This window comes from Lynx rufus, unplaced genomic scaffold (genome assembly GCF_022079265.1).
Source record: "Lynx rufus isolate CCGP_SWC_20201006 ecotype Redwood Valley unplaced genomic scaffold, mLynRuf1.p SCAF_5, whole genome shotgun sequence".
Classification (NCBI taxonomy): Eukaryota; Metazoa; Chordata; class Mammalia; order Carnivora; family Felidae; genus Lynx; species Lynx rufus.
The window spans coordinates 62,633,859-62,694,806 of NW_025814867.1; the positions used below are offsets into that span (position 1 = coordinate 62,633,859).

General features: G+C 39.7%; 2 protein-coding genes and 1 non-coding gene across 5 annotated transcripts; 2 read left to right on the forward strand and 1 right to left on the reverse strand.

Annotated features, from left to right (window-relative positions):
- Positions 1-34,836: 34,836 nt before the first annotated feature.
- ACTRT3 (actin related protein T3) lies at positions 34,837-36,753 on the reverse strand. Its single transcript, XM_047098914.1, has 2 exons — positions 36,551-36,753; positions 34,837-35,755 (listed from the first exon to the last, which is right to left on the reverse strand). Exons 1-2 carry the CDS (start codon positions 36,751-36,753, stop codon positions 34,837-34,839), a joined length of 1,122 nt encoding a protein of 373 aa, XP_046954870.1.
- A 1,849-nt stretch (positions 36,754-38,602) lies between these two features.
- TRNAV-AAC (transfer RNA valine (anticodon AAC)) lies at positions 38,603-38,675 on the forward strand. Its single transcript has one exon. It is a non-coding gene; the product is annotated as a tRNA-Val (tRNA).
- Positions 38,676-39,756: 1,081 nt separating this feature from the next.
- MYNN (myoneurin) lies at positions 39,757-55,037 on the forward strand. Of its 3 annotated transcripts, XR_006965691.1 has the most exons (9): positions 39,757-39,833; positions 40,664-40,960; positions 45,132-45,925; positions 46,688-46,847; positions 48,844-49,022; positions 49,881-49,964; positions 50,981-51,067; positions 52,956-53,276; positions 54,900-55,037. XR_006965691.1 is itself a non-coding variant. In XM_047099595.1 (8 exons), the coding sequence occupies exons 2-8, from the start codon at positions 40,695-40,697 to the stop codon at positions 53,216-53,218; spliced, it is 1,833 nt and encodes a 610-aa protein (XP_046955551.1). In that variant the 5' UTR covers positions 39,757-39,833; positions 40,664-40,694; the 3' UTR covers positions 53,219-55,037. The 3 variants fall into 3 exon arrangements, 2 of the variants coding, with proteins under 2 accessions (XP_046955551.1, XP_046955552.1); XM_047099595.1 differs by having other exon boundaries at positions 52,956-55,037; XM_047099596.1 differs by lacking the exon at positions 49,881-49,964 and having other exon boundaries at positions 52,956-55,037.
- Positions 55,038-60,948: the final 5,911 nt, after the last annotated feature.

Consider the following 60,948-nt stretch of genomic DNA (forward strand, 5'->3'; position numbering starts at 1 on the left):
CCCGCCTATTCCGTATTATTAACTTGAGGATAGCTTAAGGTGAAGGGAATAGACAGTCTCCTTTCAATGATCTGAGTTCAGTGAACTCTCAAGACTGAAATATCAAGGAGATTCCATCAAACAACCCAGAGCGTCTCTAAGAGAAACCAAATTGTGTATAGTCTCTTGTCTGTCATGCTGTCTCTTCTCCTATCATGCTTCTCTCCAGCACCCCATGAGTTCTGAAAGGAAAATAAGAGCTATGATCTCTGAAAAGTACTGTGAGCTAATGGCCACAGTGCAAATATCCCAGCTTGTTGTCTTCGCAGAAATGCTTCATATTCAGATTGCTCCCGTTTCTTCCACGTTGGTAAAGTCAATGGGAAAATATACAGCAGACTAACCAGGATTAAAAAAAAAAAAAATAGTTTTATTTTTCCGTACACAAATTCCCAGTAAGTGTGATCAGTGTAAAGATTTTTCACATCAAATAGAATTTGGCTTCAGTAATGAGATGACCATGATACATACCCAACATAATACCAATGGCTCTTTAAAAACATATAAAAATGTAAGGAGAGAATATAATTAGCTTGTATGATTCAACCTGGGTTTATGCCCATTTACTGGCTGTGTGATCTGGGATAACTTGTTTAACCTCTCTGGGTCCCCCTTTCCTCAATTATAAAATTGAGAGAACAATAGCTATGCTAGAGTTGTCGGAATTCAATGCCTAACTTAGTAGATAATTAACATTAGGTAAATATGAATCCAAAGGTCAGTAAAACTTCTAGAAGAGAGTATATACCTCTGTCTGGAGAGTGTCCTTGGGAAGAGTTTAACCCAGCCACTTATATATTTTACAAATTGAAGAAAGCAGAAGAATCTCCTAAAACATTGTCACATAAGGCAGAAGAACAAATCTTCTCTTTTAACAAATGTTTCCTTACTGCAATACCCAATTCAATTAGATTAGCCTGGATGTTTTTGGAAGGACCTGACTGTAATAATGCATAAAAGTTTTTCTAATAGCTGGCCAGGAGCTTTTGCTGACACTTAATGAAATCTGTTTAATTGCTCCAGCAACCCCTATATTGGCTGTTATGCTGGGGTCATTGGAAAACTCGACCCTGTGGTACTTGGGATACAAGAACACCTTCTGCTGATTGAAGCCTGTACCCTGTGGAAATGTTTTAATGTGATCCTTGAAGCGTGTCCTAGGAAATGCTGTCAACACATATTCTTCCTTGTCAGGCCTTTATTTGGTCAGGAATACTCAAGAGCTCTGTCTTTCTGCCTGTGGTTTACCACATTGTCTCCCGTTTGCTTTCAAATCTGGTTTAGTTGTGTTCAATGAAGCAGAGGTAGCTGAATAAGAGGGACATCATCAACATTACTCCTCCAGGGAGAATTTCCCATCAGATAAATCACTAAACCAGCTACCATGTTCTGATGCGCAGAAGCCACATCCTTGCCACATGATCATTCACTCGCAGAAAAACATGTTCTCAACATAGTGAGCAAAGGGGCATGCCCAACAGACCACGTGAAAAGCTGGGGTTGATGGCAAATACCCCAGATGAAGAATTTCAAAACAAGAAGGAGAAGGCAAGAATAAAAGGGCAACTTATTCAGAATTCATACTATCACAGGTGGGTTTTTTTAATTACAAATAAAACTTTTTTTGGAGACTCCTATTGAACATAAACTAAAAGGTATGGCATAATTCATGAAAACTCATAGCTGCTCGTATAAACATAAATGATGTATATTATGGGTTGATAAAGTAGGGTGACTAGGTATTGACAAGCATAAAATTTTGCCATATCCAGAGGTGGTGCGATATATCCCCAAGGTGTATTGCTGCTGTTGTTATTTGTTTTTAGTGCATCGGAATTCTCGCAGAATAAGCAATTGCCTTAACGCTGATCATCTGACCAATTAAAAGTCTTAATGTCATGAGTTTTTTACCAGTTCTGAGAATGGAGAATGTTCCAGTACACAGAACTAACTTGATACGGGTTTTTACTCTCTAAAACAACCGGTACTTAGAGTAAAATTAAGGTTCACATTTCTTTGTATAAGAGGTAGACTTTTTAGAAATGTGATCATTACAAACAACATCTTGATTTCACAAAAATAATTCTATTTTACAGCCTATATCAATCCAAGGAAAAACTTTCAAGCCCACTGTCTATGTTTTAACCCACTTGAAGTAAACTGGAATACTTGTACTGTGTTTTCATTTTATGCATCTAGTCCTTTCATATTAAGGAATGATACTTTAAAAAAAATTTTTTTAATGTTTCTTTATTTTTGAGAGAGAGAGAGAGACAGAGGGTAAGCAGGGGAGGAGCAAAGAGAGGGAGACACAGACTCTGAAGCAGGCTCCAGGCTCTGAGCTGTCAACACAGAGCCCTACACGGGGCTGGAACCCATGAACTGTGAGATTATGACCTGAGCCGAAGTCAGACGCCCAACTGACTGAGCCAGCCAGGTGCCCCCAGAATGATACTTTTAGAACTGGAACCTTTTCTTCCTAATCACAGAATTCAAAAGGGAATGAAGTTCTTCAACCTGGCAGTAATGAGTAAGAGCCACGCTGGGCTTTCTCTTGCTCTTCAACGACCAATGGCCACGTGAAGCGTCTGGATACTCCTCCCCCAAGAAGTTCCGAACAGTTACAGAGTGACAGACCTACATACCAGAACACTAAGACATTGAACTAGAGAAAGATGAGAGGATATTTCTGAGCCAAAAAGAAAATGCGAGAACAAAAATCCACAGAATAACTAGAAATTAGTATAGAAGAAATGTTCAAGACCGCTATAAGCACAATAATGAATCAAACAAAAACAGGGGCACCTGGATGGTTCAGTTGGTTGAGCACTGAACTCAATTTCGGCTCAGGTCATGATCTATGGTTTGTGGGATCAAGCCCCACATCAGACTCTATGCTGACAGCACACTCTCACTCCCTCTCTCAAAATAAATATATGTTTTTTAAAAAACAATAAATGAGGTTAGAAAAGCCTGAAATGGATCTTATTCCTGGATAGGAGACAGCGATTCTGAAAAAAATTTTAACGATACCAAACTAATCTGTTTATTCTAATCCCGAACTGTTAGTAGTGGTTACCTGTGAGGAATGGGGCCGGGGGAAATGTTTGCAATGCATACATGACAGACAAATCTTCCAAACAGCAATCGCTAAGAAACAAATAATAATAATAATTCAATAGAAAAAACTTCACTAACAGTTGAATTTCAGGTATTTCTGTTCTCAAAAGCCCTTGGCCATTCCTGCCACTGGCTCTCTTCTGCACTAGGAGGAGGACCCAGAGCTCTTCTGGGGAAGGACAAAAGATAGGAACAAACAAGTCACAGAGGAGGGAATGCAACTGGGCCTTAAATACATGAAAAGAAGCTTAGCCTCATTTGTAATAGGAGAAATGTAAAACAATACCCTGTTAACATGGCTGGGGGAAATAGAAACTCTTATACATTGTTTGAATATTATTATATCTCTTATATGTTATAAATTAGTTACATTTCTATGATGGGCAATTGCATAATATTAATTAAAATTGTAGGGATACCTGGGTGGCTCAGTCATTAAGTGTCTGACTTAGGCTCAGGTCACGATCTCACAGCTCGTGAGTTCGAGCCCCCTGTTGGGCTCTGTGCTGACAGCTCAGAACCTGGAGCCTGCTTCAACTTCCGTGTCTCTGTCTCTCTCTGACCCTCCCCCACTCATGCTCACTCACGCTCTGTCTCTCATTCTCTCTCAAAAATCAACATTAAAAAAATTAAAATTATACATGCATGTATTCTTTGATTCAACAATTTCAGTTCCTATAGATACACACACATAATGACACAAAATGCAAAATGACACAAAGTTCATTGATGAAGCACTGTTTAAAATAGCAAAAGATTGAAAAATGCTGAACATCCTTTGGTTGGGGACTGATTAAATAAAGTATGGTACATCCATATAAAAATATCATTCAGTTGAGGGGCACCTGGGTGGCTCAGTTGGTTGAGCGTCTGACTTCGGCTCAGGTCATGATCTCTCAGCTCATGAGTTCGAGCCCCGCGTCGGGCTCTGTGCTGACAGCTCAGAGCCTGGAGCCTGTTTCTGATTCTGTGTCTCCCTCTCTCTCTCTGCCCCTCCCCCACTCATGCTCAGTCTCTCTCTCTGTGTCAAAAATAAATAAACATTTAAAAAAATCATTCAGTTAAAAAGAAAAGGAAAAATTCTTTATGTACTGATATTAAGAAAGCAAAGTACATGAGAGTGCTTAAATATCCTAACATTTATGTATAAGAGGGAGAAATAAAAATACATATTCAAATACATAAGAATATATATATAACATATATATGTATATATATATAAAACAAACATAACAAACATAAACAAAACATATATATATGTATGTATATGTATATGTGTGTGTGTGTATATATATATATATATATATATATATATAAAACAATAGTGACTTGGAAAAAAGGGGCCTGGGTTTCAGAAAATACAAAAGAAGGGAAATTTTCATGATTTACCTTTTCATAACTTATGGATTTTTGAACAGTGTGAATGTACCACCTACTGAAAAAATTTTAACTAAATTTTAGTTGGACATTTTTTCTTTTTTCTTTTTTTAATGTTTATTTATTTATTTTGAGAGAAAGAGAGACAACGTGAGTTGGGAAGGGGCAGAGAGAGAGGAGAGAGAGAATCCCAAGCAAGCTCTGCCCTCTCAGCACAGAGCCCGATGTGGGGCGCAAACTCACAAAACTGAGATCATGACCTGAGCCGAGATCAACAGTCAGCATCTTTTTTTAATTTTTTTTTTTCAACGTTTATTTATTTTTGGGACAGAGAGCGACAGAGCATGAACGGGGGAGGGGCAGAGAGAGAGGGAGACACAGAATCGGAAACAGGCTCCAGGCTCTGAGCCATCAGCCCAGAGCCCGACGCGGGGCTCGAACTCACGGACCGCGAGATCGTGACCTGGCTGAAGTCGGACGCTTAACCGACTGCGCCACCCAGGCGCCCCTCAACAGTCAGCATCTTAACCAACTGAACCACCTAGGTGCCCCTGGACATTTCTTTCGTTATGAATTATTTGCAAATCATCTTTTTTTTACACCATGAAATGACTTTGTAATTGTGTTCATGAAAATCCTGTTTTTTACCATGGTAAAGGCAATTATATTTCAATTAGAAGTATTAATTGCTTTTTCATATTTAACTTTAACATAAAATGTATCACATTGCCATTGTTTAACAAACAAAACATTTCCAAATATTTTAATATTGAGACAGGTGCAGGAAGATAAATGGGAAAATAGATATTATATTATATTATATTATATTATATTATATTATATTCACAAAAATATAAAGGAACTGAAGTTAATTTTTAGACAATATTGTACTATCTCAAAACCTTATCATTGGTTTAAATTTGTCACACAACCAGCATATCCCACAACAAATGGATTCTTGTTCACATATAAAGAAAGAGTGTGTGCTTAAACAATGGCTTATTTACTGATTAGGGGAAAAAATAACACGTTGAAGTCAGTGGACTTCTGCCCTTGAATGTAATGAACTGGTCTATGGATAAAAGTTCCACAGTGCCTAGTGGTGAAGGGCACAGGATTTTGGAGTAAGACCCATCTAGATTGAATCCATCGCCTATGTGACCTTGGGTGAGTTACTTCACAGGCGACAGTTTCCTATCCTACAATAGATTCCTCATAAAATTGTTCATTAAACAAAATAATGCACATAAATGGCTTAGCACAGGCACCTACTTAAACTCTATTTTCATTATGAACCTTGGCTCTCCTAGTCAGACACATGTCACCAAAAAGGCCCACAAGTAGTCCAGAAACTCTATTTGAGAAGTCACCTGATTCCTCAGGCAAATCCCCTGTGAACATGCAAATATTTCTAGAAAGATATTAACCCAGCAACTATTAATATTTAGCATAGTACATTAAATCAATGTTACTTCAATAGCTAGTAGCAGAATTCATCTCAGACAACAGTCTGTTTGGTGAGATACAGAATCCTGATGCGCCCTTTTGGTTGTAGAATCCTTGGGGCACAGCTTGAATGAGGCAGGAATAAGACAAAGAGAGCAAAACTGTTCTGTGGAAGAAGAGAACCTGACTCTGTGGGCTTAAGGGACACATGCTGGTCTGAGTAAAAGGGAAGACTTTGAAGGAAGAAGAAAGGGAGCTGATTCCTCCTCCCAGTCCAGAAGAGAGCAAGTGCCCAGTGGCAGGACTGGCCAAGAGCTTTTGAGAACAGAAATATCTGAAATTCAGCTGTATTTACACAGCTTCATGGCCCCAACCCTTTCGTAAGATCTCCACGTAACCCTGAGTTGTCAGGATTTGGAGCAGTGAAGGGATTTGAGTGATGCCCAAGAAGAAGACACATGCAAAGGCAGGCAGGAAGTACAGACAGTAAGATAAACACACAGTAGAGACTCCCAGAAACAGAAAAGCAGGATCAAAGGGCCTTGGTTTGGGACACAGTCTCCTCCAAAAGCCTTCAGACATAGTGGGGATGAGGGTAGGGGCAAGGGACACCTCCTTCCCCACTACCTCCTTGCCTACTCAGGAGGGGCTGAGTCAATTTGATGAAGTCTCAAAATGGAGTGATCTGGCTGCATGTTGGTTGCACTAGCTGTCCTTCACCCTGGCTCTCCAAAAGTGGGGGAAAGCTAAAGCAGACCCCAGAGCATCAAGCCATGGTTGACAGAAGGGTAACACCGGTGGGGTTAGAAGAGAAAGCCTGGGAGGGATGATACATAGGGGCATCAAATGGGGACAACTTAAAAGGAGTTTGTTGTTCTGAATAGAAAGTAGCACCCATGGCTTGAGCAAGCCATATACTGATTACATTTTAAATATTATTTACCTGAAGTTAAATTTAGTATATGTTATGTGGGTAAGTGATCAGATACCATATTATCTAGGATAAGTTACTGAGAGGAAATATTAAACCTGTAACATGACCAAAAAAAAAAAAAAACCTGAAATTAAAAAAAAAAAACAACATGAAAATGGTATTTTCTTCCCAGCAGTCTATTTAAAAGAGTTAAATTAAGACACGAAATGATCATATCAGCCTTAATTCTTCTCTGTTATTAATTGAACTCCTTCTTGGAAACATGCAGATAAAAGTTCCACCTTGGAGAATTTGAGATAAGAGTGAATGGAAAGGAAGAGAAATTAGCAGGCTTTACCAGTTCACACTCAGAACCATCACGCTCTATTTGTTCAAAGCTGCCCACAGATGCATAATATTAAATTGAACCTTTAATGTATTCTGATGTGGGGGAGCTTACAATCATAAGGCCTGTTCTTAGGTTCACACTTTTCTTTGTACATAGTAGGGGCCATAAAACCAGGTGAACAGCGAAAGGCTGTTGGGAAACAAGATAAATGAGAGTTCCGTGGGTTATAAAGAAATTCAAGCTGCTTCCTGTGATGAAACATACATAGATGTACATACACACTGTAGATATTCCTCAGCTAAATATAATAGACCCTATAATGCATTAGTTTACAGATATATTAATATGATAAAAGAAATGATGAGATTTGGATCTTTGCCTAAGGAAGACTTGTTATAAATAGTAAAACTGGCCCGATGTCCAGTGATCCTAAAAATAGTTAAGCTTCTACTGTGAAACCCATCACTTCACAGGAAATAATGAGAGAAACACAGCCGTACTCTATGGAAAAGATCCACCATGAAATAGCCAAGATAATTTCCTTCATTTGACCATAAACCCATCAAAACTTCATGGAATGTGGTTACTTTATTTATGTAGTAACTGTGTTCAGTTAACCACACATGCCGTAGACTTCTTAAATAATGAGAGAGACAGACAGACTGCCATTGGACCTGTTCTTTAATAGGAATTCAAGTATCAGTGAAAATCTCCAGAATCCTAAGGAATTTTCTACTGACATCAACAGTCACCAACACAGACTGACCCAGAAATAGATTATATCTCATTCCTCCTTGGCTCCTCAAAACATTTATTTTTAAAATCTGACTACTTAAAGTGAACCACTTTTTAAAAAGAACCCAAAAGGACTATTACCCTTTTATATACTACAATTGGATATTTTTATTCCAGGAGGATGATCATCACTATAAAAACAAGGGAAGAGTCATTTTTCAATGGAAATTGGCCCAGTGTTAATGCGGTCCATAAAAACATGTGAAGTCTTGATCAGTATGATGTCAAGGAAGCTAGACCTATTTGATACTATCAGCTATGCCCCACTTTTTCTTTTTCTTTGTACTTTGTATAGGGGTTGCCACTTGGGGATGCAATAGCAGTCTCTTGCCATGCTTCCCAGCTGTTCTCTTCAAAATAGTTGTTTTCCTATCCACAGTCCTCCAAAGAACAAACTATCAATGAGACTGTTGTTGTTGTTTTTTTTAATTCCAGGATAATCAACATACAGTGTTATGTTAGTTTCAGGTGTACAATCAATGAAACTCTTTTGGCAAAAGGATGACTTATTTTAAGATACAGAACAGAGAGGGGCCTGGGCGGCTCCGTCGGGTTAAGCGTCCAACTTCAGCTGAGGCCGTGATCTCCCGGTTTGTGGATTCCAGGCCCACATCAGTCTCCCTGCTGACGGTGCAGAGCCTACTTGGGATTTTCTCTCTCTCCTCCTTTCTGCCACTTCTGCATTCGCGCGCTCTCTCTCTCTCTCAAAATACATAAATAAACTTTAAAAAATAAAATATAGAACAGAAAGTTCTAGAAAAGTTATAGTTATAGAAAATTATAGCCAATAAGCAATCCAATGAGTACTATATGTTCCATATTAAAGATATATTTTAATGAAGATAGCATTCATTATGGAAATTCCTAAAATAAAAGCTAGGGAGTTGTGGTATGTCAATATATTTCTCTCATCATAGCACACAATACCACACTTAGAGTTTTCAAAGGCATAGATGATGTTAGATGTTAAGATTTGTTTACTATTCTTTCACAGAGGTAAAGCTGTATAACCTGTAGCACAGCTAGTTTTTTAGGCCATTAACTGTAATTTTTGAACTTTTTGAAACTGGGGAGCCATTTCTTCAAACACGTGTTAGAAATCCACTTTATAAAGACGTGCAACTGCCCCTGTTGATGCGATCAGAAGGAGGATCACATGAAGGAAACCTCTCCCAAATCCTAGTCTTACCCGCCCCCGCCCCCCCCCCCAACGCTTACTCCTTGAGAAGCAAAGCATAAACGTAGGCATTGGGTATAAAACTGGCATTGTTTTATTTCTTTATTTCTTATTTTATGTCTCAAAAATAAAAACGTGTGAAGCTTAAAATTTTCTCGGCAAAAAAACCACATGTTGGAACTTAAAAAAATAAGCAAACAATCTCTATGGGTATGTAACAAGATCTGAGCATAAATTTTAACAGAACTAGCTAAAAATTGTTAGCTTAACCTCTTGTTCTTCTTGCCTCAGACTGTCTACTGCTAGGCTGTCTTTGTTCACCAGATCCAGCAGCCTTTCCTAGACCCGCCAGCCTCTCTATCCTGGAGTGAAAGAAGGCATAGTTTTCATCTACTCATATACTTTTGCACCCCTTCAACCAAAATTTTAAAAGATTGTACTGACATGCAAACTGCTTCTGTCTTCAATTTTACAATTTTAAATAGACTGATTCCACTTTACAGGGTGGAGGGGATAAAAATCTGTAAGTCTTTGGTCATTACTGTGATTGAGGCTTTTGCTACAGGTGAACAGATATTGCCATCTACTGTTGAGAAAAAATAAAATGGCTAAGCCAAAACTTTTCAACCTTACTAAGGTTTTGACAGATCATAAATTTAAAATGGAAAAAAAATGGCTTTATGAAAATAGTTTCTCCTCACTTGTACAACTATTTAGTATTCATAAAGTAGTTTGAAAACTAAAGAGAATAGAAAATATAGCAAACCAGAAAAATTTCAACCCTAACACCAGAAAAAATTGCTCTGTGTAATTATTCTCACCTTGGATTACAAATTGAAAGTGAATCATCGGTTTTTCAGTCTCTGTGTGGTACACAATTTTAGATACTACACTAAAAATGAAATATAAGTAAGCTATCCCTTTTTAATTATCTTAACATCATTTCAAAATTTAGGATAAAATTTATTTTCTTTGTTTTTTCATAAAGCCACTAGAAATGCATAAGACAAAGTCAGTTTTTGACTTTAGATTTAGCTATAAATAAATGTTCTCTAGAAAAATAGGGTAGTTAACACTTAGCCTCTTTTAGCCTTCTAATGGTACATACTTAAGTTCAAATTTAGAGAAAGCCCCTGTAGGGCAAAAAGGTACTACAAAAGCAATGTATCTGAGTCAGACAATCTAGCACATTAAAACTCACCTACTAGTAAGGGGAGACAGAGTTCTGTGACTCCAGATCTATCAATGTGAAGAATGACCTGTCCTTATTCTGATGGCTGGTGTTGAGCCAGAGGACATGATGTGGTGGCCGAAATTCAGTTCGGTTTGCACATAAAAAAGTATTTTCCCCTTTAAAGAGTATTTATTTGACTCCGTCAGCAGCCGAGCACCACACCACATCCTATGCCCGCTATCTCACAGTCTAGAGAAGCGGATGTGAAGCGTGATGTGTGGATGGTGTGGAGTAAGCCCCTTCTACGAAGAGAAAGGAGAGAAACCCCAATCTTGCAGCGTGTTAGTCCCAGTATGAAAACTGATTGCATGCTATGCGCCATGTATGTTACAGACATGTATGTATACATGTGTCTGTGTATATGTGTCTGGAGGGATTAATGTATTGGTAACTGATTTGGCTATATCAGCAATTCTGGTTCATATGGCTTATCTTGCTGTCTTCATTAACGTGTTTTCATCATAACTAATATTGGTATAGTGTTTACTATTTAAAGGGCCCTCGCACATGTCACAAGTCATTTGCTCATTTAACAAATGTGTACCGAACACCAGCCATGAGCAAGGCTCTCACAAGCATCAGAAATACAAAGCTAAAAATGAAACCGTCTCATCCTTCAAAGAGTTTGATAGTCTAGGTGAGACGAGAAGGAAGCAACCTCACCACTGGGCTTATAAAACAAGGTTAGAAGTTCCCTGACGGAAGAATGAAGGGGCCCTATGTAAAAATGAAAGCTAGTAGGCCTGTTTCTGTTTGGGGGACATGGCAGGAATCAGGAAAGTGATAGAAAGCCAAACAGCACATGAGCCAGCAGAGGGGTACACTTCCTGAGAATTATGGGTCATTGTTGGAGGCCACATGCTCAGCGGGCATCAGCCGGTGAGTCTGGTGAGACAGCTTCACGCAGAGTACTTCCAGGCATATACACCTACGCGTCATATATGTAGCAAGATATAAAATAGAGGTTATAGGAGAACAGCTTACCAGCAGAGAAGTAGTGAAGAGTTCATAGTCCCCTGAACTCTCATTATCCCACAGCTCAGGCCCTGCATTGATGGTCCACATGCCCCAGGGCTAACATCCCAATAGAAAGAGGTCCTGCACCATAATACTCTAGGGAATAGGAAACATCAATGCACCACAGAGGCCCCTGGTCAGAGTTGTAGCCTTGATAGAATGAGAGAAACTTTGAAGCCCATGCACTGGTATCAGCTTGTCTTTCTGGTCTACTCTGACTTGCTAACCCAGCTATCTAACCTACCAAAACTGCAGAGGAGACACGACTCCAGGACATGCAGATTTATTCCTCCTACGAGGAGGAGAGAACAGGAACTGAAGGCTCCTGTTTACCAAGCTAAGTTGATTTGAAACAATGGGCATCAGGGAGCCACCAACTGTTCTTGGGCAGGGAAGTAAAAGGATCTGATTCACATTTTAAAGAAGTCACCGACATTAGAAAAGATAGGTGGCCGATAGGAAGCCAGCCAGGGAGATACTGTAGAAGGGCAGGCTGGAGGGTATGACTCAGGGCAGAGACAGAGAGCTGCACGCTCAGGAGTGACATGAATGTCAGGACATGAACGACAGAATGGACAGACAGGACTTTAAGACTGGTTAGATTTAGGGGGAAGGGAAAGAACAGAGTCTAATGCAGAAGAAGGAGATATTTCCTTTCTTCTTCCCAGGTTCTTCTAACTAGTTTAGGAATTGACATGAGACAGATGAACAGGAGGAAAAAGAAACAAAGTTTTATTACATACTGCATGGAGGTCCAATAGTGAAATTGAGACTCAAAGAAATGACCAGGGCAAGCAGTTTTTATACACTGTAGACAAAGAGACAATAAGTTTGTGAGGAGTTTACAGAATAAAGAAAACAGATGTTTGGGAGCTTTAAGTAGTAAGAAATTCTAAGCAGAATTTAGGCTGAGGTAATAGGTTTTTTAAAAATAATAAGATTTATTTCTACAGCTTTCTCAGCTTTAAAGTTCCTAACTGATGATAAGGATATCGTTTTACTTCTTAGTACAGGGAGGGTATCTTTCATATGGGAGTTTTATTTCCTGATTTCAGGGGGACAGAAGAGATCCGAGTGTGCCTGCATCAGACCTTCCCCAAGTAGCTACAATTCAAGATAATCAATATGCCATTGGGATACATTTTGAGGTGGCTAGCCCTGGGACCCTACACTAATATTGCTTGGTCTCTGGCTGAGTGACAAGCTGGATTGAGGAAGAGGATGTAGAGAGGGAAGTGAGAGACAATGAGGCTATTTTTTTAGCTTTCTATTTTGAAATAATTATTGATTCCCAAGAAGTTGCAAATATAGAACAGAGAAGTCCCATATACCTCTCACCCACTTTCCCCTAATTACATAGCTATAGCACACTATCAAAACTAGGAAAATGACATTGGTACAATGTATGTGTACAATTCTTTGTCATTTTATCAAATGTGACTCATGTAGCCCACAATACAGTCAAGACATAAAACTATTTCACAAAGATCCCCTCCATGCTACTACCCCTTTATAGATACAGCTACCCTCCCCTTTCTCCACCATTCCTATTCCCAGCAACCACTAATCTGTTCTCCACCTCCATAATTCTATCACTTAGAGAATGTCATGTGAACAGAATCATACAGTATATGACCTTGGGTGACTGGCTTGTTCCACTCAGCATAATGCCTGACATTTATCCAAGTTGTCCTATGTATCATTAGTCTGTTCCTTTTTATTGCTAAGTAACATCCCATAGTACAGATGTCCCAGCTTGGTTAGCCATCACCCACTAAAGGACATATTGGTTATTTCCACTTTAGGGCTGTTGAGAATAAAGCTGCTATGCACACTAGTGTGCAGGTTTTTGTAAAAACATAAGTTTCATTTCTCTGGGATAAATGTCCGGGAGTGTAATTTCTGGGCCATATGGTAAGTATATGTTTAGTTGTTTGTTTGTTTTTTTTAAGAAATTAAATAAGGCTTATCTTGCACATTAAGTATGATTTTGTTCCTGTTTTGAAAGAAATGAAAAGCATGATGAATAGCAACCAAACAGACTTCGAGACAAATAGACTTGGGCTTGAATCCGGCACGGCCACCATCCACCGTGAGACTTGGTAAACTACTAACCCTGCTATATATTTATACGCCATTTTCTTTCATGTGTAAATTTCTGTAATCTTTTAGTGGCTTCAGAAAAGCCCCAGAATGATAATTTCTTGCTTTGCTTGAATGAATAAGGATAGGTAGGATTCCTAGGATGAAATGTATAATTATGCAGTCATCAAGTAACGAAAAGAGGAGCTAGGCTGACTAGAACTGAGAATGTAGGAGAAGATGACGTTAAAATCGGCAGCGACTGTCCTGGTTTAGACAATATATGGCCAAGTTCAAGTCACCAGCAGAGGCACCAAAAGGCAGAGATATACCCAAGTCCAGGCAACCAGAGTCAATTATCAGGAGTTCCACAGACTAGATGAAGCAAGTGGTGGAGTAGGGGGGAAAGGGTGGAATTTCTGATTCTAGAACAAACTTTTGCTTTTTATCTATTTTCTGCTATGTGCTGCTTCTGTGAAGCCCTGCACCTTTGGGTGTTAGTTCGAGCCAGGAAGAGATCAAAAAAGAGATCATAAAAGCCTATCTTTGAGGAGAATAAAGGATTAGGTTACCTCATGTAAAATTAGTAGAGGCAAATGTATTGAGATGCTTTGGGATGCAAATAACAGGTAAGCCCAACTGAAGGAGCCTCAAATAATAAAGAAACTTATGATCTCATGAACAAAGTCCAGGGGCAAGGGATTCCAGAGCCAGTCAAAATAGCAACGCAGCAGTGTCATCAAGAACCCCGTCTATCCCACACTTCCCTCTGCCATCTGCCTCACACTTTCCCAGTGCAGGGTAATGTACATAGATGGACAATGGGGTAAATCACAGGATAAATTCAAGAAATATTTTTTGGGGTTTAGAATCAAAAACTTTTTAAAGTTTATTTTGAGAGAGAATGTGCACACGCACACAAGTGGGGGAGAGGCCAGGGGAGGGAATCCCAAGCAGGCTCCTTGCTGTCCGTGCAGAGCCCGATGCAAGGTTTGATCCCATAGACCATGAATGAGACTATGACTTGAACAGAAATCAAGAGTCAGATGCTCAACTGACTGAGCCAGCCAGGTGCCCCTAGAATCAGAAAATTTAAAAACTAATCCTGATTAATTAAAGGTTTTAGTTAGTTGAATTCTAACTAATTGAAATTCTTCCTTACATCATTCTTCGTATTTTATACTTTTCCTAAGATTCCTCTCTAACATGAGAATCAGGCCACTTTCATGCATGTAGATGAATTTTCTTTATTCTCATTTTCAGGACATGAAATGATGACTCAAAATATTTCTTTTAAGGAAAGAAGTTGTATAACTTAAACTTGCACAGCAGTGTACTTTCACATGGCTTGTCTAATCTTTATAAATCTTTGTGAGTTAGAAGGAACAGATATTAATAAGCTCCTTTTAGAGAGGAGGAAACAGTTTCAGTGAAATGCCCAACGTCAGTGAGAAACTACACGGCAAAATTGAGATTTAAGCCCAGATATCATATCTCTCATTTTAGTGTTCTTTCTACTTTCAGGGACAATAAGTCTGATTTCTCTGGCTAGTCAGATTTCACATGTGAAGCCATAGTCTCCCCATTACTACACTCATAATTGTTGGAATATAAGAGTTGGTTTTCAAGTTAAGAAGACACAAGCACTGGGACTTCCTGGCTGGCTCAGTTGGTAGAGCATGCAACTCTTGATCTTGGGGATGTGAGTTCGAGCCCCATGCTGGGTACAGAGATGACTTAAACACTAAAAAATAGAGAATACATAAGCACTAAGATCAAATCGTGGGAGGACTCCCAGGTCAGACACTCAAGCTAATACTGTAAATTTCAGTGCAATTAAAGGATGGCTATCTCTCATCTCCTTCCACCACCCCCCACCCCACGAAAGAGCGGAAAGAAGAAAGGTTGAATAAGTAACATGGGGCATAGCGAAATTGGAAGTACAAAAACAGCACTACTCGAGAGAGAGTATCACAGACCTTGCTCACCCTCGATTTAATCCTATATAAAATGCAGATAATAGTAGCTATAGTACAATGTTTTTGTACTACTAAAATAAGGTAATTATTTTCACATATTCTACAAAGAGTTGTTTGAGGATTAGAAGAATGAAGGAATCCTTGCATGTGACCTAGGCTCTAACTTCACATGGTGGGGGGGGAAAGGGAACTGAAAAGTTCCAGCCTCCTAACCATGTGGTTGATTCCTCTAGCAACCAGACTCATCCTCAGATGCTTTCCAAAAGTTACCTTATGAGCATAAACTCGGGTATGCCTAAAAGGGGTTTGTCATGAATATCAAGACATCATTATCACTCTTGTCACTTAGGAAATTCCAAAAGTTTTAGGAGCTCTGTGCCAGAAATGCAGTACAAGACCAATATGTATTTCTTATTCTACATAACAATATCACACCTCTCCAATTTACCAAAACTACTCTCGCCAACACACAGGATGACCCTGTAATGTATTGCACAATCCAGGACTTTTTTTCTTTTTTTTTTTTAATTTTTTTTAATGTTTTATTATTTATTTTTGAGAGAGAGAGAGAGACAGAGCATGAATGGGGGAGGGTCAGAGAGAGAGGGAGACACAATCCAAAGCAGGCTCCAGGCTCTGAGCTGTCAGCACAGAGTCCGACGTGGGGCTCGAACTCACAGACCATGAGATCATGACCCGAGCCAAAGTCAGACACTTAACCCAGGCGCCCCCACAATCCAGGATTTTTGAGACTAAAAAGGAACATTATTAATAATTACATTGGGATGTACACACAAACGGGCCCTGTCCTATATACAAACTTAGACTTTCACATCTCACCTCAACATGAAAACAGTGAATCATTGCTTTTTCTAAAAAACTTGTTTCCCTCATACTATTAAATCCCATCTATACTTACCCCATTTGCTCAAGCCAGAAACCTGGGAATCATGCCCAATTCCCTCTTCCATTCTCTTATGGCCATTTCATAAAATGTCTATCATAGATCTACCTACAAAGTATAATCCAAATACATATACTTCTCTCCTCTATCCACTATGTAAACCCTCCTCTTTCACCCATTGTACCTTAGCCCATCACCCTGTTCATTTCCTTCACACTCTGAAATTACATATTTGTTAATTTACTTGTCACTGTATGTCTTCTCTAGTTTACTGCCAGGACCCCAGTTTGATCACCCAGTGCCTGGCATTCCTAGCACCTAACGTAACGCTGAAACATAGCAGGTGCTCAGTAAATGTTTATTGGATGAATGGATACATGAATAAACAAATAGAAACAATAAACATTGTGCAGAACACCTCTGGGAAATACTGGTATAAGTAGTGTGAAATTGAGAATAATATAGCTGAGTCTTTGTGCCCTATTAAAAAATCAGCAATCTGAATCTCTGAGACAAAGACCAAACAACCAAGGTCAGAGTTAGTGCTGGAAAAAGGCAAAATGAAGACAGGAGTGGAGAAAAGTAGAGAGACCTGGTGAATTCAAATCATCCCCTCTGTTCCTCTCTGCTCTCAATATAACTGTTTCATATTTTTAATGTTTTTTTTAAATTTATTTTTGAGAGAGAAAGAGAGAACAAGTTGGGGAGAGGCAGAGAAAGAGGGAGACAGAGGATCTGAGGCCAGCTCTGCACATGGGGCTCCATGCGGGGCTTGACCCCACAAACCGTGAGATCATGACCTGAGCTGAAGTCTTCCACTTAACCAACTGAGCCACCCAGGCGCCCCTATAACTCTGTTTTAATTCCGTATCTTGCACTAGCAGAGAAAATTACATTAATGAGCAGGTCAAAACAGTATTTCTGATTAAGGAACACCACTCTGAGAGCGAAGGAGAAGTCTGTAAATATGGAAGTCAACCACTCAGAAGTATCATCATCAGCAGTGTTACTTTTTGCTAGAGTCAGCTTCTTGCAGTAAATACCAAAGGAAGACTTACTCCATAACAGGAATAACACCTTGGACAGTCATCTAATTCCATGCGTTAATTCTTTTAAAACATTAACTTTAAGACCAAAATTAACTAGATAGATATTCTCACTTCAGTTACACCATCATTCATGTGAATCCCTATGTCATAAACAACCCACTGAATAAGGTGAGAGCTAGCGTGGGGGGAAAGGACAGAATGGGAGTGGAAGATGGAGAAGAGCGGGAGAAGTGCGAATTTTCACTGCTGTGTGCCACACACACAAACACAATTTTTTTTCACCACGATGAATAAACGTTTCAAGCACACTCTGTGGTTCCAAGTTCCTAGCCTTTGGACCTCTATCTCTGATTAGCCTAGGGCTGTTGTCCAGGTTGCTTCTGCCTCAGAATTACAGCCCTTGTGCTTCTGCTATTTGATATTATATTATATTACTTATATATTTATAAATCATATTACACAATTTTAAAATAAAATATATATAACAGGGCACCTGGGTGGCTCAGTCGGTTAAGCGTCCAACTTTAGCTCAGGTCATGATCTCACAGTCTGTGAGTTCAAGCCCCACGTCAGATTCTGTGCTGACAGCTCGGAGCCTGGAGCCTGCTTTGGATTCTGTGTCTCCCTCTCTCTCTGTCCCCTGCCTCTGGTCATGCTCTGTCTCTCTCTATCTCTCAAAAATAAACATTAAAAAAATAAAATAAAATATATATAAATTAAATTAAATAAATATCGTGTGTCATAAATAGTCACAAACCACATCCATGGCACTTGGTAATTACAAAACATTTCTAATAGGAAAACATTTACTTGCAAATACAGTATCTGAAAGTCCCAAGTCCTGTCTTTAGAAATGGTAATGATACCTATCATTGTGTCCAGGGCCTGGGAGTACGAAGTGGGAGAAGAGGGGGTCCAGAAGTCCCTGAGGCACGCCTCCTGTGGTGGAAAGAACATTTCATTCTAGGACAGAAGCCATTGTCACCCCTCTTCTGGGACTGGACCACAATAAGATTATTGGCAAGACAGCAATCATATTGCAGTCCTTCATGCCAGTCCTTCTGCATTAGTTAAGGTACTTTTGAGTGAAAGCAACAAAAACTTCAACTCCCAAATGGCTTAAACAATCAAGGCAATTTATCAGTTCATGTATTTAGAAAGTCCAGGAGTAAAGCAAGCTTTTAAGTAGAGTGCATCAAGGGCCCCACCCCTCTTGCTCTGTGTGTCTCTGGACTCTGCCTGTCTTTATGTGTTGACTCTGTCCTCAGACTGGCTTCCCTTCTAATTCTAATAGCAGAACACTGATTTCTTGCTCCTTCATTGCCATTCAAGGAGAGAGACTCTAATTTCACTCAACCATTAAACTGTTCCAACCATTAAACTTGTTCCAACTGGACCATCCCAGAGCTGCTCACAATGGCAAAGAAGATGGGATTAGAACCATCTGTATATAGGCAAGGGTCAATCCATTCCACCTACAATGCATGACTACAACTGAATGCAGGAGGGAAAGTATAATGCAGAAGAAGCACCACCACGTCCATATCCAGACTATGTATTGATTTCCTTCGTCCCTGTAACAGAAGCACAAACGAAGCTGAGAAATAGACTCAGAGTTTTTAACCATGCTCTGTCTCTTCCCCCTCTCTGCCCTCCCACTCCCTTCCCCTACCCCACCCCCTCTTGTTCTCCCAGTCAGCTCTAACTCCTGCTTTGTTAAAATTGATTGTCAGTGAAAGTAAGGAAGGAAGAAAATGAGGAAAGATAAGACAGGGAATATATAACGTATCCTCCATTTTAGTAGAAAGACTCTGGGAGAGATTCAATGATTCAATATTCAGTTACCCAAGTTACCTGCAGCTATGGCCAGATCTAATGCTCTATATAAGTAGATATATATGGTAATCAAGGAAAATTCTTTTTTTGAAAATTTTAGAAGACAAAGCAAAATAGGTAGATTACCCAAAGTCACTCTACAAGTCTGAGTAATTCTCCTTCATACCAAATACCTTTGTGTTAATCATGCATTCTTGTATTTTTTTTAAGTTTATTTATTTATTTTGAGAGAGAGAGAGAGAGTGCATGTGTGGGTGGGGGTGGGTGGGGGGGCCACGGGGGAAGGACAGTGAGAGAGGGAGAGAGAGAATCCCAAGCAGACACAGAGCCCAACGCAGGGCTTGATCTCACAAACCACCTGGACTGAGATCAAGAGTGGACTGCTTAACCAACTGAGCCATCCAGGCGCCCCAGTCATGCATGCTTAGTAACTAAGTAAAAGAAAAATCTAAAAACATAGCGAATGTTGTACATAATAATTATTCACAATAGCGAGAAAAAAATTGAACACAACTTAAATATCCATCAATAGGCAAAGTGTTATGTAGAACTGGTGTATCCATTGAATGGAACATTAGGCAACAGTATTAGCTAATGGATCTGAAGTCTTTTGTAGTATCACAAAAAAAAAGCCTATGATTTAATACTGTATTGACAAAAGCAGGACTTGGAAAATAATTAGGTAAAATGTACCTATCAGATATAATCATGTAAAATATACACGTAGAAAGTGACGGGAGGGGTACCTGGGTGGCTCAGTTGGTTAAACGTATGATCTCAAGTCATGATTTCGAGGTTCACAAATTCTAACCACATTGGGCTCTGTGCTGGCAGCTAAGAGCCTGGAGCCTGCTTGGATTCTGTGTCTCCCTCTCTCTCTGCCCCACCCCCATTCACACTGTCTCTCTCTCTCTCTCTCAAAAATAAATAAACATTAAAAAAAAATTTTTTTTAAGAAAGAGACTGGAAAGAAATATACCAAATAATACTAGAGTTTTACTGAAACGTGATTGTTTTCTACTTCTCAGCTTTTTTTGTAACACTGTTACACTAATTTTGTAACTGGAAAAAAGAAAAACTGGAAAAACTGGAAAAACTGGCAGAAATCTACTTAGCAGCTTGCGTCTGTCTGTGCTGGTAAAACAGCAATTACAGGGGCACCTAGCTGGTTCAGTGGCCGGAGTGTGTGACTCTTGATCTCAGCGTTGTGAGTTCAAGTCTCACACTGGGTGTAGAGATAACTTAAATTAAAAAAACAAAAACAAAAAACAGGGGCGCCCGGGTGGCTCAGTCGGTTAGGCGTCCGGCTTCGGCTCAGGTCATGATCTCACAGCTTGTGATTCCAGCCCCGCATCCGGCTCTATGCTGACACCTCAGAGTCTAGCGCCTGCTTCAGGTTCTGTGTCCCTCTCTTGCTCTGCGCCTCCCGTGCTTGTGCTCGCTCTCTCTCTCAAAAATAAATAAAACATAAAAACAAAAAACAAAAAAAAACCAGAAGTCACATTTAAGTGGCCTGTCTCTGGCACAAAAACAGACACATAGACCAATGGAATAGAATAGAAACCCCAGAACTAGACCCACAAACGTATGGCCAACTCATCTTTGACAAAGCAGGAAAGAACATCCAATGGAAAAAAGACAGCCTCTTTAACAAATGGTGCTGGGAGAACTGGACAGCAACATGCAGAAGGTTGAAACTAGACCACTTTCTCACACCACTCACAAAAATAAACTCAAAATGGATAAAGGACCTGAATGTGAGACAGGAAACCATCAAAACCTTAGAGGAGAAAGCAGGAAAAGACCTCTCTGACCTCAGCCGTAGCAATCTCTTACTCGACACATCCCCAAAGGCAAAGGAATTAAAAGCAAAAGTGAATTACTGGGACCTTATGAAGATAAAAAGCTTCTGCACAGCAAAGGAAACAACCAACAAAACTAAAAGGCAACCAACGGAACAGGAAAAGATATTTGCAAATGACATATTGGACAAAGGGCTAGTATCCAAAATCTATAAAGAGCTCACCAAACTCCACACCCGAAAAACAAATAACCCAGTGAAGAAATGGGCAGAAAACATGAATAGACACTTCTCTAAAGAAGACATCCGGATGGCCAACAGGCACATGAAAAGATGTTCAACGTCGCTCCTTATCAGGGAAATACAAATCAAAACCACACTCAGATATCACCTCACGCCAGTCAGAGTGGCCAAAATGAACAAATCAGGAGACTATAGATGCTGGAGAGGATGTGGAGAAACGGGAACCCTCTTGCACTGTTGGTGGGAATGCAAATTGGTGCAGCCGCTCTGGAAAGCAGTGTGGAGGTTCCTCAGAAAATTAAAAATAGACCTACCCTATGACCCAGCAATAGCACTGCTAGGAATTTATCCAAGGGATACAGGAGTAGTGAGGCATAGGGGCACTTGTACCCCAATGTTCATAGCAGCACTCTCAACAATAGCCAAATTATGGAAAGAGCCTAAATGTCCATCAACTGATGAATGGATAAAGACATTGTGGTTTATATACACAATGGAATACTACGTGGCAATGAGAAAAAATGAAATATGGCCTTTTGTAGCAACGTGGATGGAACTGGAGAGTGTGATGCTAAGTGAAATAAGCCATACAGAGAAAGACAGATACCATATGGTTTCACTCTTATGTGGATCCTGAGAAACTTAACAGGAACCCATGGGGGAGGGGAAGGAAAAAAAAGAAAAAAGAGGTTAGAGTGGGAGAGAGCCAAAGCATAAGAGACTGTTAAAAACTGAGAACAAACTGAGGGTTGATGGGGGGTGGGAGGGAGGGGCGGGTGGGTGATGGGTATTGAGGAGGGCACCTTTTGGGATGAGCACTGGGTGTTGTATGGAAACCAATTTGACAATAAATTTCATATATTAAAAAAAATAATAATAAGTGGCCTGTCTCTATCCCAACAGCACTCATTCACTTATTCAACAGCTAATTATTAAGCAACTATTACATATGCACCAGGGATGTATCAATGAGTAAATGACGTGGTCCCTGTACCTATCTTTACAGCCTAGCGAAGAAGACAGACTATAAGCAAACAATTTGTTACAAATGAGGAAAACATGCGATGAAGGTAACCAAATAATGTCATAAAAGGAGAGAGAACCGGCTTTAAAAGGTCAGAGAGGCTTCCAAGGAAGTAGTATCTAAGTTGAAATGAGAAAGAGGAGGTGGCTGAGAACCCCAAGTGCAGGGCAGGGCAATTGAAGCAGAGGGCCTAAGGTGAAAAAGAGCTCGGCAAGTCCTGGGGACTGAAATCAGGAGACCCGCATGGCTACAGCACAGTGCAAGAGGAGAAAAGGGGTTACAATGAGGTTAGAGGGGTAAGCAGGGACCAGATCTTGCAAAACCTTGATAAGAATTTTGGATTTTACTCTGAATGCAATGTGAGCCATTGAAGGGTTGTACAGAGAAGAAACACGGTTCCGTCTGCACCTTCATAAGATCACTCATGGCATTGTGGGAAATGACTTGATGGTGCGTAGGGGACAAGATGCAGAGAGGATAGTTGGAAGATCTTTGCAGCCAGCTGTATTTCTTAGAGCAGTAGCAATGGAAATGAATTAGACTCAAAGACTTCAGGGTATGTTTTCAATGTGGACCAGAGGATATGGTGGGGTGAGGGAAAAGTGAGTCACGGGTGGTGTCCAGATTAATACTTTGAGCAACTGAGTGTGTGGCAGTGGCCCTGAGAGAGAGGGGAAAACAGGAAGAAATAGATTTGGGGGACAAGATGAAGACTTTAAATTTAAATAAGACCGAACTGCCATATAGAATGTGTATATACTCTTTCTCTTCAGGAAGACCTTTAAAAATGGAAAGCACGTTTTTCACCTTTGAAATCTTAACATCTTGAACAGTGCAACATGTGACAGGGTAGGCATTTAGTGAGCAATTGTTAAACGAACTTCACAGCTTTGAAAATATTTCATTCATTCCAATGTAAGAAGATTCTAGGTGCGGTGGAAAACCCGATTTTAGACAGTTTCCCTTACCAAGACTGACAAGGAAAAACATTGATTGGCCGGTAACTGAAAAAGAGAAAGGGGCACCTGGGTGGCTCAGTCGGTTGAGCGTCTGACTTCAGCTCAGGTCACGATCTCATGGTTCATGAGTTTGAGCCCCGCATCAGGCTCTGTGCTGACAGCCTGGAGCCTGCTTCAGATTCTGTGCCTCCCTCTCTCTCTGCCCCTCCCCCACTCACACTCTGTCTCTCAAAAGTAAATAAACGTTAAAAAAAAAAAAAGGGAGAAAGAAAAACTATGAGATTCTTATTTTTTTTTAATTCTTATTTATTTAGTTTTCTGTAGTTAAACTAAAATGGGAATTAAAAGCTTTAATGTGTGTGCTTAAATTCTTGGGCCAGCCACTGACCCCTTCAAGTGATTTTACCTCCCAGTGTTTCAGTTTCTCCATTTGCAAAAGGGAGATAATGGTAGTTGCTTTATCTCACAAGGATGTCATGAAAATAAGTCAGATAAATTGCTTTGCCCTCCTTGGAAAGGGGCTCCAGAAAGTAAGCATTATTAGATATGATGATGAATACTCACAACTTCAAAGATATTTTTAAATTGCCCCCCAAGTCTTTGAACATGTTAAGCCTATGAATAGCACAGTGTTAGGTGTTTATACATTTCTGGCAAGCTTTCACCTCTTGTTAAAGCAGTAAATGGTCTTTGAACAAATGTATTTCTCATTCTTTGATAACTATGCTTCCTTGTTTGTACACTTGAAAGATGATTATCATCTGGCATGTGAGGTCAAGTCCAACTCCTTGGTGCCATTACAGTTCAATTGCAGCTTTAATTGAGTTTTTCTTCCAAGGTTGAAAATAAGTCATTTGGTTCACTTTAGTAAGCTCCTTGCACTCTAAAAAGTGATTGTGAGGTGAATACAACTATTTTCTGCAAATGATATAAATAATGTTTTTCATTTTAGCTACAATATCCTCATTCGAAAATTGATATGAAAAATCCGGTATTTTTATTTCTTCACTGTTGTATTTTTTTTTTCTGATGGGTTTCCCTAAAATTGCTTTTAATAGCTATAATTATACATTTTAACATTTCTAACACAGGCAGTCCCCGACTTACAGCGGTTTGACTTACAATTTCTTTACTTTAGGAAAGTACAAACGCGATAAGTATGCTTTCAGTAGGAGCCCTACTTGAAATGTCGAATGTTGACCTTTTCCCAGGCTAGCAATACGTGGTGGGATGCTCTCTCGAGATGCTGGGCAACAACAGGGAGCCTCAGGTCCCAGTCAGCCACACCATCATGAGGGTGAACCAATACACTTACAACCTTCTGTACCCGGACCAGCCATTCCGTTTTTCACTTTCGGTAGAATATCCAGCAAATTACATAAGATATTCAACACTTTATTGTAACGTAGGCTTTGTGTTAGAGATTTTGCCCAAGGGTAAGCTAATGTCAGTGGTAGGCTAGGCAAAGCTATCATGTTCGGTACGTCAGGTGTACTTTTGACTTATGAGATCTTCAACTTACAACGGGTTTATCAGGACATAACCTCATCATGAGTCAGGAAAGATCTACATAGACAGCCATGGTACACACATAAATATCACCAAAGTAGAAACCTACAGACCCCAAGACAAAATACAGGATAGTAAACATCATCTAGGACATTTCTTATTACAGATGTGCATCACGTTCATAATTAGTATGATATTAGAAAAACTAACAGACCATTATTAGCACTACCATTCTTATCCACACTTCTCTTACCTATATGCCTAACACAAATCAAAACTCTTCCTGCTGGAGTAGCCAAAACACTCCCAGTAGAGTGCTGCAAAATCATTCTTTGCAAAGTAAGAGAATAACACCTACTTCTCCTCTCTTAAAGAACCCCCTCTCCAGGTAAGTCTCACTATATCCACTCGACAGATGTGGAATTTGAAGCTGGGTGCTTTACACTAGATCCCCCAGCTAGGTCAGAACACAGGCTAAATATGCTTGACCACAAGGATAACATCATTCGCATTCCTTCCTCTTTCCTTTTTCTCTCCAGGAAGAATTGAAGCAACACAAAGGAAGACACCGTACACTTTGATAACTCTCTAGGAGGGGAGATCTGAACCAGGATAGAGGAAAGGTAGGGGTAAAATGGCCTCAATTCTACCAAGTGATGGTAGAAGCCTCCTCACAGCTGCACCAGGATCTGACAGAACGGACACTGATGAACGATAGGCCTCCCTCAGGCAGAACCCCAGGAACAAATGTCCTAGGCCCTAAATATTATGAAGAAGGAGTGGCATTACTATTTCAGAATATTATTAAAGTTTAATTTTGAAAGTCCTGCCTCCAATGATATACCCAGGGGCCGATAAAAGATGCCAACAGCATAGCGTCTTCTCAAATACGATTATCCTGGGTGGGCCTTGAACTGGTGGGATGGCCCAAACTCCCACATCTCTAGGGAAAGCATTCCTGGCATCTGGTATCGTTGAATTTACCTAGGCCAAAGGTCATAAATTAGTGGCCTATAATGAGCCAGATTTTACCTCAAAAGGCTCTTCAGTTGGCCCACTGCAATGACTTCTGCCACCAACCACCTAAGTCAGGCCAAACTGCACAGGCTAACGGCACAGTCCTCCACAAGACTGCCCTTACTCCAGATACCAGTCACAAGTTCAAGGGTTCCAGGCCACCCTCCCTTCTAAGGTGCTGGCTACAAATTTAGGGGATCCTGCTGCTTCCTCAAGTTTGGTAATTTGCTAGAATGACTCACAGAAGTCAGGAAAATGCAATACTTATAATTACAGTTTTATTATAGCAAAAGGACAGGGAGGAGAGATGCAGAGAGTAAGGTCTGGGAAAGTCTCAAATGTGAAGCTTCCACTGTTCTCTCCTGCGTCCTCAAGGATGTATCATCTTCCCAATACACTGATATGTGACAAGGTGGATTACTACCAACCAGGAAAGTTCATCCAAGCTTCCGTGTGTCCAGAGTTCTTACTAGGGCTTCATTATATCAGTATGATTGGTAAATCATGTATCAGTCTCTGCCCCCCCCCCCCAAACACCTTCCCAGAAGGTTGGGTTGATAATCCCCCATTTGCTCTTTCTGGCACGACCAGCCCCATACTGAGTCATCTCATAAACTATTAGTCATCTCACAAAGCATGAGAGGCCCACCATGAATAAGAAAGGCACTCCTACCACCTGGGAAAGTCCAAAGGTATAGAAGCTACTTCCCCAAACTCAGAAACAAAGACCAGCCCAAATTATTTATACACCCACACGATATTTAAATGTTATTTCAGATTAGCTACCAACATTTAAAACTGTGTTCACATAAAAATCTAAATGTTTTGTACTCCCCTAAAGTATTGGCAATCTTAGCCTTCCATTCCCACAAAGCTGCTGCCCGCTTTCTAAGGGACGCTCGTGTCTCCCCACCATCTCCCTAGTCTCTACTTTCTTATTCTTGGAGTGATTCACTCCTTTGTTTCCTTCACATCCACGGCAAACGTTTAAATTTACAAACCCTGGCCTAGGCCTTGGGTGTTTTGGCTGTTTTTACTCCATCTCACATTATTAACTTCAAGGAATGTGTGGGGAAGGAAGGGCAATTACCTTTTGCCATTTCATTATCTTACTTTCAAGCTACTCTTCCTCTACACTTCGTGTGAGTCTGGGTGCATGTGTGCATATACGCATGCCTGTGCCGTACAGGTGTCTCTTAGAAGGTCTTGAGCCAGGCTAATATGAAAGGTTTGACTGCAGAACCAGGACAAGCTGCAATAAAACTCATGTCATCTTCAGAGTCAAAAACTAGAGCCAATGGAGGACCTTAGAAAAGAAGCCTCTCATTCTAACGACAAAGCAAAACCTATGTTTCTCAATATCTTTAAAGCTATAGCTTCCTTCATAAGCGTAAAATTCTCACAACCTCCTTTATTATTTGATATTCGGCATAATTAACTGAAAAAAATAAGTGGGGCAGATACTATTATTTTCAAAATCCACATACCCCTTTCTCCCACTATACCGCTCTGTAAATCACTTGTTTAAAGAATATAAGAGGCACGAAACAAGCCCCAAGTACATCAGTGGCACGTGGATGGATACCTATAGTCTCTCTTAGGTACAAGTATCACAGAGACCTTGAGTTTTATCTTCAGTATTCGTGGGTTTCATATTTTGAATTTATCTACTAAAATTTGTAAACCCTAAATCAATACCTGCAATGTTTTTACAGTCATTCACAAACACATGCAGAGCAGTAAAAAATTTCAGTCAACTGATTTTGAAGGTTCCCAGCAGAGGCCAAACAAGGGGACACTTTACATTCTCGTTCCAAAAATAACACTGTAAATAACTGCCCTTTTTGTGTTCTATTTAGGGGCACTTTTTTGGTACTTTTGTGCTTTTTGTTATTGATTTTGTTATTTAAAATGACCCCCAAGCATAGTGTTGAAGTGCTATCTGGTGTTCCTAAGTGCAAGAAGGCTGTGATACGGGGGCATCTTGGTGGCTCAGTCCGACTCTTGGTTTCGGCTCAGTTCACGATCTCATGGTTTGTGAATTTGAGCCCCGCGTCAGGCTTCACGCTGACAGTGCAGAGCCTGCTTTGGATTCTCTCTCTCCTTCTCTCTGCCCCTCCCCTGCTCGCTCTCTCTCTCAAAATAAATAAATACTTTTAAAAAAAGAAAAAAAAAAGGAAGGCTGCGATATGATCCATATAGGAAATGCACGTGCTAGATATGCTTCATACAGGCATGAGCTTTATGAACTTGAGTACATTACTGATATATGCATATTAAATATATATGTAAATGTCAATGTTATATGTTAAATAATATAGTATCAAAAATAGTAAGTCAATCATATATTGAACATATATTAAGATATTAATATATTTCTTTAAACAGAAACACACATAAAACAAGATTATGCCTTAATCAGTTGGTGCAGATGTTGTGACCAGGCTCACAGAAACCTAATTCTATATTTCCCCCGAGAGAAATGGTTCAGTATTCACTAGTTCAATGTTTATAACTTTATAGAACTACCACAAATGACAAGGATCAGCTGTACGTGTAAAATAGTGAAGCACACATGGGACTTTCCAGCACAAAATCACATCAAAAGTGGCTGTGGAGGGAGTGGGGGTGGGGGTGGAAACTAAGCTCACAGGCAAGTAACCATTAAGGATGCGATTTCGTTTTAACCAGAAAATGATGGTGCAATTAATGCTAGTCATTCTTCCCAGACAAACCAATGCAGCATTAAGATGCCACATGGTAAACAGAGCACTGAACTTAAAGTTGGGAGGCCTTGTTGCTGGTCCCAACTCTGCAAGTAATTAACTTAGGTAAGTCATCTAACCCCATTTAAGCGTGTTTCTTTATCTGCTAGAGGGATTTAAGTCTTGTAGCAATAACTCACATTTGCCATAATTATTATCCACAAAAGCTTTCCATGTAAATTATATCATTGGATGACCCTGATGGTCCCTTTTTACTCCAAAACCGTATCACTTAAGAGAATTACTTTGCCAAACTAGAATAAATATATCAAATGTTTATAATACTAAGAAGAGCTTTCCTTTGGAATGTTTATAAGACATTAGTCAGAGGGAGGACTTCAAATACAAGAACTAAAAAACAGCTGTGGACTTATTTTTAAATTGTATTTATTCAATTAATATTTTCTTTTTAAAAATGAGAGAAAAACATTCCCAGTAGATGGCCATCCTTGCCGCAGGCCCCATACCACCACAAATCTTGTAAATGCGGAGAAGCTAAAGTACCACTAGGTGGAGTAGGAACAAAAGACATTTATTTATAGTTCAAGGAACCCTGGCAGTCTTCAAGAGGTCTTAAAAGGTCACCTTCTGAGTACATGGAAGCTTGGTGAAGCGGAGTTATCTCAACCTACTCGCCCTGTGTGCTTTCCAGAAAACCATGCTGACTGAGGAAAATTATTTTTCTTCTTAGAGAACATTACCAGCAACAGCGAATTCCAGCTTTTTCACATGTCTATAATTGGGCTAAGAATTGTGTTGGACAACACTGAAGGACCTATTTTAGGTAATGGGCTGAGGTACTGCAGACCCACCCATTTACAAATTTGCTGACATGGTCCTCCAGACTGGTTCTTTCCGTTGTCAGGGCGGGACGTGAGCAGAATATCATCACCCTGGTAATTTGTCTTTATAACGCAGGCCCCAGGGGCACCTGGGTGGCTCAGTCGGTGGGGCGTCCCACATCGGCTCAGGTCATGATCTTACTACGTTTGTGAGTTCCAGCCCCGCTGTCAGGCTCGGTGCTGATAGCTCAGAGCCTGAGCCGGCTTCAGATTCTGTGTCTGTCTCTCTCCCTCCCCCTCCCCTGCTCATGCTCTGCCAGTCTCTCAAAAATAAATGTTAATTTTTTTTAAATAAAAAATAAATGTTAAAATGCAGGCTGCGGGCTACCATGTCTCCCAACAACAACCCCCTGAATAGCTGTCTTAAGGAAGTGAAGGCACTCTTTTGGGATGAATCCATACGTAAATTTGGATTTAGTCTTTGGGGATAACTGGGCAGAAGGGCCTGTAGGTTGTTTCCTTTAACCTAGTAGGCCATCAGTTTATTTTCTTTCCTGAAAGAACACCAGATCCAAATGGGGGCGGGGGTGGTAATATATTTCCTTCTTTTCCGTTTGTCGCCACTTAATGCTTTGCAACCACTGGCAGAGGCAAATAAAATTAACAAGCTAGCACCATTAAAGGAACAATATTCACTGTTTTGAGAACACACTAGTTCTGGTTAACAAATACTTACGAAATGTTTAACAATCCCATCGAGGGGACTGGCTGCGTGATCTACTTTCCAGATCTACTTTCGTAAAGGCAAAACCTCAACAAAACCCCCAGATCAGCTAATACATGAGGTACAAATGGGCAACAAAATCAGAGGCAGGAGATTAAGACAAAAACCCTACAAAAGAATGGCTCGCTGACTGCTTGGCTCACTGCCCATTCATTTGGGCCAATTTCATAAATGTTCTCCACGCATCCTTCTGCCAATCTGCACGGCACCCTAGTCCAATCCGCGGGTATCGCGACCCCACAGGCCCACCACTGATGGTGAAGGGAGACCGACGCGCACAAAAGGAGTTCCCCCCCGCCCCAACCCCTTCCCTTGGAAAGCCGACTGCGGGCCTCCAACAGCACCTCAGCAGGCGGCATGTGTCTGAGCCCAGTCCCGGGTGCAAGTCCCACAGCTCAGGGAAGCGCACCGCGCGCGGGGACCTGCTCCCGTTTCTCTCCCTGCGGTCAGAGCCTCGCCCTTGGCCCCCCCAAGGGACCCGCGGCTGACAGAGCCCAACTCTTCGCGACGGCAATGGGTGCCTCCGGAGAAGCCCCGGGCCGACCGCGGCCTCTAGGCGGGACGCGGGGGCTAAGGAGGCGAGCCACCGCAGGGTCCTGGGAGGGGCGAGCAAGTCAGCAGCTGACATTTTTTGTTTGCTCCAAACTGTACGGTGGACGGCGGTAGGCCGAGGCTTTTCCGCCCGCTGAAAGTCAGCGAAAAAAACAGCGTGCGGGAAACAAAAGCGCGGCGCCTACGCCCTTCTCAGTTAGGGTTAGACAAAAACTGACCGCTTCCCCTCCCAGGCCCACCCTCCACAACCCGAGGTGCAAAACGCCGCGGCTCCCTATAAAGACAGCGGCCGCCGTACGCGCCGATTGGCTAAAGCCCTCCCGTCGCGGTTCTCGCGAGATCCGTCCTCACCACCCCCCCCCCCCTTTTTTTTGGAATGCTCTATTTCCGGCCGTGAGGACAGCTGCGCCCCTCCCCCCACATTTCCTGGGAAAAGCGTTAGGTATTTCCCGACGTACTTTGAAAGTAAAAACGAGCTTGTCCTACTGCACGGCTCCGTTTTCCATGCCTTAAGGACCGGGTGCACCTGCCTTAAGGACCGGCCTCGGTGCCCTCGACCACCTTAAGAAAATGAAGTTCACAGAAAAATTTTAGGGCCTGGGAAATATGACAGTGATTCTCAACTCTAGTCACATTTGTTAGAGATCTTTAAGAAAATAGATTCCCGGATAGCCTTGGCTAAACCAGAAGGTTGGCTGTGCTCGTTGGATTGCCTTGGAGTTCCTTCCCTGCTCCCTTCTTAGAAGGCCTCTCTGCAACGTCTTCTTGAACATAGGATGGGTTTTATTAAGTATAACTATTTCATTCTTAATCTTAACATTCAAGATTTGAATTTACCTTTTATTAGGAAATGAAAGCTTTTCAGTCATTGACTTTGCTGTAATGTTGTGTCATGATTAGGTTAAAAATCCACCGTAAATTGTACCAAGTTTCTGTAATGGTATAATATTGTTTTACATATAACTGGCTGATCCTAATTGTAGAATTCATGTTCAGTTGGGTGAATTCTGTGGAGTTGTCGCTATTGACACCTCAGTCTGAAAGATACAATATTAGAGGGGTTGGTTTCCAACGATTTTAAGGGCAGGGAAAATATAAACGTGATTTTCCATTTTATTCCCTATCCCTAGATTACTTGAAAAGGATCATCTATGATCCCATGTTAGAGGCTGGAGTCAGTACAGAATATTCCAGGTAGGTTGTTGAGTTAACTACCTGAGACCACGGTTCAGAATTGTTTGCCTGACTAATGTAGCAAGCAATTTACTTTGGGATCGCTTTAAACTTAAATCTCTTAACCTGTTTAAATATCAATTTTTTTAATTTGTAAAATGGGAATAATGCTTGTCTCGCTCATTGAGAGACTAAGAAAAATTACCAGGTGTACTCACAACTGCAAAGAAAAGACCTCCCCCCATCCCCCCTGCCATTCCCAGAACCAGCCAGGGCGCGCCCCGTTGTGGTCTGACCTAAAGGCGGGAACCAATCAAGTTCTGCTGAGTGGTTTGAAAAAAAGGCGGGAACCAATCAAGTTCTGCTGAGTGTTCAAATTTAAATGTTAACCAATAACAGCTCTGTAACTGCAAAAAAAAATCCCTAACTTGTTTGTGCCCGTCTATAAAAGAAGCTGTAAGATCCTCGCTCAGGGCCTCTTAGCGTCACCGGCAGCTAGTTCGCGGAGCACCGGGTTCCAACCTGCAATAAACGACCCTTGCCTCTTGGCTTTGACTCTGGACTCTGGTGGTTTGTTTTCGGGGGGGGGGGGGTCTCTCGAATCGGGGCATATCACTCATCTCTCTGGGATGTTGAAGTTTTGCTTTGTGTTTTAAGTTTATTTTTGAGAGAGAGGCAGAGAGAGCAAGAGGAGGAGGGGCAGAGAGGGAGAGACAGAATCCGAAGCAGACTCTACACCGTCAGCATGGAGCCCAATCCTGGGCTTGAACCTATCAACCACGAGCTGATGACCTGAGCTGAAGGCAAGAATCTGATGCTTAACCCACTGAGCCACCCAGGCCCCCCTGAGATGTTGAAGTTTAAATTAGATAAATGTGTAGATAGCTCTATTTTCTTTTAGAAAACAGTTTCAGAATTCTGAAGAATAAGTTCATGCTCTCTACAGTGCTTGTGAATCTGGTGAGTGCAGCATCAACTGTTCACAGTGCCCTCAGATAATCATTTTTTACACGGTATCCAATCTAGTTTTCCTTATAATCACTGATGTGGGAGAGAAGTACCTAGGAATGAAATGCACCTCTTCACAAATGCTTGACTCAGGCCCACTTCTCCTTGTACAATGTGCCCATCATTATTACACCTTGGAATCTTTGCCCTAATGTTACCTCTGCCCAGAATTTTCTTTTGGTCAATTCTCCGTATCTACACACCTACTGGGAGTGCACCATAGAGAGCATCAGGGAAGGGGATAGAGATGAAAAGGGAAATCCCACAATCCCTATCTTCTAAGAATATATCTATTGCAGGAGAAAGACAAGCAAACTAAAAGATAAGGCTGCATAAATTAAGTGGTCAATAGAAGAACAAATAACAATGCGTTGGAGGACACAATGAATTTTGACTGCATGGAGGAAGTAGCATCTAATTCTACAACAGAAGATAACAGATTTCATTGTATTGGAAAAGTATCTAGGGGCGCCTGGATGGCTCAGTCAGTTGGGTTGGGCGTCTGACTTTGGCTCAGATCATGATCTCCCAGTTCGTGTGTTCGAGCCGCATCAGTCTCTGTGCTGACAGCTTGGAGACTGATTCTAATTCTGTGTCTCCCTCTCTCCCTCTGCCCCTCTCCCACTCGCACTCTGTCTCTCTCTCTTTATATTTTAGTACATAGTTTTATGTACTAAACAAAAAAGAATAAAATTAAAAGGTATCGTTACAGAGTTTATCCTATTTGAAATTTACAATGACCCTGTGAGACAGACAGGGATTAGCAGCCCCACTTTATGGGTAAGAAAAATTTATCTTCAAGATGTTTGTGCAGCTGGTAGGTAGGTGGTAGAGCCTCGACCTAAATCCACATGTGCTGCCCCTGAATTCTGAGGAAAGGGCATTACATTAGGTTTAAATTTCAGCTGTCTTTCAAATCTAGCCCCAGAGCCAAATCTACCAGAAAGTCTTCCACGAGACCTCAAGGTATTTTCCTCCTTATGAACCCCCAGACCATTTTATGCTTCTCTTAGGACACCAAATCACTTTCTACCTAGTATTATTATAATCAAGGCATAAATCTCACCTCTTATACTAGACTGCTGGCTTCTTGAGGACAGGATCTCACTCCTGCTTTAGCAGTCATTGTGCTTAACACAGTGCTTTGCACAGAGCAGATATGAAATACTTTGAGTTACATGAATACTGCCATCATTATCAAGAACCCAGGTCGTTTCAGACTCTTCCCCCATCATATCTAACTAGATACCAAGACTTGTCGGGTTTTTTTGTAATTACTTCTTCTGAATTCCTATTGTCTATAATCTTGAGTCTTATGACTTGACTACTTTATATCTAGACTAATAACTGGTTAACTGATCACCAAATCTCCAGGGCCTTCCCAGCCCAATTTATTCTCCAAACCACTGCCACATTCATCTTAATTTCCTGTTTCCTGCTTTTCGTTCTTTAATTGTTCTCCTTTGCCTATAGGACGTGTAACACAAAGCCTCCCTTTCCAGTCCTTGGCCTTCATTTACTTTCCTAGTCATTGCTCTTAGTCTGCTCAATGTGAGCTCTTTATTTCAATAAAACCAGTCTATTAAGCATGACTTGAATATGCTTTGTTCATTATGTAAACCTCAACAAACTTATATCTGTATCACCCAGTTGGCACACATGTTGCACTACAAATTTTTCCAAGGGAAAGATGAGAACTTCAAGGTCAAGAATAATGTTTCCTCTAGCATTTAATTTGGTTCTACTCCAGAAACAGGTTGTTTGCTTCACCCATCACAGAAATGGAAGAGACATGGACATTCCAACAACTGAAATACTTTCTGTTCTCTCAGACACATATGATATCCAAAGTTTTCTGTCACATATACTCAAAGCATTTTTTTCTAACCATTTTATCTGTATTCAGAAGCATCTTTGATGTACTATGTTGGGTCCAACTTCTTTAAATTCTGCCTTAGTGATCCACATGTCCTGGAAAGCAGACAGGGATGCAAGAATAGAGCCTCCCATCCACACTGATAGTTTCCTTTCTGGGGGAACTGTAACTTGCACAGGTGTATTGGCAGGTACCATATTTGCTACACCTTTAACTAGCCTCTTGTCTAAACCGGGGAAAGAGGTTGATCCCCCAGCAAGGATAATATTGGAGAAAAACGAATTCCTTAGATCTGTATCGCATTTCATTATGCTGTTGAAACACAACCTATCGATGCCAGGGGTCTGAAGGTTCCTAAGACGTGGAGAGAAGAGGGCCTCTGGACAATGAAAGAGTTGGTCATAGAGCTTGATCATCGTCCCATCAGGTAGCTGGTAAACTTTCTCTATAGAATCACGTTTCTTGGCCATTTCCTCTTCGTAGTTCATTACCACATAACAAGAAGTTTCCTTAATGTCTGCAACAATCTTTCTGTCTGCAGCACTAAGCAGCATGATGCCCTGCTCCTTCAACAGTGTCATGAGGTAGTTGGTGAGGTCAAGGCCTCCCAGATCTAGCTGCTGGACACCATGAGGCAGACAGTAACCCTCAAAGATGGGCACACACTGGGTAACCCCAGCACCTGAGTTCAGCACAAAACCAGTTGTGAAGCCAGTAGCAAAGAGAGCCAGCACCCCCTGAATGGACATATAAAAGGCAGGCACCTCCAGATGCTCAAAAAACACTTCGGTGATTTGTTGCCGGTTGGCCAGTGGGTTCAGTGCTGGCTCCGTAATCAAGACTGGGCCATCACAGGCCTTTAGTTTCAGGTTATGATCATAGATATGCTTCCACATGACCTCCATGTCCCCCCAGGAAGTAATGAGACCACGTTCCACTGGGTAGCTGTAGGAAAAGCAGTAAGATAAGTGACAGCTTTTTTTTTTTTTTAGTGGCAGCTTTTAATTTTTTCAGCACCTACTCTCTTCAAACCTGGGTTAATCCCCATACTTATTACCAGTACCCTTTGTGGGCAGTGACTGTCACAGCCAGTTAGAGAAGGTAACTGCCAGCAAAAGTTTGCATAGCTGACTTCCTCTGCAATTTTTGTTGCTTTCCATTTGTCCCCGCTTTGGAAGACAAAGAATCTTTAAAAAAAAAAAAAAAAAAATTGGGAAGTCTTTGGAGCACCTGGCTGGCTTAAGTCAGTTAAGCATCTGACTCTTGATCTTTGCTCAGGTCAGGAATTCCCAGTTGGTGGGATCAAGTCCCAAGCTCTAGGCAGAGCCTGCTTGGGATTCCCTCTCTCCCTCTCTCTTTCTGCCCCTCCCCTGCTCCCTCTCTCTCAAAATAAATAAACTTTAAACGAAGTTTAAAAATTGGGAAATCTTTACATAATAGTACAGTTTTAATATCAATTAATTGAAGAAAATAACCCACAGGAAGAAAGTGACATCCTTAAATAAACTTGTACATTATGAACGGTGACTTTATTTATACATTTGAACAGATCTGTTTACATACGAAGAGCAAGTAATGCTAACCCTTTAGATGTCTGGTACCCTCAGAGATTTGTGGCCTGCACCAGCGGGTTGAAACTTCCTGTTCCTGTCTTCCTTGTCCTCTCACCCTTATGCCCCTCATCTAGACCCTCCCTCTTTCCGCTCCACTAGGGTCCTGCCCGCTGTGAGAAGACGGTACCTGATGGACAACGAGTTTCTCCGTTCCTGCGCTTGGTCACCTACACACGTTTCCAGCGCGCCCTCCGCTACCCAGCCCTGTCCTTTGGCCCGGCCGATAATGTTGGGGTAGACGAACTGGGGCTCCCGCGACCCAGCCAGGCCCGCCTTAATCACTCCTGAGCCGTTGTCGATCACCACTGGTAGCTGGTAGTAGTAGCTCATGCCGCCTCCGCCTCCTATCGCCTGGCTGCTCCGGCTGCCCTGGCTGCGGGCTACGCTAGGGAGCGAAAGTGCGCAGCGCGGGCCCTTGGGCAGCGCCAGAAGGCCTACGGCCTGGAACGTCGCGTCACAGAAGCGCTGGCCTGACCACCGGGCCTGCGCCTGGCAGGCGTGCCCTGGAGAGCCCAGGCCCATTGACCCTCCAAAGTACTGCCCCCACCCCCCCTCCCCCGACTGCATCTCACAGGGGCTGGGTCACTTGCCACCCCCTGGAATCCCGGGATACCAATATCAGGAAAACCCAACTTTCTTCCCTAATGATACAAATCTAGCCCTTCACAAGGGGCTTTCCCCAATACCTCGATGAGTCATAAAAAGTTTTCTTTTCCAAAGCCTTTGAATTCTGGTTAATGTGTCTGTCCATGGGCATGTTGAAAGTTCTAGAATGTGCCCTTGAACCTAGGAAAAAGGTGGGAAGATTTGACTAGAGAAAGTTGTCACAGAAGACGCCCGGTTTGTGCTTCTGGAAACCCTTGTCAACTTTTGAAAACACAAAGGAAACAATGCTAGGATTTAAAGTGGGCTTTATATACTTTTATTATTGTTTCTATACACCAGGCAAATACTTTGTTGCGCTTCTTTCCTGCAGTTTCTAAGCAAAATGTAGTCAAAACCAAAATGGTAGGGGCGCCTGGGTGGCGCAGTCGGTTAAGCGTCCGACTTCAGCCAGGTCAAGATCTCGCGGTCTGTGAGTTCGAGCCCCGCGTCAGGCTCTGGGCTGATGGCTCGGAGCCTGGAGCCTGTTTCCGATTCTGTGTCTCCCTCTCTCTCTGCCCCTCACCCGTTCATGCTCTGTCTCTCTCTGTCCCAAAAATAAATAAAAAATGTTGAAAAAAAAATTAAAAAAAAAAAACCAAAATGGTAGAAGCTCACTTTTTTGGATGGATTGATTTTTAGCAATCTCATCTGGTTATCCCCCATGTAATATGAAGGTCATTCCTATTTCCTAAAAAATACAGGTAATGGTCTCACGGTTTCCTGAGTTGGAGCCCCGCATCCGGCTCTGCACTGACTGTGCAGGGTCTACTTGGGATTCTCTCTCTCTCTCCTTCTTTCTCTGCCTCTTGCCTCTCCGCCACTCTGCTGTCTCTCTCTCAAAATAAATAAAAACTTAAAAAAAAAAAAAAGACGTGATTTTTAGGCATAAGGATGTGTCTGCCTCTTGGCAAGAAAAGTGATATTCCTTAGGTCCTATGAAGTTTAGGTTTAGAAAAATTTAAGTACATTGTGTGCCAAAAAGTGCATCTTTGGTGTCTGATTTTTTACCCCCTCAATTTTACACACTATGTAGAGGATTTAAAAACACCTCAGCAAGTTCGAACCTCTGGTTGGTCTCTGAAAGCAGGGGAGGAAATTCAAAAGCTATTTACTTGTCTCTCCACCAGAGGTTGAAAGGGTCACCTAAGTAACAGCCTTGGCACTTGGTGCTGCAAGCCTCTGCAAGAGGAGGGAGGCCACTGAAGCCCCGCACTACACCCTGCCTTCCGAGCAACGTCTCTCCAGGAAAGGATACGAAATAAAACATTTCTTTCCCACAGAAGTGTTACCCAAAGAAGGGCAAGGAGCGAGTGCCTGGTTTCTGCAGCGGTGCTTAAGAGTCTGAAAAAAAGTGCATGCAAATTCCAACTTTCAGAATAGTTTCAGCACTATACAATTAAACATTTAGTTGTTTTCCTTTTCTGATTGTTTTGTTTTATTTTTCCTGTTAAAAGCTATCTCAATATTACGGGCCTGCGAACTCCAAATTACTACTTCCATATGAAGGACTTTCTGAACCACAGCACCTAGCCGGGTTTCCGTAGTGTAGTGGTTATCACGTTCGCCTAACACGCGAAAGGTCCCCGGTTCGAAACCGGGCGGAAACAGCTTTTTTTTTTTTTTTTCTTTTTTTTTCTCTATAGGGTTCACCCGAAACGGAGCCATGTGGCTCTCACCAATTATTCCAGACTTTTAAAACACATTCTTAATAGCAACTTACTGAACAGTAAGAATTTAAACTTTCACCCTGGTTATGTTATTCAGCAAATATTTTTATTGACAGCTTGCCATGTGGAAGTGCTTCAAAAAAAAAATTCAAATCACAACCTACTACTTAAAAATAATGTAACATACAGCCTAGAGAGGAGCTCAAACACAGCGGTAAAACTGTTAGCCTTGTTGCCTCCTAAGCACCTTTTGTGTTACAAGTCATGTGGTTTTCCATTAGTTTTCCCCTTCAGACTGCAAATTTCCCCTTCACACTGCAAATTCCTCATTGCCGGGAGACCATGTTTTAGTCTTATTTTATACATACTTAGTGTCGTGCTAAGCCCCGTGCTAAGCTAAAGCCCACCAATGTTGCGTGTGCCCAGGTGCCCTACTGCTTTGCCCCGCTTTCTTGCATCTCAGACTTTTAACACCAGGTAAGGATATCCTGAAAACTAAGCTACAGTTGGCTGATGCAAACACAATTAAGGGTTCTCAAGAGCTTTCGGGTACATAAACTGAAAAGGAGTGACCAGTCTCAGTTCAAAAATCCTCTATGGCCAGGAGCCTAAGGACACAAAGCAGCTGTTCCCACTCTCGGGGGTCCCGAGGAAGGAGAGGATGATGGGAGAAACGAAGAAACTACAAGCCCCAGCATGCAGTGCGCAATCTGGCTCCCGGAAAGAGGACTTTCGGGAGGTGCTGCCCGACCTCGGCCCTGAACGCGAGATGCTGACAATCGGCAGACCAGAATGTTTAGAATGAGGAAGACAAGCGGGTCGCTGCAAATGAACCCTTAAGTCCCGTATCCATGACGTTCGCAGTTTCGCTGGAGACCCCGGTATGCAGGACAGCGAAATTTCTGCGGGCTAACCCAGTCCGTCCTCGCCGGTACCAGACCTCCACGGTCCCAGAGCCTCCAGCGTTTCCTCTGGACGCCCGGGCCGGATATGATGTCTCCGTAGAGGAAGAAGGAAGAGGCGGAGCGGGGAACGGTGACGTCCTTCCAAGATGGCGGAGAGAGCGTGAAGAAACTGTTGCCCCTTGATTTGCTCTAGGTGAGTCTTTCTTCACGCTCCAGCTTGTCAATCCTGCTTTCTCCGGACGCGCCGTCAGGAGTGAGCAGGCTTCATGGAGTTTGAATTCAGGTCGAGGCGGAGATATTAACATGGAAAGCTTGGGCGAGGCAGCCCCGGTGTTGGCTTTGGCCACAACCTCTGCTGTGGGAACCCGAGGTAGTCGTGGGAGCTGGCCGAAGGGCAGTGCGGCAGAAGCCGGGAGAGACTGGCTTTGGTTGTCACTCTCCGTTGCCGTCGGGAGGGGGGATGAGAGGGGGTGTGGCCTCCTCCGGGCGAGTGACGGAACCTTGACAACTCTGGCTCTCTGCTCCTTCTCCGCCTCCTGGGCACCCGCCCCGCGTTTTGAAGCAACTCTGTGCACCACGGAAAACTAACAGGTTGTGGGGATTTGAGAGCGGTTTTAAAGAACTCATACTGTGTTTTTTTCCTCATCTGTCCAAAGGAGTCATTTCTTAGTGGTTTGTTAATTTTTTCCCCAACACATGCATGCGTACTGAGCTTGGAAGTCTGGAGGTTCTACTGCTGCAAAGCGTGAAATCTTGCGGTGCTTTTTTTTCAGCTCGTGGAAGTGTTTTCACGCATCGCCGTATATTGATGTGTCCAAACGATTGTGTTAGTTGGCCAAAGATAGACACTTAACCTTCAGCATTTTTAACTAATCTGTTTGATAAGAATTTTCTGTGGGGGCAGCAAGTGAGGACTTTATTCTTGTTCATGTTCTATGTCCCTTCTCCCCTTACCAATTGCTTGGGTGAAACGTTTGATGAAAACTTAGGGTTACTGACTTACTGTCTCTTTTTGTCTTTTAGAACAAGGGTAAAATTCCATTCTGATATCAAAATGCAGTATTCGCACCACTGTGAGCACCTTTTAGAGAGACTGAACAAACAGCGGGAAGCAGGTTTTCTTTGTGACTGCACCGTAGTGATTGGGGAATTCCAGTTTAAAGCTCATAGAAATGTCCTTGCCTCATTTAGTGAGTATTTTGGTGCGATCTACAGAAGCACTTCTGAGAACAATGTCTTCCTTGATCAGAGTCAAGTGAAGGCTGATGGATTTCAGAAACTGTTGGAGTTTATATACACAGGAACTTTAAATCTTGACAGGTAAAGTACACATTTTGTTTTCATTTCTAAAAGCTAGTCAACGGTCTTTAGAGCTAAAGTATATTTGTAGCTTTTCCATTCAGTCCCTTAACTTCATATATTGCTGTGCACAATGCTATTGTTGTTTTTAATAAAGATGTCAGTGTTACTGATTTGGGATGAACAGACTACATTTCTTAAGCGCAAAAAGCACAGATGCTAGTTAGTTAAAGCCTTTTTTTCTGACACGTTTGATTTATGTGCTGAAGCAAAACCTGCAGTTTCAGTTATGGAAACTTGAAGATCATACATAATGAATTCGAAGTGAATTCCAGTTTCCTTGGTCTTTATATTCCTCTGATCTTCTCTCTTCCTCACTCTGTCCCCTACCTCTTAACGTGCTTGAGGTAGTAGGGGAGTGTGGATGAAGAAGGATGATCCTCTGTGTTCATTTCATGTATTCCCATTTCTAACCATAGATAGCAATGTGCAGGACCTCTTCCTGATCTTGATTCAAGAAAATAATTTCCTTGGAGTGTAAATGGCAGTGACTCCTGTTACCTCTGTAAAGCTATTAGTACTAATGCTTACACCAGATACAAAGTGCTAGAATGCTTCTCTGAAACGCTTAATGCTGTCACTCCACTAACGGGAAGTAGGTTCTGAGGAATTTAATAATGCAGTCACTTGTGTCTCCCATGCATAGTGGACTGTATAATTAATTTAATCCTGATGAATTTACTAGTTGTGGAGGGAAAGGTAGAGGGGATAAAAGGAAAGAGAAACCAATCAAATTACTCCTGTCTTCTTTCCTCCATCTCTTATGGAAGTCATAATCTGACATAAACAGGTATGCTCTTTAGAATTAGATCTAGCCTGTCAGTCACTGTATGTCTTTGAGCAAGATGCAACCTCTGAGGGCCTCAGTTTCCCCATCTGTAAAAATGAGATTGTAGTAACTCCCTTGGTATTAGTGTGAAGATCAAGGATTTACTTGAAGGCCTACTTCCCACTGAACATTAGTTTCGTTTATTTTCTCTCTTCTACTCTCCTCTCTCCCTTTAACTCCACAATTTTTGGAGAAAAATCAGAAACAAAAGGAGACACCTGGAGAAACAAAAAGGAAACACCTGAAATTTTGCCGTCCACTGATAATTACTATTAACATTTTGATAAAAATTTTTCATTTTCCAGATGATCTCTATATATACACATAGATATTAAGCAGAATCCTTCTCTCTGTTTTACATTGCAACTTATTGTGGAAATATACTTCTTTAAAAAGCTAGAATCAAAATGTTCCTTAATTCTTTTGAAAAGGAAACACTATTTTTGAGTTATTTTTAAATTTTAACATAATGAGATTTTCAACTCAGTTCTCTGTGGGTTGATTAAAGGAACACACGAGTGTCAGATTAATCTACATGACAAATTATTTAAATTTACTGAATAGTTGACTCTACAGGTGCCTCATCTAAATATTTAGAGCACATTATGTAAAATAACCACAAAACCAGTGAATTTTGCTTGATCTTCAATTTAATAGTTTCCCATTCTCAATTAACTTTTACAAATAATCTTGAATTGATTTGAACACACTGAAGAGCAGCTTACTTTGAGCCTTCATGCAAAGCACCAGTGTGAAAGAGAGCCAGATTTTTGTTCAGTCTTTTTTGATACATACCTTTCCTGGGAACTAGTTGTTTGAGCCCCACCACAAATGTGAGAAGACTTACATCAAAAGTAGAAAGTGTATAATTCAGTGATTAAACTTAGTGAAGAAAGCAAATAATAGAGAATTAAGTGGACTCAGGAGCCAGATTACCTTGGTCAAATCTTACTCTAACCTCTGTGATCTTGGATGAATTACTTAATGTCTTTGTACATCTGAGCCTTCATTTGTACGTAAAATGGGATTATTACAGATTGCAGAGACCTGTCTTGAGGATTAAATAAACTATTCATGTAAAGCATTTAGCCACATACCTTGTAGCATGTAATTAAATGACTTTCAGTGACTGTTCAAAAGATGAAAGCAGGTTTGCAAGCACTGTAACTTCATGCTTGTAAACAAAAGCAGATTAGTCATTGGTGTAAGCAACTGCTGATTGGTTCTCTTAACTGTAACTGAGATTATAGTTTGTTTACGAAATAGATGAATAATTGGTATGAAATACTGTGTCAGTACTGAACAATTAGTGTGCATCACAGTGCTAGTTTATATTGGTCTTAAAGGCTACCAGACCTTGTTATGTGTTTGGTAGTTCACTGTATGGATCACTAAGCACAATTATAATTTGAGACCTAAGTATAATGAGTGATAAATTTGGTTTCATTCTAGTGCTGTCTCTCATTTATTGTAATAATAATAGACTATGTAAAAAAACTAATAAAAATGCTTAAGGACAAAGGTAACGTTTTTAGAAAGTGACAGTGCTACTGTATGCATGCTAAAAATATTTTGTATAAAAGATGAACAAGATTGTGTTTATATTTGGGCTATTTGTGTTATATCTTTGCAAATATAGAATTAACTTCATTACAAAGATCATCCGTTATGTATTCCAAAATTATAGCTAAGGGACATAAGAAATCTTTAATATTTTCTTATCTAGGGGAAAGACTCCATTTGCAAATAGATTATATTCTTAAAGTTTATTTATACCATATTTAGGAACTTTAGGTATATTTTCCTAGAGAATAAAATGTTCCCTAAACTTGTGATTAGGTTTCCAAACGGGCCTATAAATCTATTTAATCTATAATGAGCTGAGAAAATAACTTTGTGTATAATAAAAGGCACTTTTTTAAAAGCCAGTGGAAAACTAAATTTAAAAAGAGGAAACATACAGGTGCCACTTGAGGTAAAGAAGTTTTCATCAGTTGATGAGAAAATCGATAGAGATCTGTAAATACTGTAGTATACCTTCAAAGACCTGAGTGGTTCATGAGCTAGTTAATGTTTAATTTCATTTCAAATTTTACTCTTCTTAAAAAAAATAAAGATATATTAATAGCACTATAATTGTATTACCAGCTATGACTAAAACTTTTTTCTGGCTCATATAATCATGTGGGAAAAGGAAAAGATTTTTTAAAATTTTTTCTGAAGAGTTAAATAATATTTGGGGAAAAGAGCAGGAAGATTACTTGAAGGGTGTGTGTGTGTGTGTGTGTGTGTGTGTGTGTGTGTGTGTGTATGTATCCATCCTCAGATAATTATAAAAGGGTCCTATTTTCATGTTAATACCAACTCAACTCTCAGATTTTATAGCTAAGAAAAGCAAAGTGCCAACAGGTGCTGACTTACCCTAATTAGCTCACCTAGTAATGCCAGAGCCAGTGCTAGAGTAATCAAACAATTTTTCACTACATTGTAAACTTTTGGAGTGCAGGGACTATTTCTTATTTCTTAATATCCCTCTTAGTGTACCACACATGGTAGATGCTCAGTAAATACTGACTAGAATGTTGAACAGGGTGAACTTAAGTCTTTCTATATAGTTCTAATAATGACGGACTCTCCAACTAACATGGGTTGAGTATCACACACAGGCGGGAGGGTTGTTAGAGCTTTCTGAAACCTTGTTCCATTGAAGTGTAATCAGTAAACCAGCAGCACTGGCATCACCAGCAACTGTGTTAGAAATGCAGACACTTGGGTCCCGTCACAGATCTACTGAACCTGAATCCTCATTTAACAAGATACCTGGGTGACTCACATGCACGGGAAAGTTTGAGAAGCACCGTTAAAGTCCCTCACAGGGGAGCAGAGGAAGGTAGGAAACACTTTTTTAGACTCTTGCTGTTGCCAATCCCAGAAAAGGTAGTTGCTATCTGAATAGGCCTCAGGATGAATGGGAGGAGGCAATAAGTTGCCAACAGCTACTTTTGTGTTCCAAGTGTTTTTTAAAACACACACAAATTTTAACATTTTCTTATAGTGGTACATTTGTAGTTATGAGTAACCATTATTTTTCATCTTTTGAAGTTCTGTAAAACTGGAGATTTTTGCCTAAAGATTATTCTGAATGAGTGAATGAATTTCTGTAAATTTATTCTTTTAGTTATGCCTTTTTCATCATTCTGCTTCGTTAGGTCTTTAAAAGACATTGAAATATATGTGCAGCTCTATTTCACAAATAGTTTTTATTTGTTCAGAATATTGTCATTTAGCCTTGTTTCCTTACAGTTGGAATGTTAAAGAAATTCATCAGGCTGCTGACTATCTCAAAGTGGAAGAGGTGGTCACTAAATGTAAAATAAAGATGGAAGATTTTGCTTTTATTGCTAATCCCTCTTCTACAGAGATATCTAGTATTACTGGAAACATTGAATTGAATCAACAGACTTGTCTCCTTACTCTACGGGATTATAACAGTCGGGAAAAATCAGAAGCGTCTACAGATTTAGTTCAGGCAAATCCTAAACAAGGAGCTTTAGCAAAGAAGTCATCTCAAACGAAAAAGAAGAAGAAGGCCTTCAACTCCCAGAAAACAGGACAGAATAAAACAGTGCAATATCCCAGTGAGATTTTAGAGAATGCATCTGTTGAATTATTCTTAGATGCAAATAAATTGTCCAGTCCTGTAATAGAACAAGTTGCACAAAGAAATGATAATTCAGAACTCGAGTTGACATCAGTTGTGGAAAATACTTTTCCAGCACAAGATATTGTGCAAACTGTTACAGTGAAACGGAAACGTGGAAAATCACAGCCAAACTGTGCTCTGAAAGAACATTCTATGTCTAATATAGCCAGTGTCAAGAATTCTTATGAGCTGGAGAGCTCTGGGGAAGAGCTGGATCAGAGGTATTCCAAGGCCAAGCCAATGTGTAACACATGTGGGAAAGTGTTTTCAGAAGCCAGCAGCTTGAGAAGGCACATGAGAATACATAAAGGAGTTAAACCTTATGTCTGCCACTTGTGTGGAAAGGCATTTACGCAATGTAACCAGCTGAAAACGCATGTAAGAACTCATACAGGTAAGACTGGTTTGTGGGAGATATAATTGCTTTTATACTGTGACTGAAATAATATTTTTGTACAGTACATATTAATATACAGTGTTGACTGTGACCAACATTTGGTATATACTTGTATTCACAAAAATATTTGTTTAGCATGTTAAGACTGTTGAAAATTTCTTTGTAATTGTGACCAAGTATTTAATGGCTATTTTGTTTTATTGCAGCTGATACTCTGAAGTCCTAATGTATGACCTGTGTATACCATTTTCCTTCATAGTTAAAATGAACATATACTTGATTCTAGCTTGCTAAGTATTTAACAGAGACAAAGATTAAGAGAACTGATAAAGGGGAAAAGTAATTACAACTCAGTACAGTTCTCAGATTTTGCCAGTACATCTCACCTCCTGCTTCCTAATCTTTGTCAACTTCTGAACACGTTTCTTAGCATTACATACACATTTCATTCTTCAGCCTCTGCATTTACTTTTGTTTGGTACACTTAGATTTGTACCTTTTAAGATGCAATATGTATTTCTTTCATTGACCACCTTTTCACTATTATGAATTGAGAAACATTGATTTCTTTTAATTCTATCAAGGTTTTGATAGTTGATCTGGAAGAAAGGTTCTGTTTGCTTTGTTACTTCTAGCAGTTAACAATTTCCGAGTACTGAAAATAGTACTGTTGATGAACTCTTTTGAAAGCCTATGTGGCTTAAGCAACTAAAACAATATCTCCTTTTAAATATAAATTTTATTTGCTTGTTCTTTTAGGTGAGAAGCCATACAAATGTGAATTATGTGATAAAGGATTTGCTCAGAAATGCCAGCTAGTCTTCCATAGTCGTATGCATCATGGTGAGGAAAAACCCTATAAATGTGATGTATGCAATTTACAATTTGCAACTTCTAGCAATCTCAAGATTCATGCAAGGTAAAAAAAAAAAAAAAAAAAAAAGTTGTTTGATCTTTGAGTCTGGTATTCACCTTAGTCTTATGAATAGACTACTGTGTTAGTATTCAAGACGGTAGAGTTCTAATTGTGGTTCTACCATTAAATTTTCTTAGCATAGTGAAGGAACCAGAGGAAGCCATGGTGGCTGGAGGGGAGTAAGTGAAGGAGAGAAATAAGATCAGAATGAGAAATAGGTGATATGATCTTGCTTGCATTTTTTTTTTTTTTTATCTTGCTTACATTTTAAGGGGTGGCTCTGGCTGCTATATTGGAAAACAATTGTAAGATTGCAAGAATGGAAGCAAAATTAACAGGAAGCTATAGATAAAATCCAAGTGAGAGTGATGATGATTTAGGCCACAGTGATGGCAATGGAAGAGATAAGTAGTAGTCAGATTCTGGACATATTTTTAAAGAAGTTGCCGCAGATTGGATGTGGGGTATGATAGAAAAGAGGGTAGAATCAAAGATTCTGAGATTTATAGCCTGAGCACATGAAAAGATGGAATTACCATGAACTGAAATGGAAGAGAGTTGTGGATAGAGCAGTTTAAGAGGGTGTGTAGGCATTTTGAGCAGAGATCTGAATATGTTAAATTTGAGCTCTTAGTCATCTGAATGGAGATGTACAATAGACAGTTGGTTATGTAAGTCTGTAATTCAGGGGACTGGTTTGAGCTGAAGATACAAATTTGGGAGTCTTCAGCATATAGATAATATTTAAAGCTGTAATACTGAATGAGGTCACCAAGAAAATGAATGTGGATAGAGAAGCAATCAAAAGGACTGAATCATGAGGCACTCTAATCTTAAAAAATTCCGGGAGATAGTCAAGAGGTGATTAGCCAATATAGGAGGAAAACCAACAGTAGACTGCCCTGGAATCCAAGTGAAGGAAATTATTCCAGAAGAGAACAATCAGTTTTGTCAAATTTGGTGATAGAGAGGTGAAGATTGAGACTTAACTGTTGGATTTACCAAAGTGAGAGGTCAGCAGTGCTCTCAACAAAAGCAATGTTAGTTGTGACTAGTAGAGAAAAATTAAAGTGGAACAGTTGGAGACTCAAATTTTTGATAAAGAGGAGCCAAGAAATGGAGGAGCAAGAGAGGTCAAGGTTTTTTTGTTTTGTTTTGTTTTTATGTTTATTTTTGAGAGAGAGAGAGCCAGAGTGTGAGCAGGGGAGGGGCAGGGAGAGAAGGAGACACAGAATCGAAAGCTGGCTCCAGGCTCTGAGCTGTCAGCACAGAGCCCGACGCGGGGCTTGAACCCACTAACCTCTAGATCATGACCTGAGCCAAAGTCCGATGCTTGACTGACTGAGCCACTTAGGTGCCCCAAAGGGTCTTTTTTTTAAAGATCAGAGACATCAGTATATTTGTATGGGAAAAAGGAACTGTGGAGGAAATTATAGGAGTGTTACCATTGAGTAGGAAAGAGATAATATCTTAAGTATGCAAATGGGAGTGTTTGGATTCAGATGAATTGTCACCCTCCTGTTAGAGTTAATGAGAACAACAGATACATAGGTACAGATGCCTATAGGTGGAAGGTTGAGATGGTAGAAATTTTCTTCTGATTGCTTAAATTTTTCTCAGTAAAACAGGAAGCAAGGACATCAGCTAAAGATAAGGATGGATGAGGAGTTGCTGGAGGTTTAAGGAAAGAGTTTTAAAGAGTGAGTGAATGGACAAGTGAAAATAATTGCCTGCGGTATTAGGGACACACTTGACAACCATATAAAGATGACGGCAAAATTTTTTTAACTTACCTTAGAACTAATGTTTTGATAACATTATGCCAAAACATTTATTTTTGATTTGTATACATTGAAACTGTTGATTTTAAGTATATATTCTTGGTCTGTTAATATGAAATAAAATACTACATGAAAAATTGTATAAAAAATGCTTATTATATAGATTGGATCCAAATTGTTTTACTTACCACTATATAACTTTATTTATTTACTAATAGGAAGCATAGTGGAGAGAAGCCATATGTCTGTGATAGGTGTGGACAGAGATTTGCTCAAGCCAGCACATTGACCTATCATGTTCGTAGGCATACTGGAGAAAAGCCGTATGTGTGTGATACTTGTGGGAAGGCATTTGCTGTCTCTAGTTCTCTTATCACTCATTCTCGAAAACATACAGGTAAGAATTTGACAGAGATGTTTAAAATAAGGAAAGTTGTAAAAAGAAAGGGAAATTGAGCCCTTACAGAAAGTAGATTATAGATTTTGTTGTGTATCTGTTGTGTGTGTGCTTCTTGAAGCCTTTTGTGTTTGTGGTTTTCACATAAATATTAGCTATAAAAGCAGACTTATTTTCTAAGATAGTACACAGTGGATGGAATTTTTTAATTATGTAACTATATACGTTAAAAATCAGGTAATTTTGACGGTATATAAACTTGAGTTGAAATGTATTTTATGACCTTAGAAAAACCCCATTAGCCTCTTGTTTCACTTCCCTTGGATAAAACAGTAGAGTGAAATTAAGGGGTGAAGATGGGTTTAGGTAGAACATTGATTTTTATGACTTTTCCTGTGCAGACATTCTGAGATTCACAAATTAAACAGCTACTTCAAGTGCAAAATACCAGTTTTGAAGCACGTTGTACTCAAAGATTTTCAGTTTTGATAGAGTACCTCTTAAAATAGGTCTTTCCTAAATAATTTTTTTCCTCTTAATAATATAGTAGATAGCAAGAACTAAAGTCCTGGATTGATGAATTTTTAATCACGTTTGTAATCATAAAAATTGAACTTCTTGCCCAACTCTAGTCTACTAGAAGGATGTTTGCAGAAAGTTTTATTATATGAAAAGCATCAGGTTACATGAACAGTGTAATTACTAATCTAAGTTGGATCACACTGAAGATACCTCTAAAATACAATATAAAGAGGTTTTAATTCAGTATTTTAGAACAGGTTACTTTAGATTATTGTAATTGATAAAATATTATATTGGTATAGTACACCACTTCGCTATCTTTTATTTTCCATCTAGGTGAAAAACCATACATATGTGGTATTTGTGGGAAAAGTTTTATTTCCTCAGGAGAGCTCAACAAACACTTTCGATCCCATACAGGTCTGTGTTTAGGGAGAACGTATTATTTTTTGTTCTCTCTAATTTCTTTTTATGTAAACCTTGACTTTTAAACCATTATGGACTATATGGTTTCTAGTCGTACTCTACCTATAGCAATATTTTAATGTATAACTATCAACTTTCTGTTTGCTTTGTTTCTTTAGTTATTTGGAGTAGTGTTAATTAAGTTGGGTCTAGAATTGTATAGATTTTCTAAAAAATATGCCAGATAGTAATAGTTTTTAGATGACTTAGATTAAATTGCAAAGATGTACCAAGAAATGAAAAGGAATATATAATACCAAGATAATACTAGATTTTCTTATCAAGTAGTGTTCAGTAAGCAAGTTTTTAGAATGAATGTTAGAATTGACATGTTTCTTGTAAGAATATTGTATAATATGAAGAAAATATGGAACAAAAAAAAATTAAAACAAGGGAAAATGCCACTTTGAAGATGGACTCTTTTCATTTTCTTTGTCATTTTAAAAATTATTTCTCGCTATTCCTATCTAGAATACTATGAGCCCCTAGTAGACATTTAATAAATTTATTGGCGGCTTCTCTACTCTTAGGCTTCATAGTTTGTAAACCATGGAACAGTTCTTATTCGAAGGAATTGTAATTTTGTAGCATTTTATTCTGTCACTGTTTGTACAGGATTTTCTAATTTGTAGGCTGCCAGAAAGCAGAAATATTTACATATTTTCCCCCAGCTGTTCCTCTTAGTATCTGGCACATAACTGGCACTCACTAAATGTCTAATAGTAATAAGAGTAAGTTAAATTTCTCTTAACAAAAGGGCTCAATTTTTCCTGAAATGGGGATGCTTAGTATAACAGAGCGCCTAATGTGTATGGAAGTTTTTGTTTGACTATATTATAACCACGTGACTAAATGGTAATTTGAAACTAAACTTAAACAGTACAGTAATGTTTACACTGCATTCGTAAACATTGATATTTTTGTCTTAGCTTCAAAAATATTGAGTTTAAACTTTTTAACTTGCTTTTCAGGAGAAAGGCCATTTATCTGCGAATTATGTGGAAATTCTTACACAGATATTAAAAATTTAAAGAAGCACAAAACAAAAGTCCATTCCGGTAAATGTTTGTGTTTTTTTAAAAATTTAGGGCTCTCGGCGCCTGGGTGGCGCAGTCGGTTAAGCGTCTGACTTCAGCCAGGTCACGATCTTGCGGTCCGTGAGTTCGAGCCCCGCGTCAGGCTCTGGGCTGATGGCCTGGAGCCTGTTTCCGATTCTGTGTCTCCCTCTCTCTCTGCCCCTCCCCCATTCATGCTCTGTCTCTCTCTGTCCCAAAAATAAATAAACGTTGAAAAAAAAAAAAAATTTAGGGCTCTCATAATGGTGCTACTCCTAAAATGTTGAGATGCACATTATAACAGTTTAAATTAGATACATATTTTTAAAAACTAGATAAATACATATTAGGAAGGTAGCTTTATAATTTGTAGATAAGTTCACTAGAAATTTCTTTCCATATTGACCATCTAATAAACAGTACTTGAAATATTTCCTCTTTTAAAAACCTGATTTATGAAGTTACAAGAAAGAAAGAATATATAAACAAAACGTGTATCACTATTCTCCAGACTAGAGTCTGGGTTACCTGGGGATTAGTTATGTGACAAAAAAGGCATCATGAACACATGAATCCAGAAACATGTAAGAGGAAGTAGGGAAATGGGTAGCTCCAAACTGTTACATAAAAATGAAAAGCCAGACTATAAAATTTAAGTCTGTTGCTTAAAATGAATCCTTGAAAAAGTTTCACTATGTTTGTCATAATTAAAAACAAAATACTAGGCTTCTTCAGTGTATAGAGATGTTAACAAGTCTTTGATAGTAAACAGCGACATCATAAGGATTAAGTAACATATGAAAACTGCAATGTGAGTAATTCAACAAACATTAAATGCCTCTGCCTCCAAAGTACACATAACTGCAGAATAATACGAAGTTGAAAAACGCACAGTCTTAGTCCTCAAAGAGTTTACAATCTGGTGTAGGAGATGAGAAATCTAAATATATAACTGTGATTACAAGACAAAATATAGGGTATAAGTAGAGACAGAAGTGCTAAAGAAGAGATTAAGTCCTTCTGAGGTGAGTACTGGAAAAACTTAATTCTAGGAAACTTGAAGGAGAGAGAGGGGTTCAGAGAATGGAGATGGGAAAAGGAGGGTTCCTCCCAGGCAGAGAGAATATTGTAAAGGGAGTCACCGGGATAAGGAAGTGCAGGTTGTATTGGCTGGTTGAACTGAAGAGTAATTAGGCAAGAACAGAATTCTAGTTTTATGAAAGCAAATATGCAGTTTTATCTAATGAAACAGATTGAAATCATGTAAAAACTTTGGGGTGGCAGAAGCATGGTAAAGCTCATGGAAAATTTGAAGGCAAAAGTGTATCATAATCGGTGTGATAATTTATGCCCTTGAGCAGAATTTCTCACTTCTGAAAAATATACAAAAGTGCTGTATCTCTGAACTTGAACTCAGAATAGTATGAACTACTCATTAATACGTTCAGAGAACAAATCTGTTATGTGTATAGCACTATTATTAAGTACTTTGAAGGAATCAGAGAAGTATAATTTGACATTTACCCTTGAGGAGTTTAGTCTGAGAATAGAGGCCATACCAGTATGAAGCAGAATGTTCAGTAGCAATAAGAGACAGATGTCGCAAGGTAGTATACAAAAAATTGACAAGTGAGTGATAAAATAGGTAACAGCTCGCCCTTGTCTAGAACAGTTAAATCCCTTTTAAGTTCAAGTTGGTGCTTAAACCTAAGCTTGAGGCCCATATTGGACTTGTGTAAATAATGAGGGTAAATCAGTATAAGAGAAACAGCATGAGTAAAGCTGTGGAGGTTGGAATGTAAGTTCTGGGAATGGTAAGCAGATTTAGTCTATCTAAGAGTTTTTGTTTTGTTTCCAAAGATAGCATAAATTTCTTTCTCTTCTATTTCAGGTGCAGATAAACTTCTAGATTCTAGTATAGAGGATCATCCGTTGAATGAACAAGATTCTATACAAAAAAGTCCTTTATCAGAAACACTGGATGTGAAGCCTTCTGATATGACTTTACCACTATCTCTTCCTCTTGGAACTGAGGACCACCACATCCTTCTGCCTGTCACAGATAACCAGTCGCCTACATCAGATACGTTGTTGAGATCAACTGTGAATGGGTATTCAGAACCACAGTTGATTTTTTTACAGCAATTATACTGACTTTGTGAGGAATATGGAATTGCTAAGACGTCTTTGGTAGTAAACATAAACATCTCTGGTAAGGTGCATATATTCATATTAAATTAGCATTCATTTGAGTTGTGACCATTATTTTCCATTCAGCTGAAGTAAACACCTGATGCTGCATCATAACTGCAATGCTTGTTTTGATTTTTGGCTTCTATGCCTAGATTATAAACATGACATGTTAAGGAGTGAGTTATACTAACGTAGCACTATTTTGAATGGATGAGTTTTTTCTCTTAGAGCTGCCTTAATTCATTTTTATTTTGCATTTTAAATTGCTTTTCATTTATTTAAGTGGAATCTTTCCATTTATATGAGTCAGTTTTGACCTGCGGGATTTTTTAGTTTTTTCCCCTCAAAATTTAAGCAAAATCTATGATAGTATCAGGCCAATAGTGTTGCTGTACCAAGTCCCATAGACCAGTACATAAACTGGGGGGGGAAAGTGAATTTTCATTCTTCTACTTAAGAGAATTTAGGTACTGAATAAGAATTGTGCTGTTTCTCTATTAATATATTCCATTGGAGGTAACTTTTCTAATGACACAAAAAGAAGTGTTTTTCTTAAAAGCTAGAAAACTGTATATACATTTTTGTTCATTTAGGCCTCAGAATTCTGGAGAAAAGCAGTGATCAGTACTTTTGAGTTATCCAAGACTACATTTATTTGCAAAATGAGTTTTAAATAGATCATATGGTATTTTTATCTTAATAAAGACAGCTTCAAAATTTGATTCAGGTTATGTTTTAATAGGTTTCTAGATTACTGGAGATGAGGAAAATACGAATTTTGAAGATTTTTGATAAGCCTTGCTACACCTGTTACGCACTTTTTAAAATACTAAGTTCCAAAAAGAATTTTTTAAACGTAAACCTAATGTGAACGCTAAATCACTTGGCTTCTCAATTGACACATTGTAATTATATAAAGAATTAAGAAATTAGCTTCATTTATCAGTGAACATTTGACTTACCAGAAAGCCAGTTTGCTAAATATTTTACATTTTTCTATAAGTTTTGAGTTTAAAATTTTATGAATCAAACCACAACATTTGGTTGTTGTCAGACTGCCTACAGTAGTCTGTCTTCTTCTTACTGAATGTAAAAAATTCAGTATCATTCTGATATTTACTTCCCCATCCCACTTTTCCCACATAATTCGTTTATATTACTGCCTGATCTTTGGACATTAAATTACCAGTTCCACAGAGTCAGTTCCTATGCTGCTGATCAAACACCATGGTGACATTATTTCTTATTTCTGCCATGCATTAGTTGTGGCTTATTTGTTTTCTGTAATAAAGTTAATGTGGGGTTTGGGGTTTTTTTGATATTGGTTTCCTTAATTGAATTTTCTCTGGCATCCTAGTCAGAAGAACCAACTAGAAGAGGATGTAATGAGACTACTTAATTCTTGTACACTGTAGAGATGGCCACCGTTTCGCAGCACACTCACCATTTTCGCAGTAGTTTGCCACCAGTGGGACTGACTTCACAGTTTGAAATATTCCCTTTGTGTAATATACATCAAACTTAGGATTTAACTATTTATCTAAGAAATCTAATTATGCTTGTGTATTAATATGCTGGGTTTAAATACAATTTACAAAGTTATAAAATGTTCAACTAATCTATTCTGGCTTAAATTCAATAGGAATTTATTGGAATGTGAAGAAATTAAAGAAAATTAAAAGACTCAGCCTCTTTAAGAAGTCTGCTGAAATGGAGAGGTTATATTTAATTCACATCTTCATTAATCCAAGCATCTAAAGAATAAAATTTCAAAAATGGCTACAGTGATGTCAAAATTTTATGAGAGCTGTAGTTACCAAATTTCTTCTAATAATGGTAATTAGCATTTTATATAGATTAGTCCTCAGATTTATTATTTTTAATATTATTGGATTGGAATGGGTAAGGTTGATTTACTGTGTTTTTTCTCCATCACGTTATCTGCTTCATAACTAAAATACTTTCTTTTAAAATTGACATGTCTCGATGGTCTTCCAGAGTGACATGTGAGAAATCTTGAAGGCTGAGGTCCCTGTCTTGTCATTCTTCTCATAATGCTATACAATTTTTTATGATCATATGCTTATATTTTAGTTGTATCTGGTGTCATTTTAACACTCAATTACCGTTTAAATAAGTCCGGTTTTAAATATATTTGTTACAATGCAGTTTTGGGAAAGGTCTATTCTTAACTAAATATTATTACGTTTTTGCAAGTGTTTAGGATGTTGAAGCTCTCACTGAGAAATTATTTTCTAAAATAATTTTGTATGTATTAGATTATTCCTACTGTATTGTTAGATTTTAGACTTTTTAAAAAGAAACCATAGATTATATATAAATGATTTTTTGCTGTTTTTAAATGGTACTTGTTTTATGTTTAATTTCATAGGATAATTTTGATAGACAAATTTTAGAAAAAAAATTTTTTAATGGTTCTGATGTTCTATTGCAAAAGTAGTTTAGCACTTCTGTATGTTTCAGTTCTACAGAAACTGTACGAGTGAGAGTAGTTGAAGTGTACATGTATAAAAACAATGTACATATACTTGTTTTTAAAAATATCCTAGAATAATAGTTCTAACATTTAATGCATATCAGAAACATTTTAAAATAACACTATCCCAGTCCCACCCCACCTTAGTCTTACTAAATCATACAATCTGTGGGATATATATGATGGAAAAGCCCCATAGCAGATTTTAATGTAACCAGACATTGAGAACCAATATCCTAAATGTTTCTTGGTGTTCTTTTGGAAAGCATTTAAAAATGAAGCTCTTGATACAAATTTCCATCTTGTACTTAGATTTTAAGTCTTTAGAACTTTACTAGAAATACCACCAAGTAAAAAGAAATTGTATTTTAATGCAATTTCTGTATATTCTACATTTTTACTCTTTATTTATAAACAACTTGGAGTTTTAGTTATTGGAGCATTAATTTTTTTTTTTTTTTTTTTGGTGGAGCATTAATTTCTTGAGACAATGATATGGTTACTCTTTTGTCCTCTGCAACCCCTGCCCCCCATTCATTCAAGAGAAATTTGGGGGGGCATATGGGTGGCTCAGGCGGTTAGGTGTCTGACTCTTGATTTTGGCTCAAATCATGAACTCATGGTGATGAGATTGAGCACTGTGTAAGGCTCCGCGCTGGGCATGGAGCCTGCTTAATATTCTCCCTCTCCCTCTGCCCCTTCACTGCATGTGCGCATGCTCCCATGCGTGCACTTTCTCAAAAAAGAGAGATTTGGTTTATTTGTTTAAGGAATTAGATCATTATCATGTAAACATAATAACCACCCAGAAGTAGGGTATTTAATATCGAGAAGAATGCACTAAAATAAATACCATAGGTGTGAATAGATACCTGGATTAAAATGTCTGGCCAGTATTTCAAATGCTAGAAAATTATTGAAATCAATACATAAACCTACAAAGATAAATAAACTAAATACCACCCTAAGTCAGATGGGAAGGAAAAGCCTGAATATAACTGGCAGTAAACAAGACAATGTCAAGTGTTACAGGGGAAGGCAAGAAAGAAAATATTGAGCAGTCAACCAGAGTTGAATGGGCAGAAAAAGGGCCATTACTCCCATAGATAGGCAAACAAGAAGAAATGGATGATAGGAAGGAATGTGCACACAGCTAACTGAAATAGGCAGAATGAAAAAAGTATGAAACAGGGAGGAGTGAAAGACATGTCCAGTGCCTCCATCATCTTACATGAAATAGTCCTCAGTCCTCTGCCTGTGCTGAGGAGTAGGATTGGATAGCCAGGTTTATAACCCATGATCTCACACACCCAAGCACAGTTGACTGCTGAAGGGCGGGGATTAGATAGCCACATTTATAACACATGATTCCATACTATGTCCACAGCTAACCAAACACTTTACCAGGGAGAAACAATTCTTAGGCCCGACTGAGCGGTTAGATTCTCAAGAATATGAGTTTTGAAATTCAGAGACTGTTAGGTTTTGGTATACATGTGAGTGAAAAGATCGTTTAGAACTGGCCCAGAGTCAGTGAAGCAAGCCAGAGTCTACAGGAAATTATGAATAAGCAGAGAAAGCTGATCTGTAGAGTGAAGCAAGGGAGTGAAATCAGTTCACAGAACCAGCCACTAATTCCCTGTGAGAGAGGTGTGGCCTTGGTTTCTGGCTTTGCAGTCCCATTCTTTAAGTAGCACAGTGTTGTGCTTCATTTCCTTGTCCCTGGGTGCCAGTGATTTTTTTTCCCCTGTTAGTTCCTTAAGGTAAATCCTTTTCTTAAACAGGCATGAATGAATCAGTGTCTTTTCCTTGCAGTTAGATAGCTCCAACTTAGACACCTAAGTTTTGATCCTTAATGATTGAGAAGATGGTGATCCCACTAACTGTGATAGGGAAGATAAGAGGCTTATAAAAGAGAAGACTTTAGTGGCTCCTGGGTGGCTCAGTCGGTTAAGCATCTGACTTCGGCTCAGGTCATGATTTCACAGTCCGTGAGGTCAATCCCTGTGTCGGGCTCTGTGCTGACTGCCTGGAGCCTGCTTCAGATTCTGTGTCTCCCTCTCTCTGACCCTCCCCCGTTTATGCTCTGTCTTTTTCTGTCTCAAAAATAAATAAATACTGAAAAAAAAGTTAAAAAAAAGAAGACTTTATTTTAGGTGCACTGAGTTTGGTGATAAAACAGCCATGTGACAATGTCTAGCTGTAGTTGGAAATGGAGCCTTAAGCCCAGGAGAGGTTAGAGCTAAAGATACAGATCTTATAGCATAAGACTGATAATTATTGTGATAGAAATGATTCAGGCAGCCCTAGGAGATGGTACAGAACGAAAGATGAGGAAACAGTCTTCAGGGAAATACATTTAAAGAATGAGCCAAAGATGGGGTGCCTGGATGGCTCAGTTAGTTAAGCGTCCAGTTTCGGCTCAGGTCATAATCTCACACCTTGAGAGTTTGAGCCCCATCGATTGAGAGCCTGCTTGGGATTCTCTCTCAAAGAGAGAAAGTGAGGGAGAGAGGGAGGCAGGGAGGGTGGAAGGAAGGAAGGAAAGGAGATACAAAGTGATGAAGAAAATCGGGGTGCGGCAAGTTTCACAAGGACAAAAGTGGCTTTACACCAGTCATATGGCACAGAGAAATTAAATAGGTGCAAATCAAAGACAACTTTAGGTTGGGTAATTGAAGCATGATGATCCTTTGAGAAGGCAGTTATAGTAAGCTTAGGTGGATATGGTTTGAGTGGTAGCTAAGATCGAATACTACTATTTAGCTTGAAAAGCAGAGTGTAGATCAAGATCAGTTTTTGTCAAACATGTAAAAAATATCAAGCACTTTTTTTGTTTTCAAACTTGAAACATCACAAAATGAAGAGTATAATATTTGTAACACCATAATCAAGAGGCTGTATTTGAGCCTGAAATTAAAGGATGGTATGAGAAAAATGGAAACATACACATGGTCACAGATTTATTCATGGTTCAGATGTGCAGAGGAAATAGAGTATTCTGACAGAATGTGCATGTGTTTACTCTTGAGCTCCCACCCAGTGGGAAGTCTGGAAAAAATTAACCTTTAGTCCCAGCCAATTTAAAACTTAGTCTAATATAAAGGAGATACAATTTGTAATATTTTAAGGTAATGCTTAAACTTTTGGAAAAATGCTGTCTTATTTCTGCCCTTTGTCTTCTCTTTAAACTGGTGTCCAGCTATACGGAGGGTGCTTACATGACATAATGGCATCAGGGAAGACCATGTGTTCAGGTCTTCATTCTCTGGGCATCCTACTGGCCTCTGATGCAGTAGGCAACAGCTTGTAAAATAGGTGATCAGATTTTTCCTAGCTTGGTCAGAGCCTGGTGGTTCTTGACTGAATTGGCCTCGCCTTAGTTTTAACAAATGTGGAGAACTCAGACTTCTGCTGCTCTGTCTCAAGCAGGCCAGTGTAGATCAGGTTGCAGGTTTAACCTGTGCCACCCCACCACAGGCTTGAAGTAAGCCTGTTTGCCTGCCATTCATGAACTTGCTTCCCACTCAGCTAGCTACCTTCTGAAGGTAGCTAGCTACCTTCCCTTGGGAGAATGTAGAAACTTGGGGGGGGGGGGTCCCTTCTCTTCCACACAGGAACAGAGATTAGCCTGGACAGGCAGATCTCGTTACCAAGGTTTATTTTCTTGTGACTGTTTCCTAGACTGACGAGAGGCCACCTCGTTCCAGAATCTGGTAGACTCCTCTGCTACCCAGCATATTACAGAATACTTCAAAGCAATAAAAGACTATTGCTACATTAAACATAAGTAAATCACACAGACACAAAGGGTGTAAGATTCCTTTTCTATAAAATACAGAAATAGGCAAAACTGTTACTGTGGTGTTAGAAATCACGAAAGTGGTTGCCTGTTGGAAGAAGGTTGGAGGCACTTCTGGGAAGCGTGTGGTGTTTACTATCTTTATTTAAGTTGCGGCTGACACAGGTGGGTTAGCATCTCTTCACTTAAGATTTGTGTACTTTTCCATATGATTGCTCTACTTGCGTTTAAAAAGGTACATACTTAAAAAACTGAAGAATGAGAAAACCAGAGCATTGTTTCTTAAACTTTAATAGATTAAAGATGACCTGGATTGTAAAAATGCGGATTCCCCAGACTGTCCTCAGAAAATTTGATTCAGTAGGTCTCACTCTAAGAAATCTGTAGGTTTAACATTTGCCCCAATGTGTTCTGATGCTCCACATTTTAAAAATGCTGATTTAGCATCTCTAGTTTAATGAACGTAACTCTCTGGACAGACATTCAGGTATATGAGGTTTGTCATATTAATTGTTGCTCAAGTCTGAATTTATTGGATCTCTAATTGCTGGGACCAATTTCCTCACTAGCTTAATGTTTTACAGATGTAATGACAGTTGTTTAAAATGTTCCTAAGTTTTCCCATAGCTTAGTTTTATTGCATCCACTGAATTCTGCAGTTTTTCAAATTTGATTAAAAAACATAAAATTTTATTCACTTTCTATTGCATTTTTTTTTTAATTTTTTTTTTCAACATTTATTTATTTTTGGGACAGAGAGAGACAGAGCATGAACGGGCGAGGGGCAGAGAGAGAGGGAGACACAGAATCGGAAAGAGGCTCCAGGCTCTGAGCCATCAGCCCAGAGTCTGACGCGGGGCTCGAACTCACGGACTGCGAGATCGTGACCTGGCTGAAGTCGGACGCTTAACCGACTGCGCCACCCAGGCGCCCCTTTCTATTGCATTTTTAACAATACAAAAACACTTGATTTTTCTGAGATATACAGCCTTTTATTTTTATTTTTATTTATTTTTTAATTTTTTTAACATTTATTTATTATTGAGAGATAGAGCATGAGCAGGGGAGGGGTAGAGAGAGGGGAGACACAGAATCCGAAGCAGGCTCCAGGCTCTGAGCTGTCAGCACATAGCCCAACTTGGGTCTCAAACTCACTGAGATCATGACCTGAGCTGAATGAAGTCAGTGGCCTAACCAACTGAGCCACCCAGGCGCCCTGAGATATACAGCCTTTTAGATACAGATATTTAGTTTTAGATTATTCAGCATGTAATAATGTTAAAAGAACTCTATAAAAAAAACCAGTCTTTATATCTGCATAGCAGAGATCTTAAAATGGAAATAAAATAAGATTGGAACACGAAGAGAAGAGAATGTTGCCAAGTAAGGTTT

Excerpts from the sequence above, each read along its gene's own strand:
- ACTRT3 (XM_047098914.1), bottom strand. The coding sequence starts at position 36,753 with ATGAGCTACTACTACCAGCTACCAGTGGTGATCGACAACGGCTCAGGA. Across the intron at positions 35,756-36,550 it reads AGAAACTCGTTGTCCATCAG|CTACCCAGTGGAACGTGGTC; the intron begins GTACCGTCTTCT and ends CTTTTCCTACAG.
- MYNN (XM_047099595.1), top strand. The coding sequence starts at position 40,695 with ATGCAGTATTCGCACCACTGTGAGCACCTTTTAGAGAGACTGAACAAA. Across the intron at positions 45,926-46,687 it reads GCATGTAAGAACTCATACAG|GTGAGAAGCCATACAAATGT; the intron begins GTAAGACTGGTT and ends TTGTTCTTTTAG. Across the intron at positions 49,023-49,880 it reads TCATTCTCGAAAACATACAG|GTGAAAAACCATACATATGT; the intron begins GTAAGAATTTGA and ends TTTTCCATCTAG.